Source organism: Coccinella septempunctata, chromosome 1 (genome assembly GCF_907165205.1).
Source record: "Coccinella septempunctata chromosome 1, icCocSept1.1, whole genome shotgun sequence".
Classification (NCBI taxonomy): Eukaryota; Metazoa; Arthropoda; class Insecta; order Coleoptera; family Coccinellidae; genus Coccinella; species Coccinella septempunctata.
In genome coordinates this window covers 19,639,926-19,710,472 of record NC_058189.1, presented here as the reverse complement: position 1 = coordinate 19,710,472, position 70,547 = coordinate 19,639,926, and the positions used below count along the sequence as shown (strand labels likewise).

Here is a 70,547-nt window from a genome sequence, read left to right as displayed (position 1 = left end):
CTGGAGGCCATGCATTAGCTTGAAACGGCCTGCATGTCTCCTGGTATCCTAAAAGTACAGGGGTGTACGATGTTAGCTTCAAACGGCCCATCCTACACTCTTGTCAGGTACGTTCCGCCGTCTCTAGCTCAGCCCACCCTTACCGTACCGCCTGAGTTCCTAGAGGTGATGCATTAGCTTCAAACGGCCTGCATCTCTCTTGGGAGTCCGAGTGTGCGGGAGTGTACGATGTTAGCTTCAAACGGCCCATCCTACACACCTGCCAGGTATGTTCCTTTGTTACCTTTTTTTACCCCGCCTTTCCCTAACCGTACCGCCCGAGTTCTTGGAGATTATGCATTAGCTTCAAACGGCCTGCATCGCTCCTGGAATTCCGAGTGTACAGAGGTGTACGATGTTAGCTTCAAACGGCCCATCCTACACAACTGTCCGGTATGATCCCCTTCGAACTAGACCACCCACCGGGGTTACGGGGGTGGGTACAGCCCCCGTGATTTCGGAACACCTTGGATTCCGAGGGCACCCTCGCGGGTGCGTTCGTCGTCCTTGTTCCGTGGTTTAGTTTTTCCCTCGGTTCACCAAAGTATACCGGCAAACCGCCGTCCGTCTTAACGCCGGTCTCGCTTATAATGACCGACTTTGCCCATGTTACTACCCGCCGCTTGTACGCAACGTAGAGTTAACTTGCACTGTTTTCACTTACGCTCTTGCTTCATTCTAACTCCGACCGCTTCATCCCGCATTCTTACTTTGCTCACTCATCACGCTTCGACATTAAAAGCACGTTACATCCTGCTTCTGCTTCTGCACCGCTTATTCACCCTATACCCTGTTCGACATCATTATGTATATAGAAGATATTGAATAGAAGTTTCATGGTTATTGTGTGTTTTATTTTTCTCCCGAATAGAGTTTCTAAGATATTTCAGAGATAGGGGACTGTCCGAACTTCATGAACATCTGACCCCTGGACATAACTTTCTCTGACTGTAGCTCCTGGTCACCTGTAGGATACCGCCTACAGGTTCCGAGTGTCCTCAACACTTTAAACTAGAGGTGGCGCCCGAGGTTTCTATCTTCGGAGAAGAAGACGGCAACAGATGGAGACAGGAGGTCGTCACACATTCTTTAACAGATATTATAGGGTACGATATCAATGTGATTTACTCAAAATATCACAACTCGAATATGCCCTCTATGGACTTCTCGAATTGTTCGATCGGCCGCATACATATTAACATTCCGATATGAATCGATAGAAAATTTTTGCAATCGTAATTCACATTCAATTCAAAATGTGATCGTCGGAAAAATCTTGTAATAACTCCTTTATTAATTGAGCGATTAATGATCTCGAACATTAATCTCAATCATTAATCGCTTTCATTAATTTAGTTTGATTGAATAACTATTTCAACACAATACCCGATTATAATATCATAGCATGAAAAGATTATCGTGATGTTCTCGAAATTCTCTAAGAAAATTGAGATTTTCGAAAACTGCTAAGAATTATCTTGAAAAAAACACCTTGTAAAATTTCAACCTTTATTTAATTTTTATAATATAATAGGTGCATATAAGAACTAGTTGGGTTGGTTCCCACAAGTCACAATACCGTCACCCAGTTACAGGAACGTCGAAGAAATGTATTATCAGAAATCTACACATTATTTACAAATTTTCAATGTTTAATTTTATATTTAAATATAACGCCTTGCATTTTTTACATTCTCCATATCAGGAATTGTGAGACGATCAATTACCATATTCACGAAAACTGATGGTAATTTCCATTCCCACATTCTGTTCAAACTGTCTGCACATGCATTCATCAATTCCAACCTCCTTTGTCCTTTCGCATACTTGTAATGAATGTCTGGGCCATAAATTGGATATGAGCTTATTTCGAATGTCCTCATTGCTTCAGCGATATAATAGTTATCGGCGTACATTCCTACTTGTTTTATACTTCTAGTCAGAAGTTTCCAATAAGTGATGAATGTATTCTCAATTTTGATAGATTTGAGGATCTCAATTTCTTGATAACACATTTTCAAGTAAGTGCTTGCGTCCTTTCGTTCTCTCAAGATCTCCCCTAGACTTTCGTGCATTGCAGCCCCCTTTGAAACTTCCAAGGCAATAAATTTTAGGATAGTCCTGCTCATTTCGTTCAATTCTTCCGTGCTTACAATATGAGGTAAGAGAAAATGAATAGCATAGTCTGCAGTTATATCAAGATGAGCACCGTGTCTTAGAAGTAATAAAGCCATTGGCTCAACGTCTCTTTTCAAGCTTGGATACAGTGGTGTGCATCCGCGGAAATCCTTGGTCTCCAAATCAAATCCTCTTTCTAGGAAAAGCTCCACCACTTCTGCAGCCTCCTCTGTTGTTTCTTTCGACCGAGAGATTAATGTGTGCATAGGAGTATAACCCATATGGGTGGTTCTAGAATATAAAGAGTTATATTCCATACATTTCTCAATGATCTTTTTAGAGTCTTTATTATGAACACAGTGACAAGCACAATGTAGAGGAGTTCTCCCCTGCGCATCTGTAATTTTCATGTTTCCCCCATGCTCGATAAGTAAATTTATGAATTTTAACCTGTGCCAATATACAGCACGATGAAGTGGGGTTTCTTTGTATTCGTTGTTGCGTCTATTGACATCGGCCTTATTCACTGACAATATTTTTCTCGTTGTCTTGTAAAATCCTCTTTCGATAGCAATATGAAGTGCTGTATCTGTCGAGATTCCGTGTTGCATGTTGATGTCTCTAAGGTAATTCACCATCAAATTGAACATATTTTTATCTGAAAAATGAAGAAGAATATTGAAACCGTTTTTGTAAAAAATTTGCAACGCTAAATCAATTATGTAGATCTTCCGAAGAAGCTTCTATTATGAATCCATAATATACATATAGGGTATAAAAGGTACCTTTGTTATAAGGAAGGTTTGTCAATTTTTTTTTCGCAATGTTTCGATAGATGGATTTTCCACCCTGTATATTTCATGTCGATGTTTTATATGCAGAAAATATCGAGAACAATCAATGATTTCGCAAAAAAATCCAAATTTAAAATATCCTTTCGATGTAGAAACGAACTAATGTATTACAAATGTAGAACATTATAAAAGAAAAAACAGTTGAGGTCCGCCCAGGCAAAACTGGACACTCTATGTAAGCGTATGTAACTTTGTACAGATCGTACGACTAGATGGCAAAGAATAAAACATTAAATTCTTATCATTCTCCTGAATGGAGATATGGGCCAACCCACGCTTGTTGCAAGACCATGCATTATATACAGGGTTACAATGAATTCCCAAAGAACAGTCAATTATTTCAAAATATATGGGATCAAAACATGTCCCTCATAAAAATTTTAGGTCTGTTACAAATCTACAAGTATGTAGATTTGATATTACATAGTATTTTGATATCTGTGATAAATCGATATGTACAGGCTCGCTCACAAAGTTGTGGAGATTTATGTTTTTTCAATGGAAATTCATTGGTTCCCTAAATATCATTACACTTCGTTCAGTTACCACAAACACAAAATAAATTGCTAGAAACAAGGTAACACTAAATTACAATTTATCGTAGAAATGTCTTTGCATATTTGCAACCATTTTCCTTCTTAAGATGAATAAAAACAAATAAAATTTGAGTCAACAATGAAAACGATCAATATACATATCGATACATATAAACATAGTTTTCCTAAAAAAAAAATATAACCATCATTCTCTACAACTTAGTGAGCAACCAATTTACCAGGGATACGTAAGTTTTTAATAGTCCTTTAACTTTTATATAAGACGTTTTTTTTATAACTCCTTATATTTTGTAAATATGAATAATAAATTAAACGAATTCTTTGGTATTTTATGGGATATATAAGATATATTATAACCTATATCGAAATAATAATTTAAATGCAATTACTCACTTCCTTCTCTCAGTATCACTTCAGCCACGTTAGTTATGAATCCGTACGCTTTTATCCACTCCTAGTAATTTGCACCTTTTTTCAATAGAAATTTGATTTTTTCTTCATAATCAGATACAAGTACGGACTCCTGGTGGTAATTAATCTCAAAAGAATATAATTTCGACGTGACTAAACCCAAAGGAGTAATGTACGGGTAGCAATTTGCCTCACAGTCAACAGGAAATTTTTTGAAACCACCATTTTCTTAACTGATTCAAGCGTGCCATTAATACATGCTTCATGAAGTGGATCAGCTTCCTTGTCGTACAGAGGCATTTTTGAATTATCTGTCGTTCTCATATGTACACAAAAATATTTTACTGTTTCACGTATAAGTTCACTACACTACACTATCTTCGTCTTGTTGTTTTTTTCACGAAAACTCTGCAAACCCTCTCTGTGCTCTGTCGTTCTTGAACTGAAGGAAGAGCCAAGAAGTACTTCTTATAGTCATTTCACTTGTCATCAAAATTTCTCGGAACATTCCGATTACCTACTCATTAAACAAATTTAGTTTGAATAGCCTCCTTAAGCTAGGATTACCCTCTTTGAAATTTTATGAGAGAGTAAAAGATATGATTCATTTCAAATTATCAAACTGTAATGAAATTCCAGGAAATTGGGTATTGTTGATAACATCCTACCTTTGTAGAAATTATTGCCAGGTAGTTTTCTTTCTTAAACATTTCATGTCGGCATGAAATCACCCCTTTGTGTCCTTAGCAAACGATATTATCTCAGATGCGCTCTCCTAATTCTTATTTTCAGATTTCGACCTTTCCATTTTGAAATTGAATTGTTCGGAATCATCGTTGATTTTCGAATAAGATGGAGTGAGTTAAAAATTCGTCAAAACCGAACGGTTACAGCGAAGTCGATGAAATGTCGATATTTATTACTAGACGATTGCTCCGGGTATTGCATTAGGATCTAATGATAATTTTTCTGGGAGATACGATGGTTGAAAGTTGACCTTCGAAAAATTCCCAAAACCAGTTAAAAACTTAAAAACTCGTCAAAACCATACGGTTGCACGGAGCTCGATGAAATTTCGAGATTTATTACAAGATTACTTTCCCTTTTAGAATATGTATCACATTCAGATGTACGATGATTTTTCTTGGAGATATGCGTGTCGAAAGTTGATCTCTGCCACCCAAAAACCACCTCAAAAACTTTGTTCACGCTTGTTTGTGGTCTTTCTGCAATTTTATTTTTCAATTATTATTTCGAATCCACTTGTCTTATGATGTGCGTATAATATAATATTAGTTTTCACGGCCATTCCAAGTACGCTATAAAAAAAATTTCGTACCTAGGCATGGAAACCGTTAATTCTTCAAATATCTACTATTTGCTGAAACTTTTGAGGGTTTTCACTCCCAATCTCTGGAACAAAATCAATCACGCAGTAGCAAATCGTTTATTTCAATTTTTTTTTAGTTGATTTCGTTCCAGAAATGGGGAGTTAAAACCGTAAAAATTTCAAGAAATGCAGAATCCTCCCAGAATAAAATTCAATCGATATCTACTATTTGTTAATTTATCAGTATTGGCTTTTTTCTTGTATTCTTTACCTGCCTTTTGAGCCCCGCTATCTCATTGTTATTGTAATTTTTTTTCTGCTTATGAGTTATAATTTTCCTTTATTTGTTTTTTGTTTGAGAACCTTGAGCACTCGTATATAGTTGATGATACTCTTTTTATTTTCTCGCAGCATGTAGTATTGGTATTTGTGTTGTGTTGCTTGCATTTGAATAGCAGATTTTTTATACCAAATTTAAGTGACCTATCGGCTTATCTTTTGACTTATGATTTTGATGTTCTAAATTCAACTGAAACTTGGCTTTCTTGTAGCATTAATAGTGATGTTCTACAGATACCAGTTTATTCCTTTGTAAGAAATGATACAGATAGAAGGTAGGTAATAAAACTGAGTATTTGCTAACATAACATTGTCCTAATCTTGAAAATGAATCTACTATGCTTAAACAATAGGTTTGACCAAATCTTATGGTATCACAATAAACATGTGGAAAGGGTTTTATGGTAACTCTTATAGTTATTTTCCTATCAAGTGCGGAAAGTAATACTTGCCCGCACGAAACTGCCGTTGCCCGAACGATGCGAAGCAGAGTTCGGGTAAGCAGTTGAGTGCGGGCAAGACACTTTACGCAAGAGTTAGGAACAATATTTTTTCTACAAGCGCTTGAAATATATAAATATATCCATTTCACGAAACAGATCATATATCATTTGATTAATTCATATATAATGACAGACGTAATTCTGCATGTCATTACTATGAGTTTCTCATCGTTGACGTTCTATGCATAGAAACATGATAGAATTTAATTTACTCTATAAGATTTGCGTGCGGGAAAAACCCCTGCTAATCCATTCCCGCACGCAAATGCGTGCGGGAAAGAAATAGCAGGCGTTTTTCCCGCACGTTTTGGGAAAGTGAGTCTTTGCAACTTGGAATGCGTGCGGAAAAAAGGTTGAACGCGCACGCTTGTAGAAAAAATTGGTTTTTCTACCTTACTATGGACAGTAAAATCATCATTTTTATCTTTATTCAAATCATTTTCAATATTATCTTCATTATTATCATTTTCATTTAAGTGAGTTCCTTCATTATCATAATTTGCATTATTATCATTATTAATATTCTGATTCGGATTATTAGTATTATTATCATGAGCATTCAAGAGCTCTCAACATTCATCTGATTCTTCTTCAGTAACTTGATTAATCATTGACGGTAATTCGTCTTCATCTACTTCTTCATAAGTAGCTTCTTTAATCAATTTCATGAATTCTTCATAATCAATTCCATTAAAATCAATATTTTTATTATTTACTTCCTTCTTCTTTTTACTTCGAATAATATATATCATTATATTTATATTTGAATGCATAAAAATGAACTGTATCATCTTGAACATTATAGACCATTCCAATTGGTCTAAACCACACGCAATTCGTGGTAACTCTAAATATTTCTCATTATTATTTTCACATAATTTACGTAAATCTATTAACGCTTTAAAAACTTTTTCATAATAAAATTATTTTGTAATTGAATAGTAAATATTTCTATTATCTCGGTTAATAAATAAATAATAAATAAAAGCAACTTCTCCTGTTGACTTTTTTTGCGATTTAATTCATTGATTCCTTCATATTTTTGTTTAAACGTTAAAGCAAAACCTTTATTCATATGAAAATCTTTTGATACACAATGGTCTAACGCATATTTTTTAGGGGCTTTAAATAAATTACCTTCTTTTTCTTGAACATCAAAATTTTCTTTAATTTCTTTTTTATCGTAAAGTTTCAAAAATTCTTCGTAATTCAAATGATCGGTTGAGTTTAAAACAATTCTACTAAGGGCATCGGCATTATTATTTGAACCTTTTTTATATTTAATTTCATAATCATATTCTTCCAATTTAATACGCCATCTCATTAAGCGTGAATTTGGTTCCTTTGAAGAAAATGGCCATGTCAAAGTTTTATGATCCGTGCATATCGTAAATTTTCTTCCGTATAGATAGGGTCTAAAATGCTTACATGACCAAACTATTGCGTGGAGTTCTTTTTCGATTGTACTATATCTCGTTTCTGCAGGGTTCAATGTTCTAATTGCATAAGCTATTGGTAGGTCATTCGGATGATTACCTTGAGATAAAATAATTCCAATTGCAAAACCTGATGCGTCGGTACTAAGCACAAAGGGCTCATTGAAATTCGGATAGCGCAATATAGGGTGATTCAATAAATTTCTTTTACATACTTCAAAGGCTTCAATATATTTCGGAACTATAATATTAATTTTTGCGTCTTTCTTCAAACATTCCGTTAATGGTTTTGTAATTTTCGAGAAATTAGGAATGAATTTTCTATAATAACCAACTAAGCCAAGAAATGACTTAATTTCTTTTTGTGTTCTAGGAATAGGGAAATGCATAACCGCTTTTAATTAATTTGGATTGGGTTTAATTCCTTCAGGGGTAATAATATGTCCTAAAAATTCAATTTCATTTTTGAAAAAGTGGCATTTGTCTAATTGTATTTTCAAATTATCTTTCTTCAAAGCAAAATCAAGAATAGTATGAATATCAGCTGAGTGTTGTGCGGGTGTATCAGAAAATATAATAACAACATCCATGTAAAGATAGCAAATTTTTTCAATATATTTTTTTAAAACGTCATTCATTAATCTTTGAAAAGATGCTGGGGCATTTTTTAAGCCGAAAGACATTCTTAGAAATTCATAATGACCATCTTCAACAGTGAAAGCTGTTTTTTCAATTGAATCTTCATCAACTTCTATTTGATGAAATCCGGACGCTAAATGAAGCACGGTAAAATGTTTTTTATTTCCTAATTTGTCCAATATACTTTCAATTTGAGGTAGAGGATATTTGTCATCAATTGTTTTATCGTTTGATTTTCTGTAATCAATTGCCATACGCCATTTTGTTTTACCTGATAAATCTTGTTTCTTTGGAACAATAACAACTGGAAGAGACCATGGGGAAATGCTAGTTCGAACAATCTTTTTATCTAATATGTCTTTAATTTTACTTTTTACTTCTTCGCGATGAATTTCAGGATATCTATAAATCTTACAATGGATTGTCTATTTAATTTCGGTTCTAAATGACACAGATCAATTGAAATCTCTGTTTGATTCTGACAAACTTGTTGGTAGTAAAAAGGTATTTAACAATTATCATTACAAATAATTTGATTTTTGAAATCTAAGTTAAGTCCGTATTTATTCAGGAAATCTGCACCAATTAAACCATCATAATTTTTATGAAATTTATACCAAATAAAAAATAAAAATCATTTGTTCTGAATTCTGAAAATAATGGTAATAAAACTTTTTCATCAGAAGTTTGCTTTCTTAAACAAGCAGTTAATGTAGTTGATTTTTTGAAAATATTTTTAGGAAAATGATTGTACGCAAATTTTGGATCTAATAAACAAACTGAATATCAATTAATAATTTACACTTTGGATTTGTGAATTCAATATACGGTAATTGATTAGAGCGATTTAATCACGCCGTTCTGGCGGATTATTATTTCGATAATTAGGATTTGGTTTGAAAACATTTTGATAATCATTTTCATTATATCGATTTCCAAATACTTGCTGATTAGTCGGATGATTATATTTCACTGGACGTTGGTTTAAATGTATCGGTTGCGAAGGAAATTGTATATTTCTTTGATTATTTTGATTGAAGTGATTGAAATTATTTGCTGGACGATTGTAATTATTTGCTGGGCGATTAAAATGTGTAAAATTCATTTTTCGATTATTTTGGTTGAAACTATTAGAAAAGTTATTCTTATGAATCTGTTGAGGCTTATTTCGTCTGCTTCTATCAAATAATTCGTATTGTTCTAAGTTAGAAATATAATCTTTTACAGCATTCACAGTATCATCAAAGCTATAGTCGTTATTCATAATTAAATGCGTTCTCCATTCGGAGGGTGAATTTGAAATAAACACTGTTTTGCAAATTTTTAGAATATTTGATTTATAAAGTAATTTTTCTGGATCAGTTATTGGATCTGCATCTATTCGATAATTAATTCGTATTTTTAAGGCAATTATGCGGTCTATAAAATTCAATGAATCTTCATGAGGCTTTTTATTTAAAAATTGTAACTGATGGATTAATACGTCTAGGTTGATAAGATCTCCAAATTAAGTATAGAGAAATTGTTTGAGAAGTTCCCAATTATTAGGAATATCGGAAGTTAATACTTCAGCACGAGCTCTATTAATTAATTTTGATTTTACAACAGCGAAGCAATAATTTTTAACGATTTGGTTCTCATTAGCGAACATCCTTAAATAATGAAATGAAAGAATATTGGGATTCTTGGACTAATTTTCTTTATTGTTCTTCAATACAATGCCGACGTTTTGAAACGACTTGTTTCTTTTTCAAGGCTAAAAATTTTTAAACACATTAAAATTTTTCATGATTTTCTGATGTGCCGCCCCAGAGTGCCCGGTCCTGACGGCGGCCCTGTGTTTACAAACATAGTCACCGACGATATACAGGCTGCTACAGGAAATTATTCTATTTGTATATCGCATTGATTTTCGTAGTACCTAGCGGGTGAATTGAGAAGAGATTAATTGTGGAGGTTGCAGAAAAATTATGATGGTTAGAGAGCCTTCTTCTTCTTCTTCCTCTTTCAATAGGACCAAGTCCTGTTCAATCCTGTACATTTGGCCCTCTTCTGGGATCTTCCTCCGATACTGAACTCCAGCTCTCGTACGTACCACCTTTTTGGTGGTTTTCCTACAGGTCTGCGTTTGTTCGGTTTCTGATTTTTAGCCCACTTTGCCCATCTGTCTTCTGGCATTCTTTCTACGAGATCCCTCGAGAACCGTTTTCGTGTCCTGACCCATCTCACCACATCCTGTACGCCCAATTCTGCTCTTATGTCACTTCTTATTCGGTCCCTTAGAGTGACTCCCTTGATGGTTCGCAATATTTTCATCTCTGTGGTTCTCATTATGCTTTTTGTTTTCGATGTTTCGGCTCTAGTTTCTGAGGCATACGTGAGAATAGGTCTTACACACGTTTTGTAGATTCTGGTCTTGCTCTGTGAACTCATCGCTTTGTTCCTCCACACTATATCTCTCAGATAGCCGCTGACTCTCGATGCCTTTATCGATTGTGTTCGTGCCTCTTCTAATAGGTTTCTTTCACACGATATATTTGTTTCCAGGTAATTGAATCTTGATACCTGCTGTATTATTCCACTATCGACTGCCAATTTGCATCTAATAGGATTTTTAGAGATGACCATTGATTGTGTCTTGTTGATGGAAATGCTCATATTAAATTTTTCAGCGGATATTTTCATCTTATATAATAGACATTGCACGGCATCTTCATTTCCTGCTACGACAACACCATCGTCTGCGTAAAACAACACCTTTAGGGATCGGTCATCCATTCAGTATCCTGCATTGACTCTGTTGACATCCTCTACAATTTGGTCTATTATGATGTTGAATAGAGTTGGGCTGAGACTGTCTTCCTGTCGAATACCAGCATTGATTTGAAGTACTTCAGAGAGTCCTTCCTTAGTTTTAATTCTTGTTCTGGTTCCTCTATAAACTTCTTTAATGATTCTTTGGTACTTATAGTCTATGTTGTTTTTCTCAAGACTCCTTATTACGTCGCTTAGGCGTATCCTATCAAATGCTTTGGTGAAGTCCACAAAACAGACAGACATGGGTTTATTGAACTCTATCGACTTTTGCACTAACTGACGAACAATGAATATTGCGTCCACAGTTGATCTATTAGGCCTGAATTCTTGTTGTTCTTCGGATATTGGTATCTTAGAGAGTAATCCATATATCTATGTACCTACTACAACTACAGCTCCACACATTTGTAACAAAGCAAATTTTCAATTAGTTTTGTTTCCGAATTATTCATTTTCATATTTCCGTAACGTGAATTGATTAAGTCGACCGGTTTCAGGCCGCGCGGACCCATATGTTCCCGGATCGCGATGTCTTCAACGTGAGGTCAAGGGGGGATGTCGTATGCCGAATTTGTTTAATTGCGCATTTGACAATTGTATAAAAAAGGGCCGTGCCGGGTATAAATTCGAGCGATTTCTTAAATTCAGTCAATGAAGCCAGAGTGTTCCATCAACCGTCCGAGAAGTATACCTGATAGTAAGTACATTCAAGGGTTACACATGGGCAAGGTCTCAGGTATGATTATTTTAATTACTCTTTTGGTTAATTTGCCGGTTTATTTATTTTCCCACATACCCTTCTTTCCGCCGTGGAGTTGTGTAGTAGCTTCAAATGGCCTACACTACCCCATGGACTTTCCCAGTATGCGTAGGTGTGTACGCTAGCTTCAAATGGCGCGTACATGCTTCCGTGTCATCCTTCCACCGTACCGCCCGGGTCCTGGAGGCCATGCATTAGCTTGAAACGGCCTGCATGTCTCCTGGTATCCTAAAAGTACAGGGGTGTACGATGTTAGCTTCAAACGGCCCATCCTACACTCTTGTCAGGTACGTTCCGCCGTCTCTAGCTCAGCCCACCCTTACCGTACCGCCTGAGTTCCTAGAGGTGATGCATTAGCTTCAAACGGCCTGCATCTCTCTTGGGAGTCCGAGTGTGCGGGAGTGTACGATGTTAGCTTCAAACGGCCCATCCTACACACCTGCCAGGTATGTTCCTTTGTTACCTTTTTTTACCCCGCCTTTCCCTAACCGTACCGCCCGAGTTCTTGGAGATTATGCATTAGCTTCAAACGGCCTGCATCGCTCCTGGAATTCCGAGTGTACAGAGGTGTACGATGTTAGCTTCAAACGGCCCATCCTACACAACTGTCCGGTATGATCCCCTTCGAACTAGACCACCCACCGGGGTTACGGGGGTGGGTACAGCCCCCGTGATTTCGGAACACCTTGGATTCCGAGGGCACCCTCGCGGGTGCGTTCGTCGTCCTTGTTCCGTGGTTTAGTTTTTCCCTCGGTTCACCAAAGTATACCGGCAAACCGCCGTCCGTCTTAACGCCGGTCTCGCTTATAATGACCGACTTTGCCCATGTTACTACCCGCCGCTTGTACGCAACGTAGAGTTAACTTGCACTGTTTTCACTTACGCTCTTGCTTCATTCTAACTCCGACCGCTTCATCCCGCATTCTTACTTTGCTCACTCATCACGCTTCGACATTAAAAGCACGTTACATCCTGCTTCTGCTTCTGCACCGCTTATTCACCCTATACCCTGTACGACATCATTATGTATATAGAAGATATTGAATAGAAGTTTCATGGTTATTGTGTGTTTTATTTTTCTCCCGAATAGAGTTTCTAAGATATTTCAGAGATAGGGGACTGTCCGAACTTCATGAACATCTGACCCCTGGACATAACTTTCTCTGACTGTAGCTCCTGGTCACCTGTAGGATACCGCCTACAGGTTCCGAGTGTCCTCAACACTTTAAACTAGAGGTGGCGCCCGAGGTTTCTATCTTCGGAGAAGAAGACGGCAACAGATGGAGACAGGAGGTCGTCACAAAATGGCGCCCGAGCAGGGACCGTTGTTTGTGAAGAGCTGCCAAAGCGTCCCAACAACTAGACGGGAGAAGAGAGGTGTCGAAGACTTGACCTGGAGATGAGTGAGCGCCGACCAAGAAGCGACCGTTTTCCGTCCGAATAACCGTATTCCGCCCGAATAACCGTATTCCGCCCGAATAACCGTATTCCGACCGAGTAACCGTATTCCGACCGACCGCAGCCGTAGCGACAAATGGTGTAGGCTCCTGGAAAACACTCTGAGGATCTGCGCATGGAAGTTTCCCCTACTACCTCCTAGGTGGGGAAAAAGGTATAAATGGAGCGGTGTAAGTGGCTAGGAAGAGAGTTGAAGACCACCAAGTGGAAAGCAGACAACTAGGAATCCAGTAAGCCTAGGAAGAGAACTTTTGACCAGACCGAGGACCGGACATGACCAGTAACGCCGAGGAAACCCAGCCGATCACCGCCCCTATGGACCAGAGTACCAGCTGGATTTACAAGTTGAGGAAGGAAGAACTTGAGGTGGAATTGGATAAATTCCATCTTCGCAGGGATGGGACGGTAGACGAGATGAGGAAAAGGTTGGCCAAGTTCATCAAGAATGGCCAAGCGACCCCAAACCCAACTATCCACTTGGCACCACCTGTTTTCCCGACACCACCGCCGCAGAATACTCCCAGCCACGCCGACCCCGTGGACTTACATAAGTATGGAGTGAGCTTCGATGGACTACAAGATCCGGCTGCATTCTTAGAAAGGATAGAAGAAGTCCGTCACCAACTTAACCTAGATCCAGAAAGGATATTGGCAGGCCTACCGCAAATCTTGACCGGAGATGCTTCCCTATGGTTCAGGAACAATAAACGCAGCCTCACTACGTGGTCTGCTTTCACCGAAGCTTTCAGGACTTTCTATTTTCCGACCGACTATTACATTACCCTGGAGGAGGACATCCGCCGACGCCAGCAACAACCCAACGAGGCCGTTACAAAATATATAACCGACCTCCAGACTATGATGAGGAGACACGGAGGGTACAGCGAAATTCAAGAATTGTCCTTACTTCAGAGAAACCTGCTACCTGACTACCGCCAAATGCTCTGGGGCCAAGACGTCCAAGATATACCCACATTCCTGAGAAAAGTCCGGGAAATAGAGACTCTCAAGATGGAAATCCGCCGCCAGAATGACCCGTCGACAACCGGAGAGTCCGTGAGAAGATCACCGGCATCAACAGGAGCACGAGCGACATATCCTGCAAAACAAGAACATCCGGCCAGATCTCCGACTTGTTGGAAATGCGGACAAACCGGCCACTTAAGAGGAGATTGTAGGAACCGAGCAGTGTTGTTTTGTTCAAGATGTGGACGAAAGGGAATTATGAGTCGCGATTGTGACTGTCCCAGGTCGGGAAACTAAGTAGGGAAAGGTTTGCTACGAGGCCATGCCCGACCCCTGTTCCCTCCGCCTCGTGTGCCGTCACCGAACACCAGGGAGACCGCCGTCCTCACCTCAATGTCGGGATATTTGGGAAGGTGTTCCGAGCTCTTTTGGACACTGGAGCCTCCAGATCGTACTTCGGGGACACCGTTATGGAACTGTGCAAGGCCAAAAGACTGCCTACAACCCAGGAACGGATACCGAACGCCCTGCTAGCTGACGGAAGTATAGCAAAAATACCGTTGTCCGTCAAGCTTCCGCTCAGCATCCAAGGAGAATCGTACGAGATGCCCCTGATGTACTTGCCGGGGCTGAGTCATGATGTCCTTCTGGGGATGGATTTCCTTATTCCGAACAAGGTACAAATATTTCCGGCCGCCGATGAAATTATGATCAACGGAAAACCGCTACCGACCCAGTCTCTTAACACTATTGCTGAGAGGCCGACGGGATCCCACTTGGAGCTGACACCGAGGGAGCAGCAACAACTACAAGAATTCTTAACGACGGAATTAGCCAAGTTCAAGGACATCAAAGGAACAACACCGCTAGTGGAACACAAAATACATCTCCTAAAGAAAGAACCGATAAAACAGCGTTACCGGCCCCAAAATCCCAAAATGCAGCAGCTCATCAACCAGGAGGTAGACCGAATGCTGGCTGAAGGAATCATCGAGCCATCAAACAGCCCTTGGAGCAGCCCGGTCGTTATTGTGAAGAAGAAAGATGGAAACCCCCGATTTTGCATCGACTTTCGTCAGGTAAACGAGGTCAGCCGTAAAGATGCGTACCCCCTACCATATATCTCAGCCATACTCGACCGACTACGAGCCGCAAAATATATTTCGAGCATCGATCTAAAGTAAGGATATTGGCAGATTCCGTTGGCAGAAGAATGTCGACCAATTACCGCTTTCACTGTACCATCTAGGGGTTTGTTCCAGTTCAAAGTTATGCCCTTCGGATTACACTCAGCGGCCGCAACGTTCCAACGACTATTGGATACCATCATCGGACCGGATATGGAACCCCGAGCATTTGCATACCTGGATGATATCATCGTCTTGGGTAAAACATTCGAGGAGCATTTAGAAAACCTACGAGAAGTATTTCGCCGACTTCGAGAGGCCAACCTACAGCTTAACCCAGAGCAGTGCGAATTAATCCGTGTGACCGCATCCGGGGCTCCAGCCTGGTCACCCGGAAAGTGACCGTTCTTTTGTTTTCTTTTTTTCTTATTGTGATTTTAGAATAAATTTTATTTTGTAGTAGAGATTATAAAAAAGTTTCTTTTTTTTTTAGCCGAAGAAGGAGGGGGATGTAACAAAGCAAATTTTCAATTAGTTTTGTTTCCGAATTATTCATTTTCATATTTCCGTAACGTGAATTGATTAAGTCGACCGGTTTCAGGCCGCGCGGACCCATATGTTCCCGGATCGCGATGTCTTCAACGTGAGGTCAAGGGGGGATGTCGTATGCCGAATTTGTTTAATTGCGCATTTGACAATTGTATAAAAAAGGGCCGTGCCGGGTATAAATTCGAGCGATTTCTTAAATTCAGTCATTGAAGCCAGAGTGTTCCATCAACCGTCCGAGAAGTATACCTGATAGTAAGTACATTCAAGGGTTACACATGGGCAAGGTCTCAGGTATGATTATTTTAATTACTCTTTTGGTTAATTTGCCGGTTTATTTATTTTCCCACATACCATTCTTTCCGCCGTGGAGTTGTGTAGTAGCTTCAAATGGCCTTCACTACCCCATGGACTTTCCCAGTATGCGTAGGTGTGTACGCTAGCTTCAAATGGCGCGTACATGCTTCCGTGTCATCCTTCCACCGTACCGCCCGGGTCCTGGAGGCCATGCATTAGCTTGAAACGGCCTGCATGTCTCCTGGTATCCTAAAAGTACAGGGGTGTACGATGTTAGCTTCAAACGGCCCATCCTACACTCTTGTCAGGTACGTTCCGCCGTCTCTAGCTCAGCCCACCCTTACCGTACCGCCTGAGTTCCTAGAGGTGATGCATTAGCTTCAAACGGCCTGCATCTCTCTTGGGAGTCCGAGTGTGCGGGAGTGTACGATGTTAGCTTCAAACGGCTTTTTTTTTTTTTTGGTGTAGCAGGGGGAAAATCTGCAAACAGACGAACACACCCTCTCCTGAGGGGGAACAGTGTGGGGATTCTCACTCTCCGAGCTCGAGACCCACTAAAAACCCTTAACTGCTTCTTCATAGGTTCCGGGCATTTTGCCTATTAACCAGTTGACTCTTATGGTTTCTGGACTCTCACACGATCATAGTCGTGTTGATATTTGTATGCTGCCTATAGATTTTATAGGTTAAGCTCTTCTTTGGTTACATTTAAATCCTTACCTGATCTTTGGGTCTTCGGTAGTAGGTTCTTGACCTTCTAGCTTCTTCCGTTGGATCGTAGTCGACTAATCTTCGTAGTTCCTCATTTGGATGTTGTTTGGCTTTGTCGAATATCCTTTCCGCCTTTCTCTTCATAAATTCTGTAACTGGTTCCCACTCCAAGTCCTTGTAGATTTGTTTGTTCCTAACAAACCAGGGTACGTCCATCGCCATTCTAAGGAGTTTATTCTCAGTGGCCTGTATTTTCTTGATGTGGGTCTTGGCTGCGAAGCCCCATGCCGCCGATCCATATGTGAGTTGTGGTAGCGCAATTGTTTTAATCATCGTCAACTTGATGTTCTTATTCATATGACTTCTTCTGCCTATGAGTGGATAAAGTTTACTCATTGCGGCTTTTGTTTTATCAACTGCACATTTGATGTGGTTTTTCCATGTAAGTCCTCTGTCAAGCGTCACTCCTAGGTATGTTGCTTCATTTTTCCATTCAACCTCTTCTCCATCAACTTCAAGGTTTTCTTCCATCCTCAATCTTCTCTTTTGTAGTAATATTGCTTGAGTCTTTCTTCCATTGATTTGGATTTTCCATTTGATGCACCATTTGAGTAATTCATCTATGGCTTCCTGCAGTCTCCGGTGTATGATCTCTGGGCGTCGATGTCTGAACGCTATTCCTGTGTCATCTGCGTACAATGTGAGCATATTTCTAGCATTCTTCGGGATATCATAGACGTATATTACATAAAGCAGAGGTCCAAGTACCGATCCTTGAGGCACTCCCGCTTCTAATTGTCTGATTTGAGAGGTTGCTCCATCTATTTTCACATAAAAGTTTCTATTCCTCAGATAGTTCCTTATAATCTTGCATAGCTTGGTCGAATATCCTGCTTTTTTCATCTTGTAGATTAGGCCTTCGTGCCATACTCTATCAAAAGCTCTCTCGATATCCATCAGAACTAATCCTGTGGCCTGTTTGGTCTGCATTCCTTCGGTGACGTATTCTATGAGCCGTAGTAATTGGAGTTCAGTCGAGTGTTCTCGTCGAAATCCAAATTGTTCGGGTGGAATTATCTTCAACATTTCTGTTTCCTCGTTCAGCCTTTTGGCGATAACCCTCTCGACGACTTTTCCTAGTGCTGATAATAGGCTGATTGGTCTATAATTTTGAGGAAATTTCCGTTCCTTTCCAGGCTTGTTGAAAACTATCATTTCTGCAGTTTTCCATCTCTTTGGGTAGTATTCGGTCCTCATCACTCCGTTTGTTATATTCGTCAAGGCTGCTATTCCTTTTCTAGGCAATTTCTTCAACATATAATTCGTTATCCTATCTTCTCCTGGTGCTTTCCGGTTTTTCAGTTTCATTATTATCTCTTTGATTTCTGTTGGTGAAGCCGGTTTTGGAATGATTTCGGTTTCCGGTGGTTCCATCATCAGTTCTTCGTTTGCCTCCACTTCTTCTTCTAGATCTTCATTGTCATCATCATTTCTGTAATTTATTCTGGCTTCTCTCTCAATTGAGTCGGCAAGTGCTTCGGCTTTTTCAAGTCTCGTATATACCATTCCGTTTGCTCCATGCAGTGGAGGTATAACTGTCCGTTCTCGTCGTAAGCGTTTTTGCATTTTCCAAGCCGAGTGATCTATTGTATTCAGTTCCCTTAATCTCTGGTGCCATCTGTTATTACGCAGTTCTGTTAAAGCATTTTTCAATATCTGACTATGCTTATTCAGTTTCTTCTTGTCTTCTTCTCTTTTTGTTGTTCTGTAGATTTTCCTGAGTCTTCTGTTCTTTTTTAAAAGTTCCTTTATATCCCTTGGCGTATCTCCATGTGAATGTTTCGGAATTGGTTTCCTTATTCTCTTGGTGCTTTCTTCATAGGCTTCTTTTATTTGATTTTCCAATTTTTCAACTGCTTCATCTAATTCATCCCGGGTGTTTATTTGGGGAATTTCCGTGATTTTCTCCTGAAGTAAATTCTTATATTTCTCCCAGTCTGTGCGATCCTTGGTTTGTGTCTCTTCTTCGTTTCTTGGGCCATGTCCCACTATGAATTCTATGGGATTGTGGTCTGAAGTTCCGTCTTCTATTGTATCAATGCTGATTTCTTCAGTGATGTCTTTCATTACGACAATGTCCAGTACATCGGGTAGTCCATTTACTCTTGGTATGTATGTCGGTATATCAGGTCCTATCACAACTGCATTAAGTTTTTCAGCATAAATCTTCAGTCTTCTCCCATTGGTATTTTCCACCCTACTGTTCCATTCCTGCGATTTGCAGTTAAGATCACCAATTATGATTTTCGGGTGTCTTCCTACTAGTAGCATTTTTAGATCCTCTTCCAGCATGTCCTTATCCGGTGATTTATAAGTCGAAATAATCTTCACTTGTCCTCGATTGGTATTCACAATAATCGATATTGCTTCTACTTCTTGACCATTGAATATTTGGTCGAAATGGTGATCCATATTCCTTCTAGACTGTATAGCAACGCCACCTGTGCTGTTAGGTCTATCATTTCTGTAGATATCGTAATTGGGAAATGCTATCCGAACGTTGGGGTTAAGTCTTGTTTCTTGGAGAGCTATGACATCCGGTTTCTTCTCTTCAATCAGTTCTTCGAATTCTGGTCTGCGGGCTCTCAATCCTTCGACGTTCCAAGAGACGATTATGAGATTGTTCTTTATCGTCGTATCAGCCATTAAATATTCTTAATAATTTGCTGCATCTTCTTTTCAATCTCTTTCTCCAGATTCTGCATCATCGTGCTGAGGAGGTTTTTCGTGAACTTATCCAGTTCCTCAGTGATTCCAGAAATTCCTTTTCTGGTTTCGGCTTTTTTGACGGTTTTTGCCTTTTCCGTCTTTTTCTCTGGTTTCTTCGTCTCTTTGACTGCTTTGGTTGCAGTTTCCTGGGGTTTCTTCACTTCCGAAGAGTTTTGGGATGGCCTCGGTGTATTTTGTGTTGGCCTCGAGCTGGTCTGGTTCGATCTTGGCGATCTCTTGGTCTTTTTAGTGACCAATTTCCATTCGCTACATCCCTTGTAGCTGGCTGGATGTCCTTGCTCTCCGCAGAGAACACAAGAGGCATTTCGCTCCTCGTTCTCCCTGGTAAGCGTACACTCCTTGGAGCTGTGATTACCGGAGCATTTCACGCACCTCCATGGAAAAGTGCACTTACTTTGGGCATGTCCATATCGCTGACAGCGGTAACATTGTCCAGGCCCAATCGTCCTTCTCTTAGGTTCAACAACACAGTTCATGTTGTAGAGCCTTTTCACCTCGAAGATATCCTTATTCTGGGTTTAAACCAGCAATAAGGGCATCGGCTGTTTTGTTTTATTTGAGGTCATCCTTATGACCTCAGCATCGACTATCCCTTGATCCTTGAGGTCGTCAAGGATCGTCGGGATATCTGCATCCAGCGGTAGGTATCTCACTACCGCGTATATTTTCTTTTCTTCCTCCCGTTGAAGAGTGTAAAACTCCCTATTTATTTTATGAAGGAAGTCCGTCATCCTTCTATGATCATCGGCGCTTTGTGGGACGATTCTTATACCGTCCTTTACTGTCGTCGCTCTTTGGTATTTAATACCGTTTCGCATTAACGCGTTCGAAATTGAAGTCCATTCGGACGTACCTCTCAGGGTCACAGGGGGGATTTTTTCTTTTCTCTCCACTGGAGTGGTTTTCTCTTGGTCTGGGGTTTCCAAGACTCTTTTCTTGTTTGTATCTTCATTTGACGAGGAGCTATCCTTTCTCACTCTTTTGGCGGGTGGGGAAATTTTGGTTTGAGGGGTTTTGACCACCTCCATCTTCTGTTTTTGAACCGGTAAGTTCACTTCTTGGACATTTTTCAAAATAATGTTCTTCTTGAGTGCTTTGGAGTAACTTTCCTTATTTCCCTCCTGCAACTCGAGCCTCTCCCTGAGATTTTTAATCTCAGCAACTAAGCTAGATACGCATCTATCTAACTCATTCACCCTCGCTTTCAAACTTGCGTTCTCCTCTCTCAAAATATCGTGTACGGACACGACATTAGCGATTTCTGGCGCGTCTTCTTCCATTACGGAATCGCAGTCCGAATGGTCAGACATTTTAGAATCTAATTAATAATTACTTTGCTACTCGAAGAAATTGGAAATAAAATTTTTCAAGACAAAAGAAAAATGGCTAAGTTATATATTTTCTATACTATGAGAAAAATAAATCGACTCACCAGTGATATCCGTGGAACCAGCGATCTTGGAGGTGATCTGGACTCTACACTGAACACACTGAATTTGAACGAATTTCCGCTCTATAACGCATACACTTATAGAACTTACAAAAAACTTCGGAAGTTTCGTAGACGGAATCAAAAATTCCGTAGCTTCGCTAGTGTCAACTTTCACTTCGACTTTCTCTTTTACAACACGAGAGATGACGTATCGCACTGGTATCATTCAACACATCTACCTGCTACAACGTCTCGAGGTGAACTGTTCAAACGGCCCATCCTACACACCTGCCAGGTATGTTCCTTTGTTACCTTTTTTTACCCCGCCTTTCCCTAACCGTACCGCCCGAGTTCTTGGAGATTATGCATTAGCTTCAAACGGCCTGCATCGCTCCTGGAATTCCGAGTGTACAGAGGTGTACGATGTTAGCTTCAAACGGCCCATCCTACACAACTGTCCGGTATGATCCCCTTCGAACTAGACCACCCACCGGGGTTACGGGGGTGGGTACAGCCCCCGTGATTTCGGAACACCTTGGATTCCGAGGGCACCCTCGCGGGTGCGTTCGTCGTCCTTGTTCCGTGGTTTAGTTTTTCCCTCGGTTCACCAAAGTATACCGGCAAACCGCCGTCCGTCTTAACGCCGGTCTCGCTTATAATGACCGACTTTGCCCATGTTACTACCCGCCGCTTGTACGCAACGTAGAGTTGACTTGCACTGTTTTCACTTACGCTCTTGCTTCATTCTAACTCCGACCGCTTCATCCCGCATTCTTACTTTTCTCACTCATCACGCTTCGACATTAAAAGCACGTTACATCCTGCTTCTGCTTCTGCACCGCTTATTCACCCTATACCCTGTACGACATCATTATGTATATAGAAGATATTGAATAGAAGTTTCATGGTTATTGTGTGTTTTATTTTTCTCCCGAATAGAGTTTCTAAGATATTTCAGAGATAGGGGACTGTCCGAACTTCATGAACATCTGACCCCTGGACATAACTTTCTCTGACTGTAGCTCCTGGTCACCTGTAGGATACCGCCTACAGGTTCCGAGTGTCCTCAACACTTTAAACTAGAGGTGGCGCCCGAGGTTTCTATCTTCGGAGAAGAAGACGGCAACAGATGGAGACAGGAGGTCGTCACACATTCTTTAACAGATATTATAGGGAACGATATCAATGTGATTTACTCAAAATATCACAACTCGAATATGCCCTCTATGGACTTCTCGAATTGTTCGATCGGCCGCATACATATTAACATTCCGATATGAATCGATAGAAAATTTTTGCAATCGTAATTCACATTCAATTCAAAATGTGATCGTCGGAAAAATCTTGTAATAACTCCTTTATTAATTGAGCGATTAATGATCTCGAACATTAATCTCAATCATTAATCGCTTTCATTAATTTAGTTTGATTGAATAACTATTTCAACACAATACCCGATTATAATATCATAGCATGAAAAGATTATCGTGATGTTCTCGAAATTCTCTAAGAAAATTGAGATTTTCGAAAACTGCTAAGAATTATCTTGAAAAAAACACCTTGTAAAATTTCAACCTTTATTTAATTTTTATCATATAATAGGTGCATATAAGAACTAGTTGGGTTGGTTCCCACAAGTCACAATACCGTCACCCAGTTACAGGAACGTCGAAGAAATGTATTATCAGAAATCTACACATTATTTACAAATTTTCAATGTTTAATTTTATATTTAAATATAACGCCTTGCATTTTTTACATTCTCCATATCAGGAATTGTGAGACGATCAATTACCATATTCACGAAAACTGATGGTAATTTCCATTCCCACATTCTGTTCAAACTGTCTGCACATGCATTCATCAATTCCAACCTCCTTTGTCCTTTCGCATACTTGTAATGAATGTCTGGGCCATAAATTGGATATGAGCTTATTTCGAATGTCCTCATTGCTTCAGCGATATAATAGTTATCGGCGTACATTCCTACTTGTTTTATACTTCTAGTCAGAAGTTTCCAATAAGTGATGAATGTATTCTCAATTTTGATAGATTTGAGGATCTCAATTTCTTGATAACACATTTTCAAGTAAGTGCTTGCGTCCTTTCGTTCTCTCAAGATCTCCCCTAGACTTTCGTGCATTGCAGCCCCCTTTGAAACTTCCAAGGCAATAAATTTTAGGATAGTCCTGCTCATTTCGTTCAATTCTTCCGTGCTTACAATATGAGGTAAGAGAAAATGAATAGCATAGTCTGCAGTTATATCAAGATGAGCACCGTGTCTTAGAAGTAATAAAGCCATTGGCTCAACGTCTCTTTTCAAGCTTAGATACAGTGGTGTGCATCCGCGGAAATCCTTGGTCTCCAAATCAAATCCTCTTTCTAGGAAAAGCTCCACCACTTCTGCAGCCTCCTCTGTTGTTTCTTTCGACCGAGAGATTAATGTGTGCATAGGAGTATAACCCATATGGGTGGTTCTAGAATATAAAGAGTTATATTCCATACATTTATCAATGATCTTTTTAGAGTCTTTATTATGAACACAGTGACAAGCACAATGTAGAGGAGTTCTCCCCTGCGCATCTGTAATTTTCATGTTTCCCCCATGCTCGATAAGTAAATTTATGAATTTTAACCTGTGCCAATATACAGCACGATGAAGTGGGGTTTCTTTGTATTCGTTGTTGCGTCTATTGACATCGGCCTTATTCACTGACAATATTTTTCTCGTTGTCTTGTAAAATCCTCTTTCGATAGCAATATGAAGTGCTGTATCTGTCGAGATTCCGTGTTGCATGTTGATGTCTCTAAGGTAATTCACCATCAAATTGAACATATTTTTATCTGAAAAATGAAGAAGAATATTGAAACCGTTTTTGTAAAAAATTTGCAACGCTAAATCAATTATGTAGATCTTCCGAAGAAGCTTCTATAATGAATCCATAATATACATATAGGGTATAAAAGGTACCTTTGTTATAAGGAAGGTTTGTCAATTTTTTTTTCGCAATGTTTCGATAGATGGATTTTCCACCCTGTATATTTCATGTCGATGTTTTATATGCAGAAAATATCGAGAACAATCAATGATTTCGCAAAAAAATCCAAATTTAAAATATCCTTTCGATGTAGAAACGAACTAATTAATTACAAATGTAGAACATTATAAAAGAAAAAACAGTTGAGGTCCGCCCAGGCAAAACTGGACACTCTATGTAAGCGTATGTAACTTTGTACAGATCGTACGACTAGATGGCAAAGAATAAAACATTAAATTCTTATCATTCTCCTGAATGGAGATATGGGCCAACCCACGCTTGTTGCAAGACCATGCATTATATACAGGGTTACAATGAATTCCCAAAGAACAGTCAATTATTTCAAAATATATGGGATCAAAACATGTCCCTCATAAAAATTTTAGGTCTGTTACAAATCTACAAGTATGTAGATTTGATATTACATAGTATTTTGATATCTGTGATAAATCGATATGTACAGGCTCGCTCACAAAGTTGTGGAGATTTATGTTTTTTCAATGGAAATTCATTGGTTCCCTAAATATCATTACACTTCGTTCAGTTACCACAAACACAAAATAAATTGCTAGAAACAAGGTAACACTAAATTACAATTTATCGTAGAAATGTCTTTGCATATTTGCAACCATTTTCCTTCTTAAGATGAATAAAAACAAATAAAATTTGAGTCAACATTAAACATGATTTTCCTAAAAAAAAAAATATAACCATCATTCTCTACAACTTAGTGAGCAACCAATTTACCAGGGATACGTAAGTTTTTAATAGTCCTTTAACTTTTATATAAGACGTTTTTTTTATAACTCCTTATATTTTGTAAATATGAATAATAAATTAAACGAATTCTTTGGTATTTTATGGGATATATAAGATATATTATAACCTATATCGAAATAATAATTTAAATGCAATTACTCACTTCCTTCTCTCAGTATCACTTCAGCCACGTTAGTTATGAATCCGTACGCTTTTATCCACTCCTCGTAATTTGCACCTTTTTTCAATAGAAATTTGATTTTTTCTTCATAATCAGATACAAGTACGGACCATTGGTGGTAATTAATCTCAAAAGAATATAATTTCGACGTGACTAAACCCAAAGGAGTAATGTACGGTTAGCAATTTGCCTCAGAGTCAACAGGAAATTTTTTTGAACCCACCATTTTCTTAACTGATTCAAGCGTGCCATTAATACATGCTTCATGAAGTGGATCAGCTTCCTTGTCGTACAGAGGCATTTTTGAATTATCTGTCGTTCTCATATGTACACAAAAATATTTTACTGTTTCACGTATAAGTTCACTACACTACACCATCTTCGTCTTGTTATTTTTTTCACGAAAACTCTGCAAACCCTCTCTGTGCTCTGTCGTTCTTGAACTGAAGGAAGAGCCAAGAAGTACTTCTTATAGTCATTTCACTTGTCATCAAAATTTCTCGGAACATTCCGATTACCTACTCATTAAACAAATTTAGTTTGAATAGCCTCCTTAAGCTAGGATTACCCTCTTTGAAATTTTATGAGAGAGTAAAAGATATGATTCATTTCAAATTATCAAACTGTAATGAAATTCCAGGAAATTGGGTATTGTTGATAACATCCTACCTTTGTAGAAATTATTGCCAGGTAGTTTTCTTTCTTAAACATTTCATGTCGGCATGAAATCACCCCTTTGTGTCCTTAGCAAACGATATTATCTCAGATGCGCTCTCCTAATTCTTATTTTCAGATTTCGACCTTTCCATTTTGAAATTGAATTGTTCGGAATCATCGTTGATTTTCGAATAAGATGGAGTGAGTTAAAAATTCGTCAAAACCGAACGGTTACAGCGAAGTCGATGAAATGTCGATATTTATTACTAGACGATTGCTCCGGGTATTGCATTAGGATCTAATGATAATTTTTCTGGGAGATACGATGGTTGAAAGTTGACCTTCGAAAAATTCCCAAAACCAGTTAAAAACTTAAAAACTCGTCAAAACCATACGGTTGCACGGAGCTCGATGAAATTTCGAGATTTATTACAAGATTACTTTCCCTTTTAGAATATGTATCACATTCAGATGTACGATGATTTTTCTGGGAGATATGCGTGTCGAAAGTTGATCTCTGCCACCCAAAAACCACCTCAAAAACTTTGTTCACGCTTGTTTGTGGTCTTTCTGCAATTTTATTTTATAACTCTCACTTTCGATCGTTCCTCGATGTGTTTTATTGGTGAGGAACACTTCATATTTATTTTAATGGATTAATCGAGCGAACTCATACACAAGCTCTTAAATGAGCTTACTTGAGCTCGCATCGAAAAATTGTATGTAGTTTCCATTCTGTATGATGAATTGAGGAGAATAAAGATTATTATTATTATTATTATTAATTATTATTTCGAATCCAATTGTCTTATGATGTGCGTATAATATAATATTAGTTTTCACGGCCATTCCAAGTACGCTATAAAAAAAATTTCGTACCTAGGCATGGAAACCGTTAATTCTACAAATATCTACTATTTGCTGAAACTTTTGAGGGTTTTCATTCCCAATCTCTGGAACAAAATCAATCACGCAGTAGCAAATCGTTTATTCCAATTTTTTTTAGTTGATTTCGTTCCAGAAATGGGGAGTTAAAACCGTAAAAATTTCAAGAAATGCAGAATCCTCCCAGAATAAATTTCAATCGATATCTACTATTTGTTAATTTATCAGTATTGGCTTTTTTCTTGTATTCTTTACCTGCCTTTTGAGCCCCGCTATCTCATTGTTATTGTAATTTTTTTTCTGCTTATGAGTTATAATTTTCCTTTATTTGTTTTTTGTTTGAGAACCTTGAGCACTCGTATATAGTTGATGATACTCTTTTTATTTTCTCGCAGCATGTAGTATTGGTATTTGTGTTGTGTTGCTTGCATTTGAATAGCAGATTTTTTATACCAAATTTAAGTGACCTATCGGCTTATCTTTTGACTTATGATTTTGATGTTCTAAATTCAACTGAAACTTGGCTTTCTTGTAGCATTAATAGTGATGTTCTACAGATACCAGTTTATTCCTTTGTAAGAAATGATACAGACAGAAGGTAGGTAATAAAACTGAGTATTTGCTAACATAACATTGTCCTAATCTTGAAAATGAATCTACTATGCTTAAACAATAGGTTTGACCAAATCTTATGGTATCACAATAAACATGTGGAAAGGGTTTTATGGTAACTCTAAAATTGGTTTTTCTACCTTACTATGGACAGTAAAATCATCATTTTTATCTTTATTCAAATCATTTTCAATATTATCTTCATTATTATCATTTTCATTTAAGTGAGTTCCTTCATTATCATAATTTTCATTATTATCATTATTAATATTCTGATTCGGATTATTAGTATTATTATCATGAGCATTCAAGAGCTCTCAACATTCATCTGATTCTTCTTCAGTAACTTGATTAATCATTGAAGGTAATTCGTCTTCATCTACTTCTTCATAAGTAGCTTCTTCAATCAATTTCATGAATTCTTCATAATCAATTCCATTAAAATCAATATTTTTATTATTTACTTCCTTCTTCTTTTTACTTCGAATAATATATATCATTATATTTATATTTGAATGCATAAAAATGAACTGTATCATCTTGAACATTATAGACCATTCCAATTGGTCTAAACCACACGCAATTCGTGGTAACTCTAAATATTTCTCATTATTTTTTTCACATAATTTACGTAAATCTATTAACGCTTTAAAAACTTTTTCATAATAAAATTATTTTGTAATTGAATAGTAAATATTTCTATTATCTCGGTTAATAAATAAATAATAAATAAAAGCAACTTCTCCTGTTGACTTTTTTTGCGATTTAATTCATTGATTCCTTCATATTTTTGTTTAAACGTTAAAGCAAAACCTTTATTCATATGAAAATCTTTTGATACACAATGGGCTAACGCATATTTTTTAGGGGCTTTAAATAAATTACCTTCTTTTTCTTGAAAATTAAAATTTTCTTTAATTTCTTTTTTATCGTAAAGTTTCAAAAATTCTTCGTAATTCAAATGATCGGTTGAGTTTAAAACAATTCTACTAAGGGCATTGGCATTATTATTTGAACCTTTTTTATATTTAATTTCATAATCATATTCTTCCAATTTAATACGCCATCTCATTAAGCGTGAATTTGGTTCCTTTGAAGAAAATGGCCATGTCAAAGTTTTATGATCCGTGTATATCGTAAATTTTCTTCCGTATAGATAGGGTCTAAAATGCTTACATGACCAAACTATTGCGTGGAGTTCTTTTTAGATTGTACTATATCTCGTTTCTGCAGGGTTCAATGTTCTAATTGCATAAGCTATTGGTAGGTCATTCGGATGATTACCTTGAGATAAAATAATTCCAATTGCAAAACCTGATGCGTCGGTACTAAGCACAAAGGGCTCATTGAAATTCGGATATCGCAATATAGGGTGATTCAATAAATTTCTTTTACATACTTCAAAGGCTTCAATATATTTCGGAACTATAATATTAATTTTTGCGTCTTTCTTCAAACATTCCGTTGATGGTTTTGTAATTTTCGAGAAATTAGGAATGAATTTTCTATAATAACCAACTAAGCCAAGAAATGACTTAATTTCTTTTTGTGTTCTAGGAATAGGGAAATGCATAACCGCTTTTAATTTATTTGGATTGGGTTTGATTCCTTCAGGGGTAATAATATGTCCTAAAAATTCAATTTCATTTTTGAAAAAGTGGCATTTGTCTAATTGTATTTTCAAATTATCTTTCTTCAAAGCAAAATCAAGAATAGTATGAATATCAGCTGAGTGTTGTGCGGGTGTATCAGAAAATATAATAACAACATCCATGTAAAGATAGCAAATTTTTTCAATATATTTTTTTAAAACGTCATTCATTAATCTTTGAAAAGATGCTGGGGCATTTTTTAAGCCGAAAGACATTCTTAGAAATTCATAATGACCATCTTCAACAGTGAAAGCTGTTTTTTCAATTGAATCTTCATCAACTTCTATTTGATGAAATCCGGACGCTAAATGAAGCACGGTAAAATGTTTTTTATTTCCTAATTTGTCCAATATACTTTCAATTTGAGGTAGAGGATATTTGTCATCAATTGTTTTATCGTTTGATTTTCTGTAATCAATTGCCATACGCCATTTTGTTTTACCTGATAAATCTTGTTTCTTTGGAACAATAACAACTGGAAGAGACCATGGGGAAATGCTAGTTCGAACAATCTTTTTATCTAATATGTCTTTAATTTTACTTTTTACTTCTTCGCGATGAATTTCAGGATATCTATAAATCTTACAATGGATTGTCTATTTAATTTCGGTTCTAAATGACACAGATCAATTGAAATCTCTGTTTGATTCTGACAAACTTGTTGGTAGTAAAAAGGTATTTAACAATTATCATTACAAATAATTTGATTTTTGAAATCTAAGTTAAGTCCGTATTTATTCAGGAAATCTGCACCAATTAAACCATCATAATTTTTATGAAATTTATACCAAATAAAAAATTAAAATCATTTGTTCTGAATTCTGAAAATAATGGTAATAAAACTTTTTCATCAGAAGTTTGCTTTCTTAAACAAGCAGTTAATGTAGTTGATTTTTTGAAAATATTTTTAGGAAAATGATTGTACGCAAATTTTGGATCTAATAAACAAACTGAATATCAATTAATAATTTACACTTTGGATTTGTGAATTCAATATACGGTAATTGATTAGAGCGATTTCACGCCGTTCTGGCGGATTATTATTTCGATAATTAGGATTTGGTTTGAAAACATTTTGATAATCATTTTCATTATATCGATTTCCAAATACTTGCTGATTAGTCGGATGATTATATTTCACTGGACGTTGGTTTAAATGTATCGGTTGCGAAGGAAATTGTATATTTCTTTGATTATTTTGATTGAAGTGATTGAAATTATTTGCTGGACGATTGTAATTATTTGCTGGGCGATTAAAATGTGTAAAATTCATTTTTCGATTATTTTGGTTGAAACTATTAGAAAAGTTATTCTTATGAATCTGTTGAGGCTTATTTCGTCTGCTTCTATCAAATAATTCGTATTGTTCTAAGTTAGAAATATAATCTTTCACAGCATTCACAGTATCATCAAAGCTATAGTCGTTATTCATAATTAAATGCGTTCTCCATTCGTAGGGTGAATTTGAAATAAACACTGTTTTGCAAATTTTTAGAATATTTGATTTATAAAGTAATTTTTCTGGATCAGTTATTGGATCTGCATCTATTCGATAATTAATTCGTATTTTTAAGGCAATTATGCGGTCTATAAAATTCAATGAATCTTCATGAGGCTTTTTATTTAAAAATTGTAACTGATGGATTAATACGTCTAGGTTGATAAGATCTCCAAATTTAGTATAGAGAAATTGTTTGAGAAGTTCCCAATTATTAGGAATATCGGAAGTTAATACTTCAGCACGAGCTCTATTAATTAATTTTGATTTTACAACAGCGAAGCAATAATTTTTAACGATTTGGTTCTCATTAGCGAACATCCTTAAATAATGAAATGAAAGAATATTGGGATTCTTGGACTAATTTTCTTTATTGTTCTTCAATACAATGCCGACGTTTTGAAACGACTTGTTTCTTTTTCAAGGCTAAAAATTTTTAAACACATTAAAATTTTTCATGATTTTCTGATGTGCCGCCCCGGCAGAGTGCCCGGTCCTGACGGCGGCCCTGTGTTTACAAACATAGTCACCGACGATATACAGGCTGCTACAGGAAATTATTCTATTTGTATATCGCATTGATTTTCGTAGTACCTAGCGGGTGAATTGAGAAGAGATTAATTGTGGAGGTTGCAGAAAAATTATGATGGTTAGAGAGCCTTCTTCTTCTTCTTCCTCTTTCAATAGGACCAAGTCCTGTTCAATCCTGTACATTTGGCCCTCTTCTGGGATCTTCCTCCGATACTGAACTCCAGCTCTCGTACGTACCACCTTTTTGGTGGTTTTCCTACAGGTCTGCGTTTGTTCGGTTTCTGATTTTTAGCCCACTTTGCCCATCTGTCTTCTGGCATTCTTTCTACGAGATCCCTCGAGAACCGTTTTCGTGTCCTGACCCATCTCACCACATCCTGTACGCCCAATTCTGCTCTTATGTCACTTCTTATTCGGTCCCTTAGAGTGACTCCCTTGATGGTTCGCAATATTTTCATCTCTGTTGTTCTCATTATGCTTTTTGTTTTCGATGTTTCGGCTCTAGTTTCTGAGGCATACGTGAGAATAGGTCTTACACACGTTTTGTAGATTCTGGTCTTGCTCTGTGAACTCATCGCTTTGTTCCTCCACACTATATCTCTCAGATAGCCGCTGACTCTCGATGCCTTTATCGATTGTGTTCGTGCCTCTTTTAATAGGTTTCTTTCACACGATATATTTGTTTCCAGGTAATTGAATCTTGATACCTGCTGTATTATTCCACTATCGACTGCCAATTTGCATCTAATAGGATTTTTAGAGATGACCATTGATTGTGTCTTGTTGATGGAAATGCTCATATTAAATTTTTCAGCGGATATTTTCATCTTATATAATAGACATTGCACGGCATCTTCATTTCCTGCTACGACAACACCATCGTCTGCGTAAAACAACACCTTTAGGGATCGGTCACCCATTCAGTATCCTGCATTGACTCTGTTGACATCCTCTACAATTTGGTCTATTATGATGTTGAATAGAGTTGGGCTGAGACTGTCTCCCTGTCGAATACCAGCATTGATTTGAAGTACTTCAGAGAGTCCTTCCTTAGTTTTAATTCTTGTTCTGGTTCCTCTATAAAGTTCTTTAATGATTCTTTGGTACTTATAGTCTATGTTGTTTTTCTCAAGACTCCTTATTACGTCGCTTAGGCGTATCCTATCAAATGCTTTGGTGAAGTCCACAAAACAGACAGACATGGGTTTATTGAACTCTATCGACTTTTGCACTAACTGACGAACTATGAATATTGCGTCCACAGTTGATCTATTAGGCCTGAATTCTAGTTGTTCTTCGGATATTGGTATCTTAGAGAGTAATCCATATATCTATGTACCTACTACAACTACAGCTCCACACATTCTTTAACAGATATTATAGGGAACGATATCAATGTGATTTACTCAAAATATCACAACTCGAATATGCCCTCTATGGACTTCTCGAATTGTTCGATCGGCCGCATACATATTAACATTCCGATATGAATCGATAGAAAATTTTTGCAATCGTAATTCACATTCAATTCAAAATGTGATCGTCGGAAAAATCTTGTAATAACTCCTTTATTAATTGAGCGATTAATGATCTCGAACATTAATCTCAATCATTAATCGCTTTCATTAATTTAGTTTGATTGAATAACTATTTCAACACAATACCCGATTATAATATCATAGCATGAAAAGATTATCGTGATGTTCTCGAAATTCTCTAAGAAAATTGAGATTTTCGAAAACTGCTAAGAATTATCTTGAAAAAAACACCTTGTAAAATTTCAACCTTTATTTGATTTTTATCATATAATAGGTGCATATAAGAACTAGTTGGGTTGGTTCCCACAAGTCACAATACCGTCACCCAGTTACAGGAACGTCGAAGAAATGTATTATGAGAAATCTACACATTATTTACAAATTTTCAATGTTTAATTTTATATTTAAATATAACGCCTTGCATTTTTTACATTCTCCATATCAGGAATTGTGAGACGATCAATTACCATATTCACGAAAACTGATGGTAATTTCCATTCCCACATTCTGTTCAAACTGTCTGCACATGCATTCATCAATTCCAACCTCCTTTGTCCTTTCGCATACTTGTAATGAATGTCTGGGCCATAAATTGGATATGAGCTTATTTCGAATGTCCTCATTGCTTCAGCGATATAATAGTTATCGGCGTACATTCCTACTTGTTTTATACTTCTAGTCAGAAGTTTCCAATAAGTGATGAATGTATTCTCAATTTTGATAGATTTGAGGATCTCAATTTCTTGATAACACATTTTCAAGTAAGTGCTTGCGTCCTTTCGTTCTCTCAAGATCTCCCCTAGACTTTCGTGCATTGCAGCCCCCTTTGAAACTTCCAAGGCAATAAATTTTAGGATAGTCCTGCTCATTTCGTTCAATTCTTCCGTGCTTACAATATGAGGTAAGAGAAAATGAATAGCATAGTCTGCAGTTATATCAAGATGAGCACAGTGTCTTAGAAGTAATAAAGCCATTGGCTCAACGTCTCTTTTCAAGCTTAGATACAGTGGTGTGCATCCGCGGAAATCCTTGGTCTCCAAATCAAATCCTCTTTCTAGGAAAAGCTCCACCACTTCTGCAGCCTCCTCTGTTGTTTCTTTCGACCGAGAGATTAATGTGTGCATAGGAGTATAACCCATATGGGTGGTTCTAGAATATAAAGAGTTATATTCCATACATTTCTCAATGATCTTTTTAGAGTCTTTATTATGAACACAGTGACAAGCACAATGTAGAGGAGTTCTCCCCTGCGCATCTGTAATTTTCATGTTTCCCCCATGCTCGATAAGTAAATTTATGAATTTTAACCTGTGCCAATATACAGCACGATGAAGTGGGGTTTCTTTGTATTCGTTGTTGCGTCTATTGACATCGGCCTTATTCACTGACAATATTTTTCTCGTTGTCTTGTAAAATCCTCTTTCGATAGCAATATGAAGTGCTGTATCTGTCGAGATTCCGTGTTGCATGTTGATGTCTCTAAGGTAATTCACCATCAAATTGAACATATTTTTATCTGAAAAATGAAGAAGAATATTGAAACCGTTTTTGTAAAAAATTTGCAACGCTAAATCAATTATGTAGATCTTCCGAAGAAGCTTCTATAATGAATCCATAATATACATATAAGGTATAAAAGGTACCTTTGTTAAAAGGAAGGTTTGTCAATTATTTTCGCAATGTTTCGCTAGATGGATTTTCCACCCTGTATATTTCATGTCGATTTTTTATATGTCACTTGTGAAAGCCGCAATATTTGACCGATAATCGTCTATTATGCAGAAAATATCGAGAACAATCAATGATTTCGCATAAAATCAAAATTTAAAATATTCTTTCGATGTAGAAACGAACTAATTAATTACAAATGTAGAACATTATAAAAGAAAAAACAGTTGAGGTCCGCCCAGGCAAAACTGGACACTCTATGTAAGCGTATGTAACTTTGTACAGATCGTACGACTAGATGGCAAAGAATAAAACATTAAATTCTTATCATTCTCCTGAATGGAGATATGGGCCAACCCACGCTTGTTGCAAGACCATGCATTATATACAGGGTTACAATGAATTCCCAAAGAACAGTCAATTATTTCAAAATATATGGGATCAAAACATGTCCCTCATAAAAATTTTAGGTCTGTTACAAATCTACAAGTATGTAGATTTGATATTACATAGTATTTTGATATCTGTGATAAATCGATATGTACAGGCTCGCTCACAAAGTTGTGGAGATTTATGTTTTTTCAATGGAAATTCATTGGTTCCCTAAATATCATTACACTTCGTTCAGTTACCACAAACACAAAATAAATTGCTAGAAACAAGGTAACACTAAATTACAATTTATCGTAGAAATGTCTTTGCATATTTGCAACCATTTTCCTTCTTAAGATGAATAAAAACAAATAAAATTTGAGTCAACAATGAAAACGATCAATATACATATCGATACATATAAACATAGTTTTCCTAAAAAAAAAAATATAACCATCATTCTCTACAACTTAGTGAGCAACCAATTTACCAGGGATACGTAAGTTTTTAATAGTCCTTCAACTTTTATATAAGACGTTTTTTTTATAACTCCTTATATTTTGTAAATATGAATAATAAATTAAACGAATTCTTTGGTATTTTATGGGATATATAAGATATATTATAACCTATATCGAAATAATAATTTAAATGCAATTACTCACTTCCTTCTCTCAGTATCACTTCAGCCACGTTAGTTATGAATCCGTACGCTTTTATCCACTCCTCGTAATTTGCACCTTTTTTCAATAGAAATTTGATTTTTTCTTCATAATCAGATACAAGTACGGACTCCTGGTGGTAATTAATCTCAAAAGAATATAATTTCGACGTGACTAAACCCAAAGGAGTAATGTACGGGTAGCAATTTGCCTCACAGTCAACAGGAAATTTTTTGAAACCACCATTTTCTTAACTGATTCAAGCGTGCCATTAATACATGCTTCATGAAGTGGATCAGCTTCCTTGTCGTACAGAGGCATTTTTGAATTATCTGTCGTTCTCATATGTACACAAAAATATTTTACTGTTTCACGTATAAGTTCACTACACTACACTATCTTCGTCTTGTTGTTTTTTTCACGAAAACTCTGCAAACCCTCTCTGTGCTCTGTCGTTCTTGAACTGAAGGAAGAGCCAAGAAGTACTTCTTATAGTCATTTCACTTGTCATCAAAATTTCTCGGAACATTCCGATTACCTACTCATTAAACAAATTTAGTTTGAATAGCCTCCTTAAGCTAGGATTACCCTCTTTGAAATTTTATGAGAGAGTAAAAGATATGATTCATTTCAAATTATCAAACTGTAATGAAATTCCAGGAAAATGGGTATTGTTGATAACATCCTACCTTTGTAGAAATTATTGCCAGGTAGTTTTCTTTCTTAAACATTTCATGTCGGCATGAAATCACCCCTTTGTGTCCTTAGCAAACGATATTATCTCAGATGCGCTCTCCTAATTCTTATTTTCAGATTTCGACCTTTCCATTTTGAAATTGAATTGTTCGGAATCATCGTTGATTTTCGAATAAGATGGAGTGAGTTAAAAATTCGTCAAAACCGAACGGTTACAGCGAAGTCGATGAAATGTCGATATTTATTACTAGACGATTGCTCCGGGTATTGCATTAGGATCTAATGATAATTTTTCTGGGAGATACGATGGTTGAAAGTTGACCTTCGAAAAATTCCCAAAACCAGTTAAAAACTTAAAAACTCGTCAAAACCATACGGTTGCACGGAGCTCGATGAAATTTCGAGATTTATTACAAGATTACTTTCCCTTTTAGAATATGTATCACATTCAGATGTACGATGATTTTTCTTGGAGATATGCGTGTCGAAAGTTGATCTCTGCCACCCAAAAACCACCTCAAAAACTTTGTTCACGCTTGTTTGTGGTCTTTCTGCAATTTTATTTTTCAATTATTATTTCGAATCCACTTGTCTTATGATGTGCGTATAATATAATATTAGTTTTCACGGCCATTCCAAGTACGCTATAAAAAAAATTTCGTACCTAGGCATGGAAACCGTTAATTCTTCAAATATCTACTATTTGCTGAAACTTTTGAGGGTTTTCACTCCCAATCTCTGGAACAAAATCAATCACGCAGTAGCAAATCGTTCATTTCAATTTTTTTTTAGTTGATTTCGTTCCAGAAATGGGGAGTTAAAACCGTAAAAATTTCAAGAAATGCAGAATCCTCCCAGAATAAAATTCAATCGATATCTACTATTTGTTAATTTATCAGTATTGGCTTTTTTCTTGTATTCTTTACCTACCTTTTGAGCCCCGCTATCTCATTGTTATTGTAATTTTTTTTCTGCTTATGAGTTATAATTTTCCTTTATTTGTTTTTTGTTTGAGAACCTTGAGCACTCGTATATAGTTGATGATACTCTTTTTATTTTCTCGCAGCATGTAGTATTGGTATTTGTGTTGTGTTGCTTGCATTTGAATAGCAGATTTTTTATACCAAATTTAAGTGACCTATCGGCTTATCTTTTGACTTATGATTTTGATGTTCTAAATTCAACTGAAACTTGGCTTTCTTGTAGCATTAATAGTGATGTTCTACAGATACCAGTTTATTCCTTTGTAAGAAATGATACAGACAGAAGGTAGGTAATAAAACTGAGTATTTGCTAACATAACATTGTCCTAATCTTGAAAATGAATCTACTATGCTTAAACAATAGGTTTGACCAAATCTTATGGTATCACAATAAACATGTGGAAAGGGTTTTATGGTAACTCTTATAGTTATTTTCCTATCAAGTGCGGAAAGTAATACTTGCCCGCACGAAACTGCCGTTGCCCGAACGATGCGAAGCAGAGTTCGGGTAAGCAGTTGAGTGCGGGCAAGACACTTTACGCAAGAGTTAGGAACAATATTTTTTCTACAAGCGCTTGAAATATATAAATATATCCATTTCACGAAACAGATCATATATCATTTGATTAGTTCATATATAATGACAGACGTAATTCTGCATGTCATTACTATGAGTTTCTCATCGTTGACGTTCTATGCATAGAAACATGATAGAATTTAATTTACTCTATAAGATTTGCGTGCGGGAAGAACCCCTGCTAATCCATTCCCGCACGCAAATGCGTGCGGGAAAGAAATAGCAGGCGTTTTTCCCGCACGTTTTGGGAAAGTGAGTCTTTGCAACTTGGAATGCGTGCGGAAAAAAGGTTGAACGCGCACGCTTGTAGAAAAAATTGGTTTTTCTACCTTACTATGGACAGTAAAATCATCATTTTTATCTTTATTCAAATCATTTTCAATATTATCTTCATTATTATCATTTTCATTTAAGTGAGTTCCTTCATTATCATAATTTTCATTATTATCATTATTAATATTCTGATTCGGATTATTAGTATTATTATCATGAGCATTCAAGAGCTCTCAACATTCATCTGATTCTTCTTCAGTAACTTGATTAATCATTGACGGTAATTCGTCTTCATCTACTTCTTCATAAGTAGCTTCTTTAATCAATTTCATGAATTCTTCATAATCAATTCCATTAAAATCAATATTTTTATTATTTACTTCCTTCTTCTTTTTACTTCGAATAATATATATCATTATATTTATATTTGAATGCATAAAAATGAACTGTATCATCTTGAACATTATAGACCATTCCAATTGGTCTAAACCACACGCAATTCGTGGTAACTCTAAATATTTCTCATTATTATTTTCACATAATTTACGTAAATCTATTAACGCTTTAAAAACTTTTTCATAATAAAATTATTTTGTAATTGAATAGTAAATATTTCTATTATCTCGGTTAATAAATAAATAATAAATAAAAGCAACTTCTCCTGTTGACTTTTTTTGCGATTTAATTCATTGATTCCTTCATATTTTTGTTTAAACGTTAAAGCAAAACCTTTATTCATATGAAAATCTTTTGATACACAATGGTCTAACGCATATTTTTTAGGGGCTTTAAATAAATTACCTTCTTGTTCTTGAACATTAAAATTTTCTTTAATTTCTTTTTTATCGTAAAGTTTCAAAAATTCTTCGTAATTCAAATGATCGGTTGAGTTTAAAACAATTCTACTAAGGGCATCGGCATTATTATTTGAACCTTTTTTATATTTAATTTCATAATCATATTCTTCTAATTTAATACGCCATCTCATTAAGCGTGAATTTGGTTCCTTTGAAGAAAATGGCCAGGTCAAAGTTTTATGATCCGTGTATATCGTAAATTTTCTTCCGTATAGATAGGGTCTAAAATGCTTACATGACCAAACTATTGCGTGGAGTTCTTTTTCGATTGTACTATATCTCGTTTCTGCAGGGTTCAATGTTCTAATTGCATAAGCTATTGGTAGGTCATTCGGATGATTACCTTGAGATAAAATAATTCCAATTGCAAAACCTGATGCGTCGGTACTAAGCACAAAGGGCTCATTGAAATTCGGATAGCGCAATATAGGGTGATTCAATAAATTTCTTTTACATACTTCAAAGGCTTCAATATATTTCGGAACTATAATATTAATTTTTGCGTCTTTCTTCAAACATTCCGTTAATGGTTTTGTAATTTTCGAGAAATTAGGAATGAATTTTCTATAATAACCAACTAAGCCAAGAAATGACTTAATTTCTTTTTGTGTTCTAGGAATAGGGAAATGCATAACCGCTTTTAATTTATTTGGATTGGGTTTAATTCCTTCAGGGGTAATAATATGTCCTAAAAATTCAATTTCATTTTTGAAAAAGTGGCATTTGTCTAATTGTATTTTCAAATTATCTTTCTTCAAAGCAAAATCAAGAATAGTATGAATATCAGCTGAGTGTTGTGCGGGTGTATCAGAAAATATAATAACAACATCCATGTAAAGATAGCAAATTTTTTCAATATATTTTTTTAAAACGTCATTCATTAATCTTTGAAAAGATGCTGGGGCATTTTTTAAGCCGAAAGACATTCTTAGAAATTCATAATGACCATCTTCAACAGTGAAAGCTGTTTTTTCAATTGAATCTTCATCAACTTCTATTTGATGAAATCCGGACGCTAAATGAAGCACGGTAAAATGTTTTTTATTTCCTAATTTGTCCAATATACTTTCAATTTGAGGTAGAGGATATTTGTCATCAATTGTTTTATCGTTTGATTTTCTGTAATCAATTGCCATACGCCATTTTGTTTTACCTGATAAATCTTGTTTCTTTGGAACAATAACAACTGGAAGAGACCATGGGGAAATGCTAGTTCGAACAATCTTTTTATCTAATATGTCTTTAATTTTACTTTTTACTTCTTCGCGATGAATTTCAGGATATCTATAAATCTTACAATGGATTGTCTATTTAATTTCGGTTCTAAATGACACAGATCAATTGAAATCTCTGTTTGATTCTGACAAACTTGTTGGTAGTAAAAAGGTATTTAACAATTATCATTACAAATAATTTGATTTTTGAAATCTAAGTTAAGTCCGTATTTATTCAGGAAATCTGCACCAATTAAACCATCATAATTTTTATGAAATTTATACCAAATAAAAAATAAAAATCATTTGTTCTGAATTCTGAAAATAATGGTAATAAAACTTTTTCATCAGAAGTTTGCTTTCTTAAACAAGCAGTTAATGTAGTTGATTTTTTGAAAATATTTTTAGGAAAATGATTGTACGCAAATTTTGGATCTAATAAACAAACTGAATATCAATTAATAATTTACACTTTGGATTTGTGAATTCAATATACGGTAATTGATTAGAGCGATTTAATCACGCCGTTCTGGCGGATTATTATTTCGATAATTAGGATTTGGTTTGAAAACATTTTGATAATCATTTTCATTATATCGATTTCCAAATACTTGCTGATTAGTCGGATGATTATATTTCACTGGACGTTGGTTTAAATGTATCGGTTGCGAAGGAAATTGTATATTTCTTTGATTATTTTGATTGAAGTGATTGAAATTATTTGCTGGACGATTGTAATTATTTGCTGGGCGATTAAAATGTGTAAAATTCATTTTTCGATTATTTTGGTTGAAACTATTAGAAAAGTTATTCTTATGAATCTGTTGAGGCTTATTTCGTCTGCTTCTATCAAATAATTCGTATTGTTCTAAGTTAGAAATATAATCTTTTACAGCATTCACAGTATCATCAAAGCTATAGTCGTTATTCATAATTAAATGCGTTCTCCATTCGTAGGGTGAATTTGAAATAAACACTGTTTTGCAAATTTTTAGAATATTTGATTTATAAAGTAATTTTTCTGGATCAGTTATTGGATCTGCATCTATTCGATAATTAATTCGTATTTTTAAGGCAATTATGCGGTCTATAAAATTCAATGAATCTTCATGAGGCTTTTTATTTAAAAATTGTAACTGATGGATTAATACGTCTAGGTTGATAAGATCTCCAAATTTAGTATAGAGAAATTGTTTGAGAAGTTCCCAATTATTAGGAATATCGGAAGTTAATACTTCAGCACGAGCTCTATTAATTAATTTTGATTTTACAACAGCGAAGCAATAATTTTTAACGATTTGGTTCTCATTAGCGAACATCCTTAAATAATGAAATGAAAGAATATTGGGATTCTTGGACTAATTTTCTTTATTGTTCTTCAATACAATGCCGACGTTTTGAAACGACTTGTTTCTTTTTCAAGGCTAAAAATTTTTAAACACATTAAAATTTTTCATGATTTTCTGATGTGCCGCCCCGGCAGAGTGCCCGGTCCTGACGGCGGCCCTGTGTTTACAAACATAGTCACCGACGATATACAGGCTGCTACAGGAAATTATTCTATTTGTATATCGCATTGATTTTCGTAGTACCTAGCGGGTGAATTGAGAAGAGATTAATTGTGGAGGTTGCAGAAAAATTATGATGGTTAGAGAGCCTTCTTCTTCTTCTTCCTCTTTCAATAGGACCAAGTCCTGTTCAATCCTGTACATTTGGCCCTCTTCTGGGATCTTCCTCCGATACTGAACTCCAGCTCTCGTACGTACCACCTTTTTGGTGGTTTTCCTACAGGTCTGCGTTTGTTCGGTTTCTGATTTTTAGCCCACTTTGCCCATCTGTCTTCTGGCATTCTTTCTACGAGATCCCTCGAGAACCGTTTTCGTGTCCTGACCCATCTCACCACATCCTGTACGCCCAATTCTGCTCTTATGTCACTTCTTATTCGGTCCCTTAGAGTGACTCCCTTGATGGTTCGCAATATTTTCATCTCTGTGGTTCTCATTATGCTTTTTGTTTTCGATGTTTCGGCTCTAGTTTCTGAGGCATACGTGAGAATAGGTCTTACACACGTTTTGTAGATTCTGGTCTTGCTCTGTGAACTCATCGCTTTGTTCCTCCACACTATATCTCTCAGATAGCCGCTGACTCTCGATGCCTTTATCGATTGTGTTCGTGCCTCTTCTAATAGGTTTCTTTCACACGATATATTTGTTTCCAGGTAATTGAATCTTGATACCTGCTGTATTATTCCACTATCGACTGCCAATTTGCATCTAATAGGATTTTTAGAGATGACCATTGATTGTGTCTTGTTGATGGAAATGCTCATATTAAATTTTTCAGCGGATATTTTCATCTTATATAATAGACATTGCACGGCATCTTCATTTCCTGCTACGACAACACCATCGTCTGCGTAAAACAACACCTTTAGGGATCGGTCATCCATTCAGTATCCTGCATTGACTCTGTTGACATCCTCTACAATTTGGTCTATTATGAGGTTGAATAGAGTTGGGCTGAGACTGTCTTCCTGTCGAATACCAGCATTGATTTGAAGTACTTCAGAGAGTCCTTCCTTAGTTTTAATTCTTGTTCTGGTTCCTCTATAAACTTCTTTAATGATTCTTTGGTACTTATAGTCTATGTTGTTTTTCTCAAGACTCCTTATTACGTCGCTTAGGCGTATCCTATCAAATGCTTTGGTGAAGTCCACAAAACAGACAGACATGGGTTTATTGAACTCTATCGACTTTTGCACTAACTGACGAACTATGAATATTGCGTCCACAGTTGATCTATTAGGCCTGAATTCTTGTTGTTCTTCGGATATTGGTATCTTAGAGAGTAATCCATATATCTATGTACCTACTACAACTACAGCTCCACACATTTGTAACAAAGCAAATTTTCAATTAGTTTTGTTTCCGAATTATTCATTTTCATATTTCCGTAACGTGAATTGATTAAGTCGACCGGTTTCAGGCCGCGCGGACCCATATGTTCCCGGATCGCGATGTCTTCAACGTGAGGTCAAGGGGGGATGTCGTATGCCGAATTTGTTTAATTGCGCATTTGACAATTGTATAAAAAAGGGCCGTGCCGGGTATAAATTCGAGCGATTTCTTAAATTCAGTCAATGAAGCCAGAGTGTTCCATCAACCGTCCGAGAAGTATACCTGATAGTAAGTACATTCAAGGGTTACACATGGGCAAGGTCTCAGGTATGATTATTTTAATTACTCTTTTGGTTAATTTGCCGGTTTATTTATTTTCCCATATACCCTTCTTTCCGCCGTGGAGTTGTGTAGTAGCTTCAAATGGCCTACACTACCCCATGGACTTTCCCAGTATGCGTAGGTGTGTACGCTAGCTTCAAATGGCGCGTACATGCTTCCGTGTCATCCTTCCACCGTACCGCCCGGGTCCTGGAGGCCATGCATTAGCTTAAAACGGCCTGCATGTCTCCTGGTATCCTAAAAGTACAGGGGTGTACGATGTTAGCTTCAAACGGCCCATCCTACACTCTTGTCAGGTACGTTCCGCCGTCTCTAGCTCAGCCCACCCTTACCGTACCGCCTGAGTTCCTAGAGGTGATGCATTAGCTTCAAACGGCCTGCATCTCTCTTGGGAGTCCGAGTGTGCGGGAGTGTACGATGTTAGCTTCAAACGGCCCATCCTACACACCTGCCAGGTATGTTCCTTTGTTACCTTTTTTTACCCCGCCTTTCCCTAACCGTACCGCCCGAGTTCTTGGAGATTATGCATTAGCTTCAAACGGCCTGCATCGCTCCTGGAATTCCGAGTGTACAGAGGTGTACGATGTTAGCTTCAAACGGCCCATCCTACACAACTGTCCGGTATGATCCCCTTCGAACTAGACCACCCACCGGGGTTACGGGGGTGGGTACAGCCCCCGTGATTTCGGAACACCTTGGATTCCGAGGGCACCCTCGCGGGTGCGTTCGTCGTCCTTGTTCCGTGGTTTAGTTTTTCCCTCGGTTCACCAAAGTATACCGGCAAACCGCCGTCCGTCTTAACGCCGGTCTCGCTTATAATGACCGACTTTGCCCATGTTACTACCCGCCGCTTGTACGCAACGTAGAGTTAACTTGCACTGTTTTCACTTACGCTCTTGCTTCATTCTAACTCCGACCGCTTCATCCCGCATTCTTACTTTGCTCACTCATCACGCTTCGACATTAAAAGCACGTTACATCCTGCTTCTGCTTCTGCACCGCTTATTCACCCTATACCCTGTACGACATCATTATGTATATAGAAGATATTGAATAGAAGTTTCATGGTTATTGTGTGTTTTATTTTTCTCCCGAATAGAGTTTCTAAGATATTTCAGAGATAGGGGACTGTCCGAACTTCATGAACATCTGACCCCTGGACATAACTTTCTCTGACTGTAGCTCCTGGTCACCTGTAGGATACCGCCTACAGGTTCCGAGTGTCCTCAACACTTTAAACTAGAGGTGGCGCCCGAGGTTTCTATCTTCGGAGAAGAAGACGGCAACAGATGGAGACAGGAGGTCGTCACAAAATGGCGCCCGAGCAGGGACCGTTGTTTGTGAAGAGCTGCCAAAGCGTCCCAACAACTAGACGGGAGAAGAGAGGTGTCGAAGACTTGACCTGGAGATGAGTGAGCGCCGACCAAGAAGCGACCGTTTTCCGTCCGAATAACCGTATTCCGCCCGAATAACCGTATTCCGCCCGAATAACCGTATTCCGACCGAGTAACCGTATTCCGACCGACCGCAGCCGTAGCGACAAATGGTGTAGGCTCCTGGAAAACACTCTGAGGATCTGCGCATGGAAGTTTCCCCTACTACCTCCTAGGTGGGGAAAAAGGTATAAATGGAGCGGTGTAAGTGGCTAGGAAGAGAGTTGAAGACCACCAAGTGGAAAGCAGACAACTAGGAATCCAGTAAGCCTAGGAAGAGAACTTTTGACCAGACCGAGGACCGGACATGACCAGTAACGCCGAGGAAACCCAGCCGATCACCGCCCCTATGGACCAGAGTACCAGCTGGATTTACAAGTTGAGGAAGGAAGAACTTGAGGTGGAATTGGATAAATTCCATCTTCGCAGGGATGGGACGGTAGACGAGATGAGGAAAAGGTTGGCCAAGTTCATCAAGAATGGCCAAGCGACCCCAAACCCAACTATCCACTTGGCACCACCTGTTTTCCCGACACCACCGCCGCAGAATACTCCCAGCCACGCCGACCCCGTGGACTTACATAAGTATGGAGTGAGCTTCGATGGACTACAAGATCCGGCTGCATTCTTAGAAAGGATAGAAGAAGTCCGTCACCAACTTAACCTAGATCCAGAAAGGATATTGGCAGGCCTACCGCAAATCTTGACCGGAGATGCTTCCCTATGGTTCAGGAACAATAAACGCAGCCTCACTACGTGGTCTGCTTTCACCGAAGCTTTCAGGACTTTCTATTTTCCGACCGACTATTACATTGAAGAGGAAAAAAGAAAAAGTCTATAAAGCACTTCAGTGGTGGAACCTTGTATTCAAATCATCCGGTTACATGTTTCGGCTTGCGCCATTATCAAACCAAGGATTCTGAAAATTGTTGCTTGTAAGTACAGAATATAAGGTTGAGCAAAAGTTAAGAAAAGGTGAAAAACAATAATCTTACAATTTAGTTAAAATGCTCACTGAAACTTACGATTTAAAGGTTCCATTGTCATATGATAAACATCAATCAGAAAAGTCACAAAACAAAAATAAATATAAAATATATACGGTCAAAAGGCATAATAATATGGGACCCCAAAACACAAGAAAAGACAAACAAAACAAAACACAAACAAACTGACGTTCGTGCTGACAAAATCTTCTTCTTCCAGCCAAGGTTAACTCAAGTGTTCAATTTTCTCGACGATACAGTGGCGTCCCCCGGGGGAATCAATATAAGATTTTATATGTGTCTTTCACGTTGTTGGTCAACATCGCATTTAGTGTCCTGTATTCTGTGTTCTTAAGGTGTTTAAAGATTTCTACCTCCTCTAGAATTTCCTGTTTGTAGCCAAAATCGCAGTGATGAATAAGTTTGGTGTTCTCTTCAATATCGAACCTATGTCCTTCTTCCCTTATGTGACAACCGAAGATAGATTTATCGTTGTTTGGATTTTAGCACTATTTAGATGTTCTCTTGTCCTCGTTCGAATGGATCTGCCACTCCTGCCCACATAAACAACGTTGCAGCCTGGTTCACCGCACTCCAATCTGTAGACGCCCGGTTTGTCCAAGTTATCAATAGGGCTCTTATTCTTAATTATGAATTGGCTCAAGATGTTATCAGATTTAAATGTTACCTTGGAGTTTTCGATCTGTCTAATTACGTTGGCGATTTTATGTGAAATGCCGCCATAGAAAGGGATGCAGCAGTATTTATTGTTCGAAGGATCTGAAGTCGACAAGTGGGGTTTTTTCATGCCTTGTTTCTTCCTTCTCCTGTCAATTAGCCTGTCAATGACATCCGGATGGTAACCATTCTCCCCTGCCAGATACCTCAGGGTGTTCACCTCCTCACTGTAAGCATCTTGACTCAAAGGAACATTGAGCAGTCTAGTGATGTATGTGTTGAAAGCCGCCATTTTATGGCCCATGTAATGGCATGAAGTTTTGTTGATTTTGGTGGATGTTTGAGAGGGTTTCCTATATATACTAAAAGTTAACTTATTTAGGTGTCTACTAATTGAAAGGTCTAAAAAGTTGATCCTCCGTTCTGACTCGAGTTCCAATGTAAAGTTGATGTTCATATGAAGTTTATTGATCCACTCATGGAACTCTTTTAGTTCTTCCTCACTACCAATCCAAGCTATCAATATGTCATCTACATATCTGAACCAAAAAAGAATTTTATCCTTGAAAGGATTGTTCGGTATGAAAATCAGCTTCTTTTCGAAATATGACATGAAGAGTTCTGCGAAGAGAGGGGAAAGGCAGTTGCCCATACTCAAGCCTTCCCTTTGTGTAAAAATTTCTCCTTCAAAGTTGAAAAAGTTTTGTTGAAGGCATAATTCTGTGAGTTGGAATACACAATTAGTCAAGTCGTCGGACATCGAAGAATCAATCAACTTGTTTTTAAATATCTGCAATGTCTGCGGGACTGGTACTGTCGTAAACAGATTGCTCACATCAAAAGAAGCCAGTATAGTGTTGTTTGGGATTCGTAAATCCTTAATTCTACTAATTAGATCCAAAGAGTTATCAACGCTGAATTCCGACTTGAAATTGATGGCAGACATCAGAAGCTTATTCAGATGTTTTGACAGTTTATAGGCTAGACTGCCACAGAACGAAACCACCGGTCTGATAGGGATGCCTTCTTTATGGATTTTCGGAAGACCATACAGTCCAGGGGTGGTGAATGACATAGGCATAAGTGACCTCCAGTTGTTGCACAGCAATGGACCAAGGGATGAAAGTTTATTCTTAAACTTAGCGTTGTATTTGTTAACATTTGACCTCGTTGTCTTGTTGAAACCGTTGTTGGAAAGGAAATCATGAACTTTGTTGATATATTCAGTCTTATTTAGAACTACCAAACAATCACCCTTGTCTGCTTTGGAGAAAAACAAGTTATTGTCCTTAATCTTTTTAGAGATAGCTGTGAGATTCCGTTTAAGATCAACTATATATTTTGGTGTCCTGATTCTGGACTTCTTGAATTTGTCTAAGATTGAAATAATATGACTACGAATTATATGAGGATTAATCACTCTGTTGGATTTCAGGAAAGTCTCAACTGCGACGACCAGTTTTTCGGTGATCATTGACTTATTATAATTTGAGAAGGAGAATTTTAAACCCAAGCTCAACAGTTTGGTTTCTGATTCGTTGAACGTCGTATCTGACAAGTTGAGTATTGGCTCTTTGAACTTTATTCCATTCTTAAGAAAAACACTTGAGCTTTGAGACATGTCCTGCTTTGACAACTTATCAATTTTTTGTCGTTGGATTCTAGTACTTTTAAGTTTGAGACTGTGAAGTTTTGACTTGTTGTGATGAATTAAATTGTTGAAAGCTCTCTCCGTCATCTTATCTCTAAGTATCCCCGTAACTATACTCAGTTTCTTATTATTTGTGTAGAGTCGGCTGTACCATTTCCTAATCTCCCACTTAAGTAGTTTTCTTTTTAGCAGGTGGATTTTGATGTTGTGCAACCCCATCGTCTCTCCTAAATCTGATCTTTAACCATGTTGGTGTCAAGTCCTCCCTCAGACATGTCCTACAGAACTCGATGTGACCCATGAACCTTTGTGACTTCAATGATAACCTACCATATGTTCGGGAAAGTAAGGCCAGACTCGCCGTTAACATAATCTCATAAAATCCCATTTTGAAGTGCTGGGTATGAAGAGGAAAAAAGAAAAAGTCTATAAAGCACTTCAGTGGTGGAACCTTGTATTCAAATCATCCGGTTACATGTTTCGGCTTGCGCCATTATCAAACCAAGGATTCTGAAAATTGTTGCTTGTAAGTACAGAATATAAGGTTGAGCAAAAGTTAAGAAAAGGTGAAAAACAATAATCTTACAATTTAGTTAAAATGCTCACTGAAACTTACGATTTAAAGGTTCCATTGTCATATGATAAACATCAATCAGAAAAGTCACAAAACAAAAATAAATATAAAATATATACGGTCAAAAGGCATAATAATATGGGACCCCAAAACACAAGAAAAGACAAACAAAACAAAACACAAACAAACTGACGTTCGTGCTGACAAAATCTTCTTCTTCCAGCCAAGGTTAACTCAAGTGTTCAATTTTCTCGACGATACAGTGGCGTCCCCCGGGGGAATCAATATAAGATTTTATATGTGTCTTTCACGTTGTTGGTCAACATCGCATTTAGTGTCCTGTATTCTGTGTTCTTAAGGTGTTTAAAGATTTCTACCTCCTCTAGAATTTCCTGTTTGTAGCCAAAATCGCAGTGATGAATAAGTTTGGTGTTCTCTTCAATATCGAACCTATGTCCTTCTTCCCTTATGTGACAACCGAAGATAGATTTATCGTTGTTTGGATTTTTAGCACTATTTAGATGTTCTCTTGTCCTCGTTCGAATGGATCTGCCACTCCTGCCCACATAAACAACGTTGCAGCCTGGTTCACCGCACTCCAATCTGTAGACGCCCGGTTTGTCCAAGTTATCAATAGGGCTCTTATTCTTAATTATGAATTGGCTCAAGATGTTATCAGATTTAAATGTTACCTTGGAGTTTTCGATCTGTCTAATTACGTTGGCGATTTTATGTGAAATGCCGCCATAGAAAGGGATGCAGCAGTATTTATTGTTCGAAGGATCTGAAGTCGACAAGTGGGGTTTTTTCATGCCTTGTTTCTTCCTTCTCCTGTCAATTAGCCTGTCAATGACATCCGGATGGTAACCATTCTCCCCTGCCAGATACCTCAGGGTGTTCACCTCCTCACTGTAAGCATCTTGACTCAAAGGAACATTGAGCAGTCTAGTGATGTATGTGTTGAAAGCCGCCATTTTTTGGCCCATGTAATGGCATGAAGTTTTGTTGATTTTGGTGGATGTTTGAGAGGGTTTCCTATATATACTAAAAGTTAACTTATTTAGGTGTCTACTAATTGAAAGGTCTAAAAAGTTGATCCTCCGTTCTGACTCGAGTTCCAATGTAAAGTTGATGTTCATATGAAGTTTATTGATCCACTCATGGAACTCTTTTAGTTCTTCCTCACTACCAATCCAAGCTATCAATATGTCATCTACATATCTGAACCAAAAAAGAATTTTATCCTTGAAAGGATTGTTCGGTATGAAAATCAGCTTCTTTTCGAAATATGACATGAAGAGTTCTGCGAAGAGAGGGGAAAGGCAGTTGCCCATACTCAAGCCTTCCCTTTGTGTAAAAATTTCTCCTTCAAAGTTGAAAAAGTTTTGTTGAAGGCATAATTCTGTGAGTTGGAATACACAATTAGTCAAGTCGTCGGACATCGAAGAATCAATCAACTTGTTTTTAAATATCTGCAATGTCTGCGGGACTGGTACTGTCGTAAACAGATTGCTCACATCAAAAGAAGCCAGTATAGTGTTGTTTGGGATTCGTAAATCCTTAATTCTACTAATTAGATCCAAAGAGTTATCAACGCTGAATTCCGACTTGAAATTGATGGCAGACATCAGAAGCTTATTCAGATGTTTTGACAGTTTATAGGCTAGACTGCCACAGAACGAAACCACCGGTCTGATAGGGATGCCTTCTTTATGGATTTTCGGAAGACCATACAGTCCAGGGGTGGTGAATGACATAGGCATAAGTGACCTCCAGTTGTTGCACAGCAATGGACCAAGGGATGAAAGTTTATTCTTAAACTTAGCGTTGTATTTGTTAACATTTGACCTCGTTGTCTTGTTGAAACCGTTGTTGGAAAGGAAATCATGAACTTTGTTGATATATTCAGTCTTATTTAGAACTACCAAACAATCACCCTTGTCTGCTTTGGAGAAAAACAAGTTATTGTCCTTAATCTTTTTAGAGATAGCTGTGAGATTCCGTTTAAGATCAACTATATATTTTGGTGTCCTGATTCTGGACTTCTTGAATTTGTCTAAGATTGAAATAATATGACTACGAATTATATGAGGATTAATCACTCTGTTGGATTTCAGGAAAGTCTCAACTGCGACGACCAGTTTTTCGGTGATCATTGACTTATTATAATTTGAGAAGGAGAATTTTAAACCCAAGCTCAACAGTTTGGTTTCTGATTCGTTGAACGTCGTATCTGACAAGTTGAGTATTGGCTCTTTGAACTTTATTCCATTCTTAAGAAAAACACTTGAGCTTTGAGACATGTCCTGCTTTGACAACTTATCAATTTTTTGTCGTTGGATTCTAGTACTTTTAAGTTTGAGACTGTGAAGTTTTGACTTGTTGTGATGAATTAAATTGTTGAAAGCTCTCTCCGTCATCTTATCTCTAAGTATCCCCGTAACTATACTCAGTTTCTTATTATTTGTGTAGAGTCGGCTGTACCATTTCCTAATCTCCCACTTAAGTAGTTTTCTTTTTAGCAGGTGGATTTGATGTTGTGCAACCCTATCGTCTCTCCTAAATCTGATCTTTAACCATGTTGGTGTCAAGTCCTCCCTCAGACATGTCCTACAGAACTCGATGTGACCCATGAACCTTTGTGACTTCAATGATAACCTACCATATGTTCGGGAAAGTAAGGCCAGACTCGCCGTTAACATAATCTCATAAAATCCCATTTTGAAGTGCTGGGTATGAAGAGGAAAAAAGAAAAAGTCTATAAAGCACTTCAGTGGTGGAACCTTGTATTCAAATCATCCGGTTACATGTTTCGGCTTGCGCCATTATCAAACCAAGGATTCTGAAAATTGTTGCTTGTAAGTACAGAATATAAGGTTGAGCAAAAGTTAAGAAAAGGTGAAAAACAATAATCTTACAATTTAGTTAAAATGCTCACTGAAACTTACGATTTAAAGGTTCCATTGTCATATGATAAACATCAATCAGAAAAGTCACAAAACAAAAATAAATATAAAATATATACGGTCAAAAGGCATAATAATATGGGACCCCAAAACACAAGAAAAGACAAACAAAACAAAACACAAACAAACTGACGTTCGTGCTGACAAAATCTTCTTCTTCCAGCCAAGGTTAACTCAAGTGTTCAATTTTCTCGACGATACAGTGGCGTCCCCCGGGGGAATCAATATAAGATTTTATATGTGTCTTTCACGTTGTTGGTCAACATCGCATTTAGTGTCCTGTATTCTGTGTTCTTAAGGTGTTTAAAGATTTCTACCTCCTCTAGAATTTCCTGTTTGTAGCCAAAATCGCAGTGATGAATAAGTTTGGTGTTCTCTTCAATATCGAACCTATGTCCTTCTTCCCTTATGTGACAACCGAAGATAGATTTATCGTTGTTTGGATTTTTAGCACTATTTAGATGTTCTCTTGTCCTCGTTCGAATGGATCTGCCACTCCTGCCCACATAAACAACGTTGCAGCCTGGTTCACCGCACTCCAATCTGTAGACGCCCGGTTTGTCCAAGTTATCAATAGGGCTCTTATTCTTAATTATGAATTGGCTCAAGATGTTATCAGATTTAAATGTTACCTTGGAGTTTTCGATCTGTCTAATTACGTTGGCGATTTTATGTGAAATGCCGCCATAGAAAGGGATGCAGCAGTATTTATTGTTCGAAGGATCTGAAGTCGACAAGTGGGGTTTTTTCATGCCTTGTTTCTTCCTTCTCCTGTCAATTAGCCTGTCAATGACATCCGGATGGTAACCATTCTCCCCTGCCAGATACCTCAGGGTGTTCACCTCCTCACTGTAAGCATCTTGACTCAAAGGAACATTGAGCAGTCTAGTGATGTATGTGTTGAAAGCCGCCATTTTATGGCCCATGTAATGGCATGAAGTTTTGTTGATTTTGGTGGATGTTTGAGAGGGTTTCCTATATATACTAAAAGTTAACTTATTTAGGTGTCTACTAATTGAAAGGTCTAAAAAGTTGATCCTCCGTTCTGACTCGAGTTCCAATGTAAAGTTGATGTTCATATGAAGTTTATTGATCCACTCATGGAACTCTTTTAGTTCTTCCTCACTACCAATCCAAGCTATCAATATGTCATCTACATATCTGAACCAAAAAAGAATTTTATCCTTGAAAGGATTGTTCGGTATGAAAATCAGCTTCTTTTCGAAATATGACATGAAGAGTTCTGCGAAGAGAGGGGAAAGGCAGTTGCCCATACTCAAGCCTTCCCTTTGTGTAAAAATTTCTCCTTCAAAGTTGAAAAAGTTTTGTTGAAGGCATAATTCTGTGAGTTGGAATACACAATTAGTCAAGTCGTCGGACATCGAAGAATCAATCAACTTGTTTTTAAATATCTGCAATGTCTGCGGGACTGGTACTGTCGTAAACAGATTGCTCACATCAAAAGAAGCCAGTATAGTGTTGTTTGGGATTCGTAAATCCTTAATTCTACTAATTAGATCCAAAGAGTTATCAACGCTGAATTCCGACTTGAAATTGATGGCAGACATCAGAAGCTTATTCAGATGTTTTGACAGTTTATAGGCTAGACTGCCACAGAACGAAACCACCGGTCTGATAGGGATGCCTTCTTTATGGATTTTCGGAAGACCATACAGTCCAGGGGTGGTGAATGACATAGGCATAAGTGACCTCCAGTTGTTGCACAGCAATGGACCAAGGGATGAAAGTTTATTCTTAAACTTAGCGTTGTATTTGTTAACATTTGACCTCGTTGTCTTGTTGAAACCGTTGTTGGAAAGGAAATCATGAACTTTGTTGATATATTCAGTCTTATTTAGAACTACCAAACAATCACCCTTGTCTGCTTTGGAGAAAAACAAGTTATTGTCCTTAATCTTTTTAGAGATAGCTGTGAGATTCCGTTTAAGATCAACTATATATTTTGGTGTCCTGATTCTGGACTTCTTGAATTTGTCTAAGATTGAAATAATATGACTACGAATTATATGAGGATTAATCACTCTGTTGGATTTCAGGAAAGTCTCAACTGCGACGACCAGTTTTCCGGTGATCATTGACTTATTATAATTTGAGAAGGAGAATTTTAAACCCAAGCTCAACAGTTTGGTTTCTGATTCGTTGAACGTCGTATCTGACAAGTTGAGTATTGGCTCTTTGAACTTTATTCCATTCTTAAGAAAAACATCCACCAAAATCAACAAAACTTCATGCCATTACATGGGCCATAAAATGGCGGCTTTCAACACATACATCACTAGACTGCTCAATGTTCCTTTGAGTCAAGATGCTTACAGTGAGGAGGTGAACACCCTGAGGTATCTGGCAGGGGAGAATGGTTACCATCCGGATGTCATTGACAGGCTAATTGACAGGAGAAGGAAGAAACAAGGCATGAAAAAACCCCACTTGTCGACTTCAGATCCTTCGAACAATAAATACTGCTGCATCCCTTTCTATGGCGGCATTTCACATAAAATCGCCAACGTAATTAGACAGATCGAAAACTCCAAGGTAACATTTAAATCTGATAACATCTTGAGCCAATTCATAATTAAGAATAAGAGCCCTATTGATAACTTGGACAAACCGGGCGTCTACAGATTGGAGTGCGGTGAACCAGGCTGCAACGTTGTTTATGTGGGCAGGAGTGGCAGATCCATTCGAACGAGGACAAGAGAACATCTAAATAGTGCTAAAAATCCAAACAACGATAAATCTATCTTCGGTTGTCACATAAGGGAAGAAGGACATAGGTTCGATATTGAAGAGAACACCAAACCTATTCATCACTGCGATTTTGGCTACAAACAGGAAATTCTAGAGGAGGTAGAAATCTTTAAACACCTTAAGAACACAGAATACAGGACACTAAATGCGATGTTGACCAACAACGTGAAAGACACATATAAAATCTTATATTGATTCCCCCGGGGGACGCCACTGTATCGTCGAGAAAATTGAACACTTGAGTTAACCTTGGCTGGAAGAAGAAGATTTTGTCAGCACGAACGTCAGTTTGTTTGTGTTTTGTTTTGTTTGTCTTTTCTTGTGTTTTGGGGTCCCATATTATTATGCCTTTTGACCGTATATATTTTATATTTATTTTTGTTTTGTGACTTTTCTGATTGATGTTTATCATATGACAATGGAACCTTTAAATCGTAAGTTTCAGTGAGCATTTTAACTAAATTGTAAGATTATTGTTTTTCACCTTTTCTTAACTTTTGCTCAACCTTATATTCTGTACTTACAAGCAACAATTTTCAGAATCCTTGGTTTGATAATGGCGCAAGCCGAAACATGTAACCGGATGATTTGAATACAAGGTTCCACCACTGAAGTGCTTTATAGACTTTTTCTTTTTTCCTCTTCATACCCAGCACTTCAAAATGGGATTTTATGAGATTATGTTAACGGCGAGTCTGGCCTTACTTTCCCGAACATATGGTAGGTTATCATTGAAGTCACAAAGGTTCATGGGTCACATCGAGTTCTGTAGGACATGTCTGAGGGAGGACTTGACACCAACATGGTTAAAGATCAGATTTAGGAGAGACGATAGGGTTGCACAACATCAAATCCACCTGCTAAAAAGAAAACTACTTAAGTGGGAGATTAGGAAATGGTACAGCCGACTCTACACAAATAATAAGAAACTGAGTATAGTTACGGGGATACTTAGAGATAAGATGACGGAGAGAGCTTTCAACAATTTAATTCATCACAACAAGTCAAAACTTCACAGTCTCAAACTTAAAAGTACTAGAATCCAACGACAAAAAATTGATAAGTTGTCAAAGCAGGACATGTCTCAAAGCTCAAGTGTTTTTCTTAAGAATGGAATAAAGTTCAAAGAGCCAATACTCAACTTGTCAGATACGACGTTCAACGAATCAGAAACCAAACTGTTGAGCTTGGGTTTAAAATTCTCCTTCTCAAATTATAATAAGTCAATGATCACCGAAAAACTGGTCGTCGCAGTTGAGACTTTCCTGAAATCCAACAGAGTGATTAATCCTCATATAATTCGTAGTCATATTATTTCAATCTTAGACAAATTCAAGAAGTCCAGAATCAGGACACCAAAATATATAGTTGATCTTAAACGGAATCTCACAGCTATCTCTAAAAAGATTAAGGACAATAACTTGTTTTTCTCCAAAGCAGACAAGGGTGATTGTTTGGTAGTTCTAAATAAGACTGAATATATCAACAAAGTTCATGATTTCCTTTCCAACAACGGTTTCAACAAGACAACGAGGTCAAATGTTAACAAATACAACGCTAAGTTTAAGAATAAACTTTCATCCCTTGGTCCATTGCTGTGCAACAACTGGAGGTCACTTATGCCTATGTCATTCACCACCCCTGGACTGTATGGTCTTCCGAAAATCCATAAAGAAGGCATCCCTATCAGACCGGTGGTTTCGTTCTGTGGCAGTCTAGCCTATAAACTGTCAAAACATCTGAATAAGCTTCTGATGTCTGCCATCAATTTCAAGTCGGAATTCAGCGTTGATAACTCTTTGGATCTAATTAGTAGAATTAAGGATTTACGAATCCCAAACAACACTATACTGGCTTCTTTTGATGTGAGCAATCTGTTTACGACAGTACCAGTCCCGCAGACATTGCAGATATTTAAAAACAAGTTGATTGATTCTTCGATGTCCGACGACTTGACTAATTGTGTATTCCAACTCACAGAATTATGCCTTCAACAAAACTTTTTCAACTTTGAAGGAGAAATTTTTACACAAAGGGAAGGCTTGAGTATGGGCAACTGCCTTTCCCCTCTCTTCGCAGAACTCTTCATGTCATATTTCGAAAAGAAGCTGATTTTCATACCGAACAATCCTTTCAAGGATAAAATTCTTTTTTGGTTCAGATATGTAGATGACATATTGATAGCTTGGATTGGTAGTGAGGAAGAACTAAAAGAGTTCCATGAGTGGATCAATAAACTTCATATGAACATCAACTTTACATTGGAACTCGAGTCAGAACGGAGGATCAACTTTTTAGACCTTTCAATTAGTAGACACCTAAATAAGTTAACTTTTAGTATATATAGGAAACCCTCTCAAACATCCACCAAAATCAACAAAACTTCATGCCATTACATGGGCCATAAAATGGCGGCTTTCAACACATACATCACTAGACTGCTCAATGTTCCTTTGAGTCAAGATGCTTACAGTGAGGAGGTGAACACCCTGAGGTATCTGGCAGGGGAGAATGGTTACCATCCGGATGTCATTGACAGGCTAATTGACAGGAGAAGGAAGAAACAAGGCATGAAAAAACCCCACTTGTCGACTTCAGATCCTTCGAACAATAAATACTGCTGCATCCCTTTCTATGGCGGCATTTCACATAAAATCGCCAACGTAATTAGACAGATCGAAAACTCCAAGGTAACATTTAAATCTGATAACATCTTGAGCCAATTCATAATTAAGAATAAGAGCCCTATTGATAACTTGGACAAACCGGGCGTCTACAGATTGGAGTGCGGTGAACCAGGCTGCAACGTTGTTTATGTGGGCAGGAGTGGCAGATCCATTCGAACGAGGACAAGAGAACATCTAAATAGTGCTAAAAATCCAAACAACGATAAATCTATCTTCGGTTGTCACATAAGGGAAGAAGGACATAGGTTCGATATTGAAGAGAACACCAAACTTATTCATCACTGCGATTTTGGCTACAAACAGGAAATTCTAGAGGAGGTAGAAATCTTTAAACACCTTAAGAACACAGAATACAGGACACTAAATGCGATGTTGACCAACAACGTGAAAGACACATATAAAATCTTATATTGATTCCCCCGGGGGACGCCACTGTATCGTCGAGAAAATTGAACACTTGAGTTAACCTTGGCTGGAAGAAGAAGATTTTGTCAGCACGAACGTCAGTTTGTTTGTGTTTTGTTTTGTTTGTCTTTTCTTGTGTTTTGGGGTCCCATATTATTATGCCTTTTGACCGTATATATTTTATATTTATTTTTGTTTTGTGACTTTTCTGATTGATGTTTATCATATGACAATGGAACCTTTAAATCGTAAGTTTCAGTGAGCATTTTAACTAAATTGTAAGATTATTGTTTTTCACCTTTTCTTAACTTTTGCTCAACCTTATATTCTGTACTTACAAGCAACAATTTTCAGAATCCTTGGTTTGATAATGGCGCAAGCCGAAACATGTAACCGGATGATTTGAATACAAGGTTCCACCACTGAAGTGCTTTATAGACTTTTTCTTTTTTCCTCTTCATACCCAGCACTTCAAAATGGGATTTTATGAGATTATTTTATGAGATTAGACTATTACATTACCCTGGAGGAGGACATCCGCCGACGCCAGCAACAACCCAACGAGGCCGTTACAAAATATATAACCGACCTCCAGACTATGATGAGGAGACACGGAGGGTACAGCGAAATTCAAGAATTGTCCTTACTTCAGAGAAACCTGCTACCTGACTACCGCCAAATGCTCTGGGGCCAAGACGTCCAAGATATACCCACATTCCTGAGAAAAGTCCGGGAAATAGAGACTCTCAAGATGGAAATCCGCCGCCAGAATGACCCGTCGACAACCGGAGAGTCCGTGAGAAGATCACCGGCATCAACAGGAGCACGAGCGACATATCCTGCAAAACAAGAACATCCGGCCAGATCTCCGACTTGTTGGAAATGCGGACAAACCGGCCACTTAAGAGGAGATTGTAGGAACCGAGCAGTGTTGTTTTGTTCAAGATGTGGACGAAAGGGAATTATGAGTCGCGATTGTGACTGTCCCAGGTCGGGAAACTAAGTAGGGAAAGGTTTGCTACGAGGCCATGCCCGACCCCTGTTCCCTCCGCCTCGTGTGCCGTCACCGAACACCAGGGAGACCGCCGTCCTCACCTCAATGTCGGGATATTTGGGAAGGTGTTCCGAGCTCTTTTGGACACTGGAGCCTCCAGATCGTACTTCGGGGACACCGTTATGGAACTGTGCAAGGCCAAAAGACTGCCTACAACCCAGGAACGGATACCGAACGCCCTGCTAGCTGACGGAAGTATAGCAAAAATACCGTTGTCCGTCAAGCTTCCGCTCAGCATCCAAGGAGAATCGTACGAGATGCCCCTGATGTACTTGCCGGGGCTGAGTCATGATGTCCTTCTGGGGATGGATTTCCTTATTCCGAACAAGGTACAAATATTTCCGGCCGCCGATGAAATTATGATCAACGGAAAACCGCTACCGACCCAGTCTCTTAACACTATTGCTGAGAGGCCGACGGGATCCCACTTGGAGCTGACACCGAGGGAGCAGCAACAACTACAAGAATTCTTAACGACGGAATTAGCCAAGTTCAAGGACATCAAAGGAACAACACCGCTAGTGGAACACAAAATACATCTCCTAAAGAAAGAACCGATAAAACAGCGTTACCGGCCCCAAAATCCCAAAATGCAGCAGCTCATCAACCAGGAGGTAGACCGAATGCTGGCTGAAGGAATCATCGAGCCATCAAACAGCCCTTGGAGCAGCCCGGTCGTTATTGTGAAGAAGAAAGATGGAAACCCCCGATTTTGCATCGACTTTCGTCAGGTAAACGAGGTCAGCCGTAAAGATGCGTACCCCCTACCATATATCTCAGCCATACTCGACCGACTACGAGCCGCAAAATATATTTCGAGCATCGATCTAAAGTAAGGATATTGGCAGATTCCGTTGGCAGAAGAATGTCGACCAATTACCGCTTTCACTGTACCATCTAGGGGTTTGTTCCAGTTCAAAGTTATGCCCTTCGGATTACACTCAGCGGCCGCAACGTTCCAACGACTATTGGATACCATCATCGGACCGGATATGGAACCCCGAGCATTTGCATACCTGGATGATATCATCGTCTTGGGTAAAACATTCGAGGAGCATTTAGAAAACCTACGAGAAGTATTTCGCCGACTTCGAGAGGCCAACCTACAGCTTAACCCAGAGCAGTGCGAATTAATCCGTGTGACCGCATCCGGGGCTCCAGCCTGGTCACCCGGAAAGTGACCGTTCTTTTGTTTTCTTTTTTTCTTATTGTGATTTTAGAATAAATTTTATTTTGTAGTAGAGATTATAAAAAAGTTTCTTTTTTTTTTAGCCGAAGAAGGAGGGGGATGTAACAAAGCAAATTTTCAATTAGTTTTGTTTCCGAATTATTCATTTTCATATTTCCGTAACGTGAATTGATTAAGTCGACCGGTTTCAGGCCGCGCGGACCCATATGTTCCCGGATCGCGATGTCTTCAACGTGAGGTCAAGGGGGGATGTCGTATGCCGAATTTGTTTAATTGCGCATTTGACAATTGTATAAAAAAGGGCCGTGCCGGGTATAAATTCGAGCGATTTCTTAAATTCAGTCAATGAAGCCAGAGTGTTCCATCAACCGTCCGAGAAGTATACCTGATAGTAAGTACATTCAAGGGTTACACATGGGCAAGGTCTCAGGTATGATTATTTTAATTACTCTTTTGGTTAATTTGCCGGTTTATTTATTTTCCCACATACCATTCTTTCCGCCGTGGAGTTGTGTAGTAGCTTCAAATGGCCTTCACTACCCCATGGACTTTCCCAGTATGCGTAGGTGTGTACGCTAGCTTCAAATGGCGCGTACATGCTTCCGTGTCATCCTTCCACCGTACCGCCCGGGTCCTGGAGGCCATGCATTAGCTTGAAACGGCCTGCATGTCTCCTGGTATCCTAAAAGTACAGGGGTGTACGATGTTAGCTTCAAACGGCCCATCCTACACTCTTGTCAGGTACGTTCCGCCGTCTCTAGCTCAGCCCACCCTTACCGTACCGCCTGAGTTCCTAGAGGTGATGCATTAGCTTCAAACGGCCTGCATCTCTCTTGGGAGTCCGAGTGTGCGGGAGTGTACGATGTTAGCTTCAAACGGCCCATCCTACACACCTGCCAGGTATGTTCCTTTGTTACCTTTTTTTACCCCGCCTTTCCCTAACCGTACCGCCCGAGTTCTTGGAGATTATGCATTAGCTTCAAACGGCCTGCATCGCTCCTGGAATTCCGAGTGTACAGAGGTGTACGATGTTAGCTTCAAACGGCCCATCCTACACAACTGTCCGGTATGATCCCCTTCGAACTAGACCACCCACCGGGGTTACGGGGGTGGGTACAGCCCCCGTGATTTCGGAACACCTTGGATTCCGAGGGCACCCTCGCGGGTGCGTTCGTCGTCCTTGTTCCGTGGTTTAGTTTTTCCCTCGGTTCACCAAAGTATACCGGCAAACCGCCGTCCGTCTTAACGCCGGTCTCGCTTATAATGACCGACTTTGCCCATGTTACTACCCGCCGCTTGTACGCAACGTAGAGTTAACTTGCACTGTTTTCACTTACGCTCTTGCTTCATTCTAACTCCGACCGCTTCATCCCGCATTCTTACTTTGCTCACTCATCACGCTTCGACATTAAAAGCACGTTACATCCTGCTTCTGCTTCTGCACCGCTTATTCACCCTATACCCTGTTCGACATCATTATGTATATAGAAGATATTGAATAGAAGTTTCATGGTTATTGTGTGTTTTATTTTTCTCCCGAATAGAGTTTCTAAGATATTTCAGAGATAGGGGACTGTCCGAACTTCATGAACATCTGACCCCTGGACATAACTTTCTCTGACTGTAGCTCCTGGTCACCTGTAGGATACCGCCTACAGGTTCCGAGTGTCCTCAACACTTTAAACTAGAGGTGGCGCCCGAGGTTTCTATCTTCGGAGAAGAAGACGGCAACAGATGGAGACAGGAGGTCGTCACACATTCTTTAACAGATATTATAGGGAACGATATCAATGTGATTTACTCAAAATATCACAACTCGAATATGCCCTCTATGGACTTCTCGAATTGTTCGATCGGCCGCATACATATTAACATTCCGATATGAATCGATAGAAAATTTTTGCAATCGTAATTCACATTCAATTCAAAATGTGATCGTCGGAAAAATCTTGTAATAACTCCTTTATTAATTGAGCGATTAATGATCTCGAACATTAATCTCAATCATTAATCGCTTTCATTAATTTAGTTTGATTGAATAACTATTTCAACACACTACCCGATTATAATATCATAGCATGAAAAGATTATCGTGATGTTCTCGAAATTCTCTAAGAAAATTGAGATTTTCGAAAACTGCTAAGAATTATCTTGAAAAAAACACCTTGTAAAATTTCAACCTTTATTTAATTTTTATAATATAATAGGTGCATATAAGAACTAGTTGGGTTGGTTCCCACAAGTCACAATACCGTCACCCAGTTACAGGAACGTCGAAGAAATGTATTATCAGAAATCTACACATTATTTACAAATTTTCAATGTTTAATTTTATATTTAAATATAACGCCTTGCATTTTTTACATTCTCCATATCAGGAATTGTGAGACGATCAATTACCATATTCACGAAAACTGATGGTAATTTCCATTCCCACATTCTGTTCAAACTGTCTGCACATGCATTCATCAATTCCAACCTCCTTTGTCCTTTCGCATACTTGTAATGAATGTCTGGGCCATAAATTGGATATGAGCTTATTTCGAATGTCCTCATTGCTTCAGCGATATAATAGTTATCGGCGTACATTCCTACTTGTTTTATACTTCTAGTCAGAAGTTTCCAATAAGTGATGAATGTATTCTCAATTTTGATAGATTTGAGGATCTCAATTTCTTGATAACACATTTTCAAGTAAGTGCTTGCGTCCTTTCGTTCTCTCAAGATCTCCCCTAGACTTTCGTGCATTGCAGCCCCCTTTGAAACTTCCAAGGCAATAAATTTTAGGATAGTCCTGCTCATTTCGTTCAATTCTTCCGTGCTTACAATATGAGGTAAGAGAAAATGAATAGCATAGTCTGCAGTTATATCAAGATGAGCACCGTGTCTTAGAAGTAATAAAGCCATTGGCTCAACGTCTCTTTTCAAGCTTAGATACAGTGGTGTGCATCCGCGGAAATCCTTGGTCTCCAAATCAAATCCTCTTTCTAGGAAAAGCTCCACCACTTCTGCAGCCTCCTCTGTTGTTTCTTTCGACCGAGAGATTAATGTGTGCATAGGAGTATAACCCATATGGGTGGTTCTAGAATATAAAGAGTTATATTCCATACATTTCTCAATGATCTTTTTAGAGTCTTTATTATGAACACAGTGACAAGCACAATGTAGAGGAGTTCTCCCCTGCGCATCTGTAATTTTCATGTTTCCCCCATGCTCGATAAGTAAATTTATGAATTTTAACCTGTGCCAATATACAGCACGATGAAGTGGGGTTTCTTTGTATTCGTTGTTGCGTCTATTGACATCGGCCTTATTCACTGACAATATTTTTCTCGTTGTCTTGTAAAATCCTCTTTCGATAGCAATATGAAGTGCTGTATCTGTCGAGATTCCGTGTTGCATGTTGATGTCTCTAAGGTAATTCACCATCAAATTGAACATATTTTTATCTGAAAAATGAAGAAGAATATTGAAACCGTTTTTGTAAAAAATTTGCAACGCTAAATCAATTATGTAGATCTTCCGAAGAAGCTTCTATAATGAATCCATAATATACATATAGGGTATAAAAGGTACCTTTGTTATAAGGAAGGTTTGTCAATTTTTTTTTCGCAATGTTTCGATAGATGGATTTTCCACCCTGTATATTTCATGTCGATGTTTTATATGCAGAAAATATCGAGAACAATCAATGATTTCGCAAAAAAATCCAAATTTAAAATATCCTTTCGATGTAGAAACGAACTAATTAATTACAAATGTAGAACATTATAAAAGAAAAAACAGTTGAGGTCCGCCCAGGCAAAACTGGACACTCTATGTAAGCGTATGTAACTTTGTACAGATCGTACGACTAGATGGCAAAGAATAAAACATTAAATTCTTATCATTCTCCTGAATGGAGATATGGGCCAACCCACGCTTGTTGCAAGACCATGCATTATATACAGGGTTACAATGAATTCCCAAAGAACAGTCAATTATTTCAAAATATATGGGATCAAAACATGTCCCTCATAAAAATTTTAGGTCTGTTACAAATCTACAAGTATGTAGATTTGATATTACATAGTATTTTGATATCTGTGATAAATCGATATGTACAGGCTCGCTCACAAAGTTGTGGAGATTTATGTTTTTTCAATGGAAATTCATTGGTTCCCTAAATATCATTACACTTCGTTCAGTTACCACAAACACAAAATAAATTGCTAGAAACAAGGTAACACTAAATTACAATTTATCGTAGAAATGTCTTTGCATATTTGCAACCATTTTCCTTCTTAAGATGAATAAAAACAAATAAAATTTGAGTCAACATTAAACATGATTTTCCTAAAAAAAAAAATATAACCATCATTCTCTACAACTTAGTGAGCAACCAATTTACCAGGGATACGTAAGTTTTTAATAGTCCTTTAACTTTTATATAAGACGTTTTTTTTATAACTCCTTATATTTTGTAAATATGAATAATAAATTAAACGAATTCTTTGGTATTTTATGGGATATATAAGATATATTATAACCTATATCGAAATAATAATTTAAATGCAATTACTCACTTCCTTCTCTCAGTATCACTTCAGCCACGTTAGTTATGAATCCGTACGCTTTTATCCACTCCTCGTAATTTGCACCTTTTTTCAATAGAAATTTGATTTTTTCTTCATAATCAGATACAAGTACGGACTCCTGGTGGTAATTAATCTCAAAAGAATATAATTTCGACGTGACTAAACCCAAAGGAGTAATGTACGGTTAGCAATTTGCCTCAGAGTCAACAGGAAATTTTTTTGAACCCACCATTTTCTTAACTGATTCAAGCGTGCCATTAATACATGCTTCATGAAGTGGATCAGCTTCCTTGTCGTACAGAGGCATTTTTGAATTATCTGTCGTTCTCATATGTACACAAAAATATTTTACTGTTTCACGTATAAGATCACTACACTACACTATCTTCGTCTTGTTATTTTTTTCACGAAAACTCTGCAAACCCTCTCTGTGCTCTGTCGTTCTTGAACTGAAGGAAGAGCCAAGAAGTACTTCTTATAGTCATTTCACTTGTCATCAAAATTTCTCGGAACATTCCGATTACCTACTCATTAAACAAATTTAGTTTGAATAGCCTCCTTAAGCTAGGATTACCCTCTTTGAAATTTTATGAGAGAGTAAAAGATATGATTCATTTCAAATTATCAAACTGTAATGAAATTCCAGGAAATTGGGTATTGTTGATAACATCCTACCTTTGTAGAAATTATTGCCAGGTAGTTTTCTTTCTTAAACATTTCATGTCGGCATGAAATCACCCCTTTGTGTCCTTAGCAAACGATATTATCTCAGATGCGCTCTCCTAATTCTTATTTTCAGATTTCGACCTTTCCATTTTGAAATTGAATTGTTCGGAATCATCGTTGATTTTCGAATAAGATGGAGTGAGTTAAAAATTCGTCAAAACCGAACGGTTACAGCGAAGTCGATGAAATGTCGATATTTATTACTAGACGATTGCTCCGGGTATTGCATTAGGATCTAATGATAATTTTTGTGGGAGATACGATGGTTGAAAGTTGACCTTCGAAAAATTCCCAAAACCAGTTAAAAACTTAAAAACTCGTCAAAACCATACGGTTGCACGGAGCTCGATGAAATTTCGAGATTTATTACAAGATTACTTTCCCTTTTAGAATATGTATCACATTCAGATGTACGATGATTTTTCTGGGAGATATGCGTGTCGATAGTTGATCTCTGCCACCCAAAAACCACCTCAAAAACTTTGTTCACGCTTGTTTGTGGTCTTTCTGCAATTTTATTTTTCAATTATTATTTCGAATCCACTTGTCTTATGATGTGCGTATAATATAATATTAGTTTTCACGGCCATTCCAAGTACGCTATAAAAAAAATTTCGTACCTAGGCATGGAAACCGTTAATTCTACAAATATCTACTATTTGCTGAAACTTTTGAGGGTTTTCACTCCCAATCTCTGGAACAAAATCAATCACGCAGTAGCAAATCGTTTATTTCAATTTTTTTTAGTTGATTTCGTTCCAGAAATGGGGAGTTAAAACCGTAAAAATTTCAAGAAATGCAGAATCCTCCCAGAATAAATTTCAATCGATATCTACTATTTGTTAATTTATCAGTATTGGCTTTTTTCTTGTATTCTTTACCTGCCTTTTGAGCCCCGCTATCTCATTGTTATTGTAATTTTTTTTCTGCTTATGAGTTATAATTTTCCTTTATTTGTTTTTTGTTTGAGAACCTTGAGCACTCGTATATAGTTGATGATACTCTTTTTATTTTCTCGCAGCATGTAGTATTGGTATTTGTGTTGTGTTGCTTGCATTTGAATAGCAGATTTTTTATACCAAATTTAAGTGACCTATCGGCTTATCTTTTGACTTATGATTTTGATGTTCTAAATTCAACTGAAACTTGGCTTTCTTGTAGCATTAATAGTGATGTTCTACAGATACCAGTTTATTCCTTTGTAAGAAATGATACAGACAGAAGGTAGGTAATAAAACTGAGTATTTGCTAACATAACATTGTCCTAATCTTGAAAATGAATCTACTATGCTTAAACAATAGGTTTGACCAAATCTTATGGTATCACAATAAACATGTGGAAAGGGTTTTATGGTAACTCTAAAATTGGTTTTTCTACCTTACTATGGACAGTAAAATCATCATTTTTATCTTTATTCAAATCATTTTCAATATTATCTTCATTATTATCATTTTCATTTAAGTGAGTTCCTTCATTATCATAATTTTCATTATTATCATTATTAATATTCTGATTCGGATTATTAGTATTATTATCATGAGCATTCAAGAGCTCTCAACATTCATCTGATTCTTCTTCAGTAACTTGATTAATCATTGAAGGTAATTCGTCTTCATCTACTTCTTCATAAGTAGCTTCTTCAATCAATTTCATGAATTCTTCATAATCAATTCCATTAAAATCAATATTTTTATTATTTACTTCCTTCTTCTTTTTACTTCGAATAATATATATCATTATATTTATATTTGAATGCATAAAAATGAACTGTATCATCTTGAACATTATAGACCATTCCAATTGGTCTAAACCACACGCAATTCGTGGTAACTCTAAATATTTCTCATTATTATTTTCACATAATTTACGTAAATCTATTAACGCTTTAAAAACTTTTTCATAATAAAATTATTTTGTAATTGAATAGTAAATATTTCTATTATCTCGGTTAATAAATAAATAATAAATAAAAGCAACTTCTCCTGTTGACTTTTTTTGCGATTTAATTCATTGATTCCTTCATATTTTTGTTTAAACGTTAAAGCAAAACCTTTATTCATATGAAAATCTTTTGATACACAATGGGCTAACGCATATTTTTTAGGGGCTTTAAATAAATTACCTTCTTTTTCTTGAACATTAAAATTTTCTTTAATTTCTTTTTTATCGTAAAGTTTCAAAAATTCTTCGTAATTCAAATGATCGGTTGAGTTTAAAACAATTCTACTAAGGGCATCGGCATTATTATTTGAACCTTTTTTATATTTAATTTCATAATCATATTCTTCCAATTAAATACGCCATCTCATTAAGCGTGAATTTGGTTCCTTTGAAGAAAATGGCCATGTCAAAGTTTTATGATCCGTGTATATCGTAAATTTTCTTCCGTATAGATAGGGTCTAAAATGCTTACATGACCAAACTATTGCGTGGAGTTCTTTTTCGATTGTACTATATCTCGTTTCTGCAGGGTTCAATGTTCTAATTGCATAAGCTATTGGTAGGTCATTCGGATGATTACCTTGAGATAAAATAATTCCAATTGCAAAACCTGATGCGTCGGTACTAAGCACAAAGGGCTCATTGAAATTCGGATATCGCAATATAGGGTGATTCAATAAATTTCTTTTACATACTTCAAAGGCTTCAATATATTTCGGAACTATAATATTAATTTTTGCGTCTTTCTTCAAACATTCCGTTGATGGTTTTGTAATTTTCGAGAAATTAGGAATGAATTTTCTATAATAACCAACTAAGCCAAGAAATGACTTAATTTCTTTTTGTGTTCTAGGAATAGGGAAATGCATAACCGCTTTTAATTTATTTGGATTGGGTTTAATTCCTTCAGGGGTAATAATATGTCCTAAAAATTCAATTTCATTTTTGAAAAAGTGGCATTTGTCTAATTGTATTTTCAAATTATCTTTCTTCAAAGCAAAATCAAGAATAGTATGAATATCAGCTAAGTGTTGTGCGGGTGTATCAGAAAATATAATAACAACATCCATGTAAAGATAGCGAATTTTTTCAATATATTTTTTTAAAACGTCATTCATTAATCTTTGAAAAGATGCTGGGGCATTTTTTAAGCCGAAAGAAATTCTTAGAAATTCATAATGACCATCTTCAACAGTGAAAGCTGTTTTTTCAATTGAATCTTCATCAACTTCTATTTGATGAAATCCGGACGCTAAATGAAGCACGGTAAAATGTTTTTTATTTCCTAATTTGTCCAATATACTTTCAATTTGAGGTAGAGGATATTTGTCATCAATTGTTTTATCGTTTGATTTTCTGTAATCAATTGCCATACGCCATTTTGTTTTACCTGATAAATCTTGTTTCTTTGGAACAATAACAACTGGAAAAGACCATGGGGAAATGCTAGTTCGAACAATCTTTTTATCTAATATGTCTTTAATTTTACTTTTTACTTCTTCGCGATGAATTTCAGGATATCTATAAATCTTACAATGGATTGTCTATTTAATTTCGGTTCTAAATGACACAGATCAATTGAAATCTCTGTTTGATTCTGACAAACTTGTTGGTAGTAAAAAGGTATTTAACAATTATCATTACAAATAATTTGATTTTTGAAATCTAAGTTAAGTCCGTATTTATTCAGGAAATCTGCACCAATTAAACCATCATAATTTTTATGAAATTTATACAAAATAAAAAATAAAAATCATTTGTTCTGAATTCTGAAAATAATGGTAATAAAACTTTTTCATCAGAAGTTTGCTTTCTTAAACAAGCAGTTAATGTAGTTGATTTTTTGAAAATATTTTTAGGAAAATGATTGTACGCAAATTTTGGATCTAATAAACAAACTGAATATCAATTAATAATTTACACTTTGGATTTGTGAATTCAATATACGGTAATTGATTAGAGCGATTTAATCACGCCGTTCTGGCGGATTATTATTTCGATAATTAGGATTTGGTTTGAAAACATTTTGAGTATTATTTTTATTATATCGATTTCCAAATACTTGCTGATTAGTCGGATGATTATATTTCACTGGACGTTGGTTTAAATGTATCGGTTGCGAAGGAAATTGTATATTTCTTTGATTATTTTGATTGAAGTGATTGAAATTATTTGCTGGACGATTGTAATTATTTGCTGGGCGATTAAAATGTGTAAAATTCATTTTTCGATTATTCTGGTTGAAACTATTAGAAAAGTTATTCTTATGAATCTGTTGAGGCTTATTTCGTCTGCTTCTATCAAATAATTCGTATTGTTCTAAGTTAGAAATATAATCTTTCACAGCATTCACAGTATCATCAAAGCTATAGTCGTTATTCATAATTAAATGCGTTCTCCATTCGTAGGGTGAATTTGAAATAAACACTGTTTTGCAAATTTTTAGAATATTTGATTTATAAAGTAATTTTTCTGGATCAGTTATTGGATCTGCATCTATTCGATAATTAATTCGTATTTTTAAGGCAATTATGCGGTCTATAAAATTCAATGAATCTTCATGAGGCTTTTTATTTAAAAATTGTAACTGATGGATTAATACGTCTAGGTTGATAAGATCTCCAAATTTAGTATAGAGAAATTGTTTGAGAAGTTCCCAATTATTAGGAATATCGGAAGTTAATACTTCAGCACGAGCTCTATTAATTAATTTTGATTTTACAACAGCGAAGCAATAATTTTTAACGATTTGGTTCTCATTAGCGAACATCCTTAAATAATGAAATGAAAGAATATTGGGATTCTTGGACTAATTTTCTTTATTGTTCTTCAATACAATGCCGACGTTTCGAAACGACTTGTTTCTTTTTCAAGGCTAAAAATTTTTAAACACATTAAAATTTTTCATGATTTTCTGATGTGCCGCCCCGGCAGAGTGCCCGGTCCTGACGGCGGCCCTGTGTTTACAAACATAGTCACCGACGATATACAGGCTGCTACAGGAAATTATTCTATTTGTATATCGCATTGATTTTCGTAGTACCTAGCGGGTGAATTGAGAAGAGATTAATTGTGGAGGTTGCAGAAAAATTATGATGGTTAGAGAGCCTTCTTCTTCTTCTTCCTCTTTCAATAGGACCAAGTCCTGTTCAATCCTGTACATTTGGCCCTCTTCTGGGATCTTCCTCCGATACTGAACTCCAGCTCTCGTACGTACCACCTTTTTGGTGGTTTTCCTACAGGTCTGCGTTTGTTCGGTTTCTGATTTTTAGCCCACTTTGCCCATCTGTCTTCTGGCATTCTTTCTACGAGATCCCTCGAGAACCGTTTTCGTGTCCTGACCCATCTCACCACATCCTGTACGCCCAATTCTGCTCTTATGTCACTTCTTATTCGGTCCCTTAGAGTGACTCCCTTGATGGTTCGCAATATTTTCATCTCTGTGGTTCTCATTATGCTTTTTGTTTTCGATGTTTCGGCTCTAGTTTCTGAGGCATACGTGAGAATAGGTCTTACACACGTTTTGTAGATTCTGGTCTTGCTCTGTGAACTCATCGCTTTGTTCCTCCACACTATATCTCTCAGATAGCCGCTGACTCTCGATGCCTTTATCGATTGTGTTCGTGCCTCTTCTAATAGGTTTCTTTCACACGATATATTTGTTTCCAGGTAATTGAATCTTGATACCTGCTGTATTATTCCACTATCGACTGCCAATTTGCATCTAATAGGATTTTTAGAGATGACCATTGATTGTGTCTTGTTGATGGAAATGCTCATATTAAATTTTTCAGCGGATATTTTCATCTTATATAATAGACATTGCACGGCATCTTCATTTCCTGCTACGACAACACCATCGTCTGCGTAAAACAACACCTTTAGGGA

The 70,547-nt window shown here is 37.2% G+C and overlaps 13 protein-coding genes across 13 annotated transcripts in view; 2 read left to right on the top strand and 11 right to left on the bottom strand.

The window, feature by feature from the left end:
• Positions 1-1,703: 1,703 nt before the first annotated feature.
• On the bottom strand, positions 1,704-4,018 carry LOC123307412 (poly [ADP-ribose] polymerase tankyrase-1-like). Its single transcript, XM_044889744.1, has 2 exons — positions 3,962-4,018; positions 1,704-2,815 (listed from the first exon to the last, which is right to left on the bottom strand). Exon 2 carries the CDS (start codon positions 2,805-2,807, stop codon positions 1,704-1,706), a length of 1,104 nt encoding a protein of 367 aa, XP_044745679.1. The 5' UTR covers positions 2,808-2,815; positions 3,962-4,018.
• A 6,215-nt stretch (positions 4,019-10,233) lies between these two features.
• On the bottom strand, positions 10,234-11,004 carry LOC123307332. Its single transcript, XM_044889625.1, has one exon. The coding sequence runs from the start codon at positions 11,002-11,004 to the stop codon at positions 10,234-10,236; it is 771 nt and encodes a 256-aa protein (XP_044745560.1).
• An 11,858-nt stretch (positions 11,005-22,862) lies between these two features.
• LOC123322935 (poly [ADP-ribose] polymerase tankyrase-1-like) lies at positions 22,863-25,409 on the bottom strand. The gene is made up of 3 exons (XM_044911018.1): positions 25,332-25,409; positions 25,091-25,235; positions 22,863-23,974 (listed from the first exon to the last, which is right to left on the bottom strand). The coding sequence occupies exons 1-3, from the start codon at positions 25,407-25,409 to the stop codon at positions 22,863-22,865; spliced, it is 1,335 nt and encodes a 444-aa protein (XP_044766953.1).
• A 5,683-nt stretch (positions 25,410-31,092) lies between these two features.
• LOC123322934 lies at positions 31,093-31,863 on the bottom strand. The gene has a single exon (XM_044911017.1). It carries the CDS (start codon positions 31,861-31,863, stop codon positions 31,093-31,095), a length of 771 nt encoding a protein of 256 aa, XP_044766952.1.
• A 1,022-nt stretch (positions 31,864-32,885) lies between these two features.
• On the bottom strand, positions 32,886-35,397 carry LOC123322933 (poly [ADP-ribose] polymerase tankyrase-2-like). Its single transcript, XM_044911016.1, has 2 exons — positions 35,187-35,397; positions 32,886-33,997 (listed from the first exon to the last, which is right to left on the bottom strand). The coding sequence occupies exon 2, from the start codon at positions 33,987-33,989 to the stop codon at positions 32,886-32,888; it is 1,104 nt and encodes a 367-aa protein (XP_044766951.1). The 5' UTR covers positions 33,990-33,997; positions 35,187-35,397.
• A 6,064-nt stretch (positions 35,398-41,461) lies between these two features.
• Positions 41,462-42,232, bottom strand: LOC123322931. The gene has a single exon (XM_044911015.1). It carries the CDS (start codon positions 42,230-42,232, stop codon positions 41,462-41,464), a length of 771 nt encoding a protein of 256 aa, XP_044766950.1.
• Positions 42,233-44,746: 2,514 nt separating this feature from the next.
• Positions 44,747-59,406, top strand: LOC123322930. The gene is made up of 4 exons (XM_044911014.1): positions 44,747-45,266; positions 57,689-58,099; positions 58,162-58,956; positions 59,074-59,406. Exons 1-4 carry the CDS (start codon positions 44,763-44,765, stop codon positions 59,404-59,406), a joined length of 2,043 nt encoding a protein of 680 aa, XP_044766949.1. The 5' UTR covers positions 44,747-44,762.
• LOC123310511 lies at positions 45,296-47,053 on the bottom strand. Its single transcript, XM_044894007.1, has 2 exons — positions 45,481-47,053; positions 45,296-45,374 (listed from the first exon to the last, which is right to left on the bottom strand). The coding sequence occupies exon 1, from the start codon at positions 46,877-46,879 to the stop codon at positions 45,905-45,907; it is 975 nt and encodes a 324-aa protein (XP_044749942.1). The 5' UTR covers positions 46,880-47,053; the 3' UTR covers positions 45,296-45,374; positions 45,481-45,904.
• On the bottom strand, positions 48,202-49,960 carry LOC123310488. Its single transcript, XM_044893969.1, has 2 exons — positions 48,387-49,960; positions 48,202-48,280 (listed from the first exon to the last, which is right to left on the bottom strand). The coding sequence occupies exon 1, from the start codon at positions 49,784-49,786 to the stop codon at positions 48,626-48,628; it is 1,161 nt and encodes a 386-aa protein (XP_044749904.1). The 5' UTR covers positions 49,787-49,960; the 3' UTR covers positions 48,202-48,280; positions 48,387-48,625.
• LOC123310481 lies at positions 51,108-52,866 on the bottom strand. The gene is made up of 2 exons (XM_044893957.1): positions 51,293-52,866; positions 51,108-51,186 (listed from the first exon to the last, which is right to left on the bottom strand). Exon 1 carries the CDS (start codon positions 52,690-52,692, stop codon positions 51,532-51,534), a length of 1,161 nt encoding a protein of 386 aa, XP_044749892.1. The 5' UTR covers positions 52,693-52,866; the 3' UTR covers positions 51,108-51,186; positions 51,293-51,531.
• On the top strand, positions 55,846-57,604 carry LOC123310496. The gene is made up of 2 exons (XM_044893981.1): positions 55,846-57,419; positions 57,526-57,604. The coding sequence occupies exon 1, from the start codon at positions 56,020-56,022 to the stop codon at positions 57,178-57,180; it is 1,161 nt and encodes a 386-aa protein (XP_044749916.1). The 5' UTR covers positions 55,846-56,019; the 3' UTR covers positions 57,181-57,419; positions 57,526-57,604.
• Positions 59,407-61,751: 2,345 nt separating the features above from the next.
• On the bottom strand, positions 61,752-64,164 carry LOC123322929 (poly [ADP-ribose] polymerase tankyrase-1-like). Its single transcript, XM_044911013.1, has 2 exons — positions 63,980-64,164; positions 61,752-62,863 (listed from the first exon to the last, which is right to left on the bottom strand). Exon 2 carries the CDS (start codon positions 62,853-62,855, stop codon positions 61,752-61,754), a length of 1,104 nt encoding a protein of 367 aa, XP_044766948.1. The 5' UTR covers positions 62,856-62,863; positions 63,980-64,164.
• Positions 64,165-69,788: 5,624 nt separating this feature from the next.
• Positions 69,789-70,547, bottom strand: part of LOC123322928 — a 771-nt gene continuing 12 nt past the window's right edge. The window contains exon 1 of the mRNA XM_044911012.1: positions 69,789-70,547. This exon is cut by the window's right edge and continues 12 nt beyond it. Coding sequence (XP_044766947.1) covers positions 69,789-70,547 — 759 coding nt within the window.

Coding starts and splice junctions, on each gene's coding strand:
- LOC123307412 (XM_044889744.1), bottom strand. CDS start 2,807: ATGTTCAATTTGATGGTGAATTACCTTAGAGACATCAACATGCAACAC.
- LOC123307332 (XM_044889625.1), bottom strand. CDS start 11,004: ATGGATGACCGATCCCTAAAGGTGTTGTTTTACGCAGACGATGGTGTT.
- LOC123322935 (XM_044911018.1), bottom strand. CDS start 25,409: ATGCCTCTGTACGACAAGGAAGCTGATCCACTTCATGAAGCATGTATT. Junction 25,236..25,331: donor TTGAATCAGTTAAGAAAATG/GTGGGTTCAAAA, acceptor TATTCTTTTGAG/ATTAATTACCACCAATGGTC. Junction 23,975..25,090: donor AGTGATACTGAGAGAAGGAA/GTGAGTAATTGC, acceptor TTCATTTTTCAG/ATAAAAATATGTTCAATTTG.
- LOC123322934 (XM_044911017.1), bottom strand. CDS start 31,863: ATGGGTGACCGATCCCTAAAGGTGTTGTTTTACGCAGACGATGGTGTT.
- LOC123322933 (XM_044911016.1), bottom strand. CDS start 33,989: ATGTTCAATTTGATGGTGAATTACCTTAGAGACATCAACATGCAACAC.
- LOC123322931 (XM_044911015.1), bottom strand. CDS start 42,232: ATGGATGACCGATCCCTAAAGGTGTTGTTTTACGCAGACGATGGTGTT.
- LOC123322930 (XM_044911014.1), top strand. CDS start 44,763: ATGACCAGTAACGCCGAGGAAACCCAGCCGATCACCGCCCCTATGGAC. Junction 45,267..57,688: donor ATTTTCCGACCGACTATTAC/ATTGAAGAGGAA, acceptor TTAGACTATTAC/ATTACCCTGGAGGAGGACAT. Junction 58,957..59,073: donor TTTGCATCGACTTTCGTCAG/GTAAACGAGGTC, acceptor GGATATTGGCAG/ATTCCGTTGGCAGAAGAATG.
- LOC123310511 (XM_044894007.1), bottom strand. CDS start 46,879: ATGTCCGACGACTTGACTAATTGTGTATTCCAACTCACAGAATTATGC.
- LOC123310488 (XM_044893969.1), bottom strand. CDS start 49,786: ATGTCCGACGACTTGACTAATTGTGTATTCCAACTCACAGAATTATGC.
- LOC123310481 (XM_044893957.1), bottom strand. CDS start 52,692: ATGTCCGACGACTTGACTAATTGTGTATTCCAACTCACAGAATTATGC.
- LOC123310496 (XM_044893981.1), top strand. CDS start 56,020: ATGTCCGACGACTTGACTAATTGTGTATTCCAACTCACAGAATTATGC.
- LOC123322929 (XM_044911013.1), bottom strand. CDS start 62,855: ATGTTCAATTTGATGGTGAATTACCTTAGAGACATCAACATGCAACAC.